Here is a 72089-nt window from a genome sequence, read left to right as displayed (position 1 = left end):
CTGAGAGGGGGGCTGAATCAGTATCTATCCGGTAATCTCAATGGGAAGTCTCACTAACTTACAATGTGGATTATACAAATCCAGTATCTTGTACTACTTTACAATAGCATCTATAATGCCTGATCCAGTACCGGTTGCTGCTTTGCTTCTTACATAAACCCTTCAACCTATATTTCACATAATAGGTCTGCCTTAATATTTTGCATACATCACTTTGTTCACTTACTTCCTTCCTTACATTATTACAAAATGTCTACAATGATCTCTTTTATATATAAGAGTCATTTTACAACATGCCAAGTCGGCTTACAAAGTTTTTACAACAATAAACAAAATATAATATAAAGAAATCCTGTCGGCCTCTGTGTCGGTATACTTCCTTTCTTTGTGTCGGTGCCGGTGTCCTGAGTGCCAGTGCACTAACTTGTCGGTATAATGCCTTACCGGTGCCATAGGATTGCAAGGTTGCCATCAATGACAAAACCTTCAATCACCTACAATGTCTCATTGGAGTGTGCATATTCCAACAATCTCCCCCTTTGTCATTGATGGCAACACTCACGAGAAATTTCAAAAGTGTATCCAAAAATTATCAAAAATGTGAAGTCCAAAAATGTTACAAAAAAAATGTGTGTGCTCCCCCTGAGCATATGATTCTGGTGATCTTGAATTTTCTCATCCCACTACTCCCCCTTTGGCATTAATGACAAAGGTTGTCAAGATGTCAGTGGAGTTTGTAGTTTCAACCTTGTAACTGGGTAGTTACAATTTGAAATAGATCCGCCAAAATCAAGTTTATATTCTCCATAAACTTTTTACTATCTCTTACTGTTGTCTCTGTTCTCTTAACTGTACGGGTAAGATGCTGCAAATGCTCTGTCGGTGTTTCCTGTCCTTGTATTAGTGCCTCAGATACTTCCTTCCACAGTGATGCTAGATAGTCCAATCTTGGACTTAGTTTTAATCTCAGATGCTTTGCCTTATTCACTATTCTCTCTTTTTCTCTTTCCAATTTAAGTAAATCTTCCTCAAAATTTGTAATCTTCTGTTCAAAAACTGATAGTGCATCAGGTGAGTTGACAAAATTATCTGCAAGTTTATTAATTTCATCATGTACCTTGCTCATCTTCTTGTCTATATCTATAGTCAAAAGGTTTGTCTTACAGGTGTCTTTGTACAAAGTTTTGTACTCTTTCAATAAATTACAGAGTTCTGGTAGAAGTGTGTCAAAATCTCTGTTACACTTCTTTATTTGCTCATCAAAGAATTTCTGCTTTTCAATTTCTACTTTATCCTTCAATGTCTCTTCCTTTATTTTCTCAATGTTTTTTGTGATATATTTACACAAGGTATCAAGTTGTCCTAAATAATCTTTATTGTCTATATTACAGTTAGGAGCAATTACCTTCAAAATTGGTATGGTATCATCTATTGCCTTATAAGCTTGTGAGTTGCAGTCTGTTATCTTTTTAATTGAATACAATAGTACCTCAATCACATTAGTTGATTTGTAGCCTGATGATGAACCAACATTCTGAGTACTGCCAGTGGAAGTAACCAAGCTTGTATTGACCTCTGGTAGGTCTGTTTGTGTCTGTATTTCTTTAAGTAATGGTTTTTCTACTTCTCCAGTTGTCAGTGGCACTGTTTCCTTATGTTCCTGTTCAGGAGCCTTTTGCTCTGTTTGTTGCATTGTCTCAGTCTAATCTGAGTTTCTACCTTTTTCTCTTTGTCATCTACTGGTTTCTCCTGTGTGTTATCAGTTTGCTCAGCTACCGGAGGCTCACTAGCCATTTCAGTCTTATCAGCTTTATCTTTGTCTACCACAATGTTGATTTTTTGAGTATCAACATCCACAATATATAAGACTTTAGGATTAGGATTACCATCCTCTACATCCATACTTTCAACTGCTAGTTGATCTTCTGTAGCTGTTGTTTTTACCGGTGGAGTAATCAAAGGAGGTGAGGGTAAGTTGTCTTTAACCTTGATACTAGGTGATCCACCTACTTTACCTTTACCCTTGTCTCTTTCTTTCTGATATACCTTTATAGGTTTGGGGTTCCTATATTCTTCTTGTTTTTCTTTTTCAACTAGGACTATATCCCATCCATTTTCTGTCTCCTTAGTCACCTCATTAACTCTTCCAACCATTAAAGCAATGTGTCAGTGTGTAGTAGAAAATAATGACCGGTTGGCTTGAGCAATTAAGTCATCAATTTCTTTGGGCGAATTCACCAGATATACAGCAAGTAGCTTCTCTATCTTTATTTTCTTGTCTAGTTCTATTATTGCTTGTCTTCTTGCTTCCAGTCTCTTAAATAGTTCATCTGGAATTTCATTTAGTACTTCCATCAAAAATTTCTTATACATATCCATATGTAATATAACACTATTTTCTACTTGTTCTTTTTCATCAGTTGTCAGAGTGTCATATATTTTCTCTATATTCTTCAATTTGCCTTCCTCTGTAATTTCATTCAACAATATATCAAGAGGAGCCAAGTCCTTGTTTGTCCTCTTCTTATTTGGTGTAGCCTTTCTTATCGGAGATCTCATTGCTTGTTGTTTTTGTCTTGTCCTCCTAGGTGAGGGTGTGGTTGCCGGTGAGGGATCTCTTTTCCTTACAACTCTTTTGAAAGTTGCAGGCATGTCACTCTCCAAAGAAGTACCTATCGGTGATAGGTGAGTTTCAGGTTGTGGAGCTGCTAACTCATCCTCTGTTATACCAGTTTGCTTTAAAACATCTTCTTTAATGGCCTTTGCTTGTCTGAAACCTTTTCTTACAACTGCCTCAACCTTTTTCACTCTTTTCTTAGATTGTATTTGGCTTTCAATAATTTCTGAACTACCAAATACTTCTTCCTTAGGTTCTTTAGGGGCTTCCAGAAGTGCTTTAGCATATGTTTCAATTATATGATCATATGTTTCATAGCCCATTTCTGTTACCCAAACTGTCCTAGGGATGACTGCTTCCATCCAGATCTCATCCTTCTTGATTACAAAGCATATTTCATCTTTATATTTGTCAACAATCTTTTGTGATAACCTGATTCTTTTCTTCATTTCAGCCTTTAGTGCTTGAAAGAAATCATGGATATTGTTTTCCTTGTCTTCTCCCATGTTATTGAATAGTTTTGTTAACTGTTTACCTACCGATATATCATATCCAAGTTCTTTGTAGCCTATACCAAGAACCTGCTTGGTTATATGTAGCATCAGACATACTAGCAGATTTCCAAACCTGAAGGTTCCTTTCTTGTCCTTCTTAATCTTTCCTAAGTTGTCAATTAATTCATCCTTTAACCACTCACATACATCAATCTTTGCATTATCTGTGACCATATCATAAGCACTCTTGATGCATAAAATTGAAACTGAATTAAGTCTATTTGCATGAGTAGCTTTATACCCTAATATCATGCTGATAAATCTCACATTAATGTCTGTTACATCATTTACTCTTAAGGACCTTTTATCAGATGTGGCACCAGTTAGGTTTGTAACTAGGTCATTGGATACCTTCTTAGTTTTGTCTGGTCTTTTACTGCTGATCGGTAACCCTGTGACAGCTTTCACAGCTTCCTTAGTGATTTTGTGGATTGCATCTAGCCAAAAAAATTCACCATTTACCCTGCTTAAGACTATCCTAATCACATCCTTGGGGAATTCATGAATGCTAAGGATCTCTATAAATCCTAGGGTTTCACTAATCTTGTGTTCATCTTTTACATTGCCGGATTCATCACATATCACAGTTTTAAACATGGTTTTAATCTCTTCATCTCCTAGTTACTCAATGTTACAGTGAATGTAAATTCTGGGGTCTTCAACATAGACAACTCTCTTAGGAATTTGAGAAAAAGCACCTAAGGTATCATCTTTCTTTGCTACCTCAGGAACTAATTGAAATACGGGCCTAGGTCTTTTTATGACTTCGACAACAGAAGGGTTTGTTATATATTCAATTGCAGAGGTGGATGCCATGATAAAATACCTTTTATTGCCTTTAGGATGGATGATTGCTTGGAGTGTTCTTGCCTCTTAGCTCTGAATGTCTTAGCTCGGAATCTTCGCGCTCTTCGTAAGTTTGAAATCTTAGTGAAATGAAATGGAGCCAAAACCTTGAATTTATAGTGTCTTTTCGCCATTTACCATATTAAATGCATGTCGGTTAAGTATTCACTTAACATTGTCTACCGGTAATAAGTAATTTCCAACTTCTTATCTCTAACCGAGGGAATAATAGCACATGTGTCATTAGATTGCCAAACCCTCAAGGAAACTTTCTTCAATTTGATGAAGAACTTCCTGTTGGTGGAGCATTGCTCTATCCTGTCGGTGAAGCATCACTTTATCCTGTCGGTGAAGCATTGATTGGTTCTACCAGTGGAGGAGTATTCCCAATATTTAGATCAATTTTTTTAATCCATTGTTTTGAGAATTCTTGTTTAACCTCTTCAACTTTTTCTTTACCTTTCAAGCTAGAACTTTTGTTGTCTACTGGTGATCCTTTACTTCTATACAATTTTGCAATATGCCCAATCTTGTGACATGCATAACAAGTCACATTATTCTTCTGAATAGCTTTCCCATTACCTATGCTGGTTTGTGTTCTGCATTGATTAGATAAATGTCCAAATCTTCCACAAACATAACATCTTACATTCATTTTGCAGTTTTCAGAGTTGTGACCAACTTTGTTGCATTTTGAACATTGATCGGTGGGTGTGTTGATATTTTGATAATTTCTAGATCTACATTCATTTGCTCTATGATCATACTTATTATAGTTAAAGCATTTTCCATTGAAGTTATAAGAATTAGGTTGTCTTACCGGTTTGTTGTGATCCTGAGTATTTGAAGTACCAGAGCTTTCACCAATTTCAAAGCCAATTCCAGAAGTGTCACCTTTAGGTTTTTGATTCTTCATCAAGGTGCCAAGTTCCTCTGAGCTTTTCTTGAATTTTTCATTATGTTGATTTGCAGTTTCTAGTTCTCTTTCTAAGACTTCTTTCTGTCTCATCAGTTCATTGGAGTCATTCTGAGTATGCATCAGATCTGTCTTCAACATGTCATTTTCATAGCTAAGTCTTGTGTTCTCATTTGCTGCATCACTTAGTCTTCTAGTCAATTCTTCTTCATTCTTATTCCTATCCTCAATCTCTTTGCAAAATCTCATAGTCATATCCTGCATCTCATTCTTTGTTGTCATGTTTTCTTGTTTTAGCTTGCTTATCTGATCATTAAGTGATTCCTTTTCATCATTCTCATTTTGCAATTTTTCACAAAGTTCTCTTCTTTTATTTCTTGCAATAGTAAGATTCTCTTGAAGTGCCTGAATGATATCCTGAGCTGCCCTTAAATCATCTTCTAGTTTGATATTTTTCAATTTCTCTGCATCATAGTCTGAAAGAGCTCCTTCAAGTTGCTTCATCAGATTTTCCATCTTTACCAGTGTCAAGATCTTCCTCAAGCTGTTAGGCTTCAGAAAATAGAGGACCAGGCTTTGATACCAATTGTTAGGAGTACCATAGATACTGAGAGGGGGGGGTGAATCAATATCTATCCGGTAATTAGAATTTCTTAACTTAAAACATGTAAAACATATTATAACAGTGTACTGGTATGCAAGAAATAATGTAATAAATAGAATTAAGAACATCCACATGAAAAGCACACCATAACACGAGGATTCAATGAGGAAACCTGGTGTGGGAAAAACCTCAGTGGGATATGTGACCCACAATATTCACTCACTGGCCAATAAGAGAATATTACTTACAATAGGGGCCTGCACATGCAGGAAGGCCAACTGCCTAGAGCTCACTACTCAATGGGAAGTCTCACTGACTTATAATGTGGATTATACAAATCCAATATCTTGTACTGCTTTACAATAGCATCTATAATGCTTGATCCAGTACCGGTTGCTACTCTGCTTCTTACATAAACCCTTCAACCTATATTTTGCATAATAGGTCTGCCTTAATATTTCGCATATATCACTTTGTTCACTTACTTCCTTCCTTATATTATTACAAAATGTCTACAATAATCTCTTTTATATATAAGAGTCATTTTACAACATGTCAAGTCGGCTTACAAAGTTTTTACAACAATAAAAGAAATATAATATAACAAAATCTTGTCGGCCTCTATGCCGGTATACTTCCTTTCTTTGTGTCAGTGCCGGTGTCCTGAGTGCTGGTGTAGAGTGTGATCTGTTGATGTCAGTGCACTAAATTGTCAGTATAATGCCTTGCTGGTGCTATAGGATTGCAAGTTTGCCATCAATGACAAAACCTTCAATCACCTACAATGTCTCATTAGAGTGTGCATATGCCAACACGTCTGGTGTCAGAACCCGTGGGAATATATAATCTCTGAAGTCAGTATACCATTCAGTCCTAGCCGTAACAGGTATGATCAGGTAGATGTAGAGGGGGAACACAGCAACAAGCTCTGCCTGTAAGCGATGTGAAGATAGTGACATGGTCCGCAGTGTGCTGACGAGTGAATGCCAGGGCACCTCTTCCCCAGATGTGAGGAACCTTTGCAGGTCTGACACTAGAGACAAACCCTGAAAAGGAATGTAGTAGGCTACAATCTCCTCCTAACCTCTGAGATAATCTCCCTAGAAGAGAGCTCTCATAAGCTCTGAGGCCTTGTATCCACCAATCCCAACATCGAGTAGAGAAGCCACAAAACGTGAGCAAATGTTCGAGTTTACTCGGTAGAGATCCGCATTATCTATGAAATCCTTGCCAAGTACCCATTTGATGGCAGCGATGATCAAAGGATTCTTCCTCTTCGTCATCCTCTGCAGCCTCTGATCAGAAATGTTGCCAATTAAAGCAACCTACGCCTTACTGCTGACGAGGCGAACAGGAGTATCCATCTCTGAGAAGCCCCGTCATTGAAGCTGTGATATAAACATGAATGTCTGAAAGGACATATTTATAAAAAATTCTCAACTCCAGGTGATGACTGATGACAATGCCAGTACTCCCAATCTCCAACGCACTCGCCTTTCTGCATAAATTAGCACAAGTAAAAGGGTACCTACTGACAGGTCTTCATAAATGGCAAGCTACCAGGCTGGTACCTCGATTGAAATGGACATATACCTAAGTGTCATGCATTTTGTTAAAGGTACATCACTTTTAAAGCAAAATCCCCGCAAGACTGTCTCACCTTGTGCCAGCTTGGTTGTCGCAAGATTTTCTTAATTAAGAGAGAAGTTCTTCATACAAGCAAATCATCTCAAGTGGCTTTGACTAATGGAGGGCAGTGCAAGAATTCTCTTGGTAATCGCAAATGATGGCGCCAATCCTCCTCATAGGTATTCTCAACCCTAAAATGAGCTAGCATACATGCGAAGCAGGCGCCCATTCCTAAGTACTTTTCTTTCACGGTGATCCATGCAAGTCATGCATTAAAGAGAAAGGTTCGCTCGATTTACTTTCATTCTATCAACTCATCCTTCAGTCAGAGCTAGGCAAAGAATTCAAAAAATAGATTTTCGTAAGTAAGAGATGGAAGCTGAAGCTACCTCTTCGGCCCCTGCTCAGGGAGCAATATGGGTCGATGTCTTTGGCGAATTCTCATATGCCTCTCATGCTTTTCCACCCAAGTCAGAATATCCAAGGACCAAAGCTAAATCAAAGATAGTTACCTGCAATACAACAGCAGTAATATATTCGTTCGAAGATGTCATGGAACCAGAGCTCCACAAGAAGCCTAAGAACCTAAGGGAGGCCGCATACAATAGGATGATTCACCATAAAGTGGATCCATTTTCCATAGCAGCCCATTTCTGGCAAAGTGGAGCTCCTCAATTCATAGTCCCGATGGTCCCACACTGCTCGGAGCTTGTGGTGGCGATTGCCAGCGGTTTCAACCCCATTTCCTGTTCTACCAATGGCTTTTCTTTGAGGGTGGTCGTATCACTAGACGCCATAAGGGACATGATCTGTTGTCCCATTTTCAAAGCGACGGAAGTCTTCTCAGATGCTATCATGGAGGAATACTGGAACTCAAGAAGAGATGTAATCTCTTTCTGTAACAACACCCTGAACCGGAGCCAATCAGCAAGCCCCCCAAAGCTACCAGTGTCTTATAGAGACGTAAGGCATGAAGACCTTAAAGACATTTCATCCACTCTTACCTGGTTGTGTGGTCATGAAAATGACTGAGAGATTATGGCTGCAATGATGGGTTTTCTATTTAAATGCAGAAAACAAAAAGAAACTTTCCACTTTGACTTCTCTGTCCTAATAGCCAGCAAAATGGTGAAGCAATTATCTGAGTTCCACCAGCTTCGGCATTTTAAGTTCTCCTCAGTCTTGGTTCACCAATTTCAAGTAGGAAATAAAACGTCAGTTTCAATCTGGATGCCCATTATTTTATCCTCCTATGATGCTTATCAATTTTCTGACTGTTTCCTAACTCCTGCCTTGAAGGATTTTGGCACCATTCCCAATGAGCCACTCTCTCATTTTTCATAGGTCCAAATGAATTGGATGAGCAACAAACGACCCCTTGTGACTGGTTCATAAGCAGTGACTTCTCTTTTGTCCGAGTCCACCGTTTCTTTGAGGAACCTTTCCGTCTACCTACATATGTCATAGAGAGGACTCTTGCTCTTGAAATTGCTTGCCAACTGGTAAGGGTGGAGAAAGCTATAGGGTCTGAAAAACACGACACCTCAATCATCGAAGACAACAAAGCTATCGGTGCCATCACCCTAGTTCAGCAGGCTATCGTGGAGAGCGTCCTGACATCAAAGCTGGTGCAGCTTGGGTTGTTGGTGATTGATGAATTTTGGAGTTATGACCTAGATGGGTGCCTGTCTTGCAGGAAGAATGCAGTTAAACATGAGTCGTCAAGTGTAATGGAAAAATGTGCTAATCCACAGGCGGATGACCCAAGCTTGTATGTGGGTCTCAATGATTTTCTCGTGCTAGAGTGCCCTCCCTGGTTGAGTTTTTACTCTTTTTTACAAAGATACAACCCCGCAATGCCCATTCCTTGGGCTATGCATGAGACCATGGTGGCAAATGCATGGCCACAGAGAAAACGGGAGGATTTCTGGATCTAACGACAGGAAGTAAATCAGCTTAGAGCAAACATTGGAAATGCTCCTTTGTATGAGCGTTTTGATTTTGAATGGCGCCAGCATAATGGATCTGACGAGGGGACAGGCGATAGCTCGCCACGTGAGTATTCATCTCCCAAGGTCACCTAGTAGCAAGATGTTGAGATTATAAGTATTGAAGAGAGGGACAGTGAGCTTGATACTCTCCTCCCTCTCGGCGTTTCTGCTCGTAGGCCCTGCTCCCAAATGGTTAAAAGACAAGGTGAGAAGAATTTTCAGGACCCTCCTAGCAAAAAGCAGTATTTGGGTTCCGGAATGAAGGGTTCATCCTCTCAAGTCCCAGACAAGCCCTCAAACCCTCCAAGGTCGATGACCCATGCGGTCCAGGTACGCTCTTCTTCACCGTTTTCCTCTTCTCAAGCTGATATTTCTTGTGTTGCCCACGTCACAGAAATGCATGCTCAGAGTCCCACTGCCCTTACCCTAGCACCAGTTGGAACCCCAGTTGGTCCCTATGATACACTCCTGCAAGTTTCAGCCCCGCTTCAAGCCCCAATCTTTGTACCTACAGTTTTTTTTGCCCAGATGCCTGAAGCAGCCACCGTCTCACACAGGCTTGGTTTTGGAGAGTCCACTCCTCCCCAAAATGTTGGAAAAGTGTCTGTTGATCCTTTTTTCCTAGGAGCCTTTCCCTTCGTCCCATTATTTTCTCCCACGACGCTATCACACTCTATCCAGACTGCCTCTGGTGGCCCTGTTTTCCTTTGTGATTCCCCCTGGTGCTACATTTACAGGTCAAGCTATTGCCAACCCGGATGCCTACCAACAACAAGATACTTATTCCAAGACCGCCCTGTTGGCAAAACGGTTAAAAGAAAAGAAAAAAAAAAGCGCTAGTACAACCCACTGACACCTACAAACTCATTTCAATGAGGAAAAGGATAGTCTGTTCTTTGTAACTAGGTTCCCCAAGGTCAACAAACTAGAGTCACAAATGAGGCCCAATGATTATGATCTGCACACTATCGATGTTAACCTTTTGAATGCTATAGTGTCCGATAAGGTCGAAATGATGGAGGAGACATCAAAAGCCATCTCTTCAGATTTCATCAAAAAGAATTGTTGCTTCAAGAAAGCCCAAGTAGAAAATGCTAAACTCCAAGAATCTCTAACCCAGCAGAGAAGAGAAGACAAAGCTCAAAGTGGCGAGATCAATTATTTTCAAGGATTGTTGACACAGGCCAATGCTGAAAAAGGAAAGTTGGAGTTCACCCTCAATAATGTGAGTTCGCAACTGAAAGGTCAGGAAGCAACCAAAAATGTGGCCTTGAAAGAATTGCAAGAAAGAGATCAAGAGATTCAACAGCTGAAAGCAGTTTCTAGAGATGCCATGCAAATATGGACACAGCTGCGTGAGGAGATCCGCCTAAAAGAGGAATATGCTCGGCAATTGAGTGATGCCCAGGTTATGCTCTCGGAAGGCAAATCAAAGTGTGAAGCAGAGTTGTGCAATAAAGGAGCTAGCCTAGAGCTAGTCGAGAAGAAATTGCAAGATATGGAGTTTATATTGTGTCAAGAGTAGAATGGTGTTGTGCAACTCCGGCAAGCGACGCGGGATGGTGATGCAAAGATTCTCACGCTAGAGAGCTAGGTGGTCACCGAACAAAATAGGTGCAGCGAGCTACAAAGTGAAGTAACGACTAAGAATGAGGAGGTCTCACGATTGCTAAACATTCCTCCCTCTGTGGAGATTTCTCAAGACTTTTCTCCTATTTTAATGAATTTATATGTTTCTCATTGGGAAAAGGTAAAGCAGTACTGCCCTTCACTGCAACCTGTGCTAATATTCCTAAATGACGCACAATCCCTCTGTGCCGAGGCCAATGCCCTCATTAGCAGTTCTATGCTTGCCATTGGTCCTAAACTCCCAGTGGCCTGGGATCTTATCCATTTGTTGTACTCTACTCAAGAGGAGGAATTAAAGGGAAAAGGGATTGCATACCATCGGCAATTGATCAAAAGGACGAATGTTTTCATCAACCGGTACATAGAAATCATGCAGGCTTCGACAACTCTTGCACCTCTATAGTTTTCAATTCCAGACATCAAGCAGCGTATAGAGAGGTTTGTTTCATTGGGCCTACCTTCTCCTTTTCTCACAGATGGTATTGTGCTAGGGATTGAGCAAATATTGAGCCAGGTAGAGCATTTACAACAAGATATAACTTTCCTGCAATGCCTAGGCAATCCTATTTCAGCAGATGAGGCCGAACACATTTTACACCCTCTGGCCCAACTCTCTGCTCTCCTAAAACTAGTCCAGGATGAGTCGACACCCTTGCCTTTTGACGAAGTGATTTGTCTAGATCAACATTTCTAGAATTTAGAAGCACAGGTGTTGCCCCCTGAAGATGAATGGTTGTCATTGTAGCAGGCTTTCGATCTACTCTGCCTTGTTTCAACATGAGGCTTGGTCTACAAACCAGAGTTTTTGGGTTCTAGCTTTCTGCAGGAAGAATTCCCCTTTAGTCGCCAAGAAATATTAACATTATTTTGAGGTTTTCGCGAACGACATTTTTCTGTCTTTTGGTGGCCTCACCTCTTTTTGTTCTTCCCTCTCGCATGCATCAGGCGAGACAGTTTGTCAGCTCGGCGGGGTTTCTGTTTTCTCTCTTTTCCTTTTTGTTTTTGTAGTAGCGTCGAGTTGCCACGTGGCATGGGTTCTCATGTAGCGGCATCTCTTTGATCTCTTTACTCGCCGTTTTTTATCGTGACTCTCTTGTCATATGTTGGCAGAGCAAAGCATCATGGGACTAACAACTTCAGGAGCAGTTTGTCTGGTATGACATGTAGGCATGCCATGACATACAATGGAAAGGCATTGGAGTCCAAGTTGTTAGGGAGTTTGAGGCTCTATTTAGTTGAGTTTTTTCCCTGTAGTGGGGGTTCAAAACTTTTCAAAGAAAACAATTAAGTTTCTAAGTAGTAATTTCAGCCTTTGAAGCTGTGATTGTGTTTCTGAAGAAGGTAAATCAAACTGTGCCTATGGCCTTTGTGATTCTTCTCTCAGTATGCTTTGATAGTTTTATTTGCGCTTTTCATTAGAATTATGATAACTTTGGGAATATATATATCTAAGACTTCGTCGATTAAACTATGTTTTGCACTTGTTATCTAGTGAATGCGTGATAAATATTTCTTTATTTTGCGAGGAAATTTGATTGTATCTTGGTTGTGCTTCTGAATCAGAATTGTAGATGGTTGAATGGGCTCAAAAATCATATGCATTTGGGTTTTTGTATGCTCATGTCTTCTTAAAATATGCTCTAGTGTATCACCTCAGTAGTTTAGTTTTACTATCTTAAGTGTTTCCTTCTTTTCCTTTCCTCAAAAAACCAAAGAAGAGTCGGCTTCTCAATCCCGAAGGTCATTTAGTGAACCCTGCGCAATTGGTCCCCCATCACTGAATTTCCCATAGGGTTGTTTGTTTCCAAGATAAATTTGACAGTCAATACAAGCTAAATAGCCATTAACTTTGCATGTGTGAATTTCTTTTCTCTTGGTCTTTTATATCAACTTGTAGAATTTTTCCTATTTCAATTCTCCCTTAATAATTGAAAGTGAAAAATTACACAAATAACATGAACAAAACCACTTGAATTAGTAATAAATATTGAACATACATGTGTAATGTTACACTAGAAACATTTAGGGAACACTATTTTCTTAAATATCGATATGTTATCATAATATATTATAATACTAGAAATTTTCAATACTTAAATGAGTGCGTTACTAAGTATAGTATCCATAGATAGGAAACTTGAGACATAAAAAGAACTAGTACACATTCTAATACCATTTTTTTTACCTCATATTTACACTAGCATTCAATTTCATATAAAATCATGCATTTTGTTCAACATACACACCATTTTGTCTAAAAAATTATAAATAAATATCTCATAGTTATGTTCTTACCTTCTTAATCTTTTTGGAAATAATCAGCTAGACAAGTCACATAACACAGAAATTGTTTTTTATTCATCTGATTCATAACACTCTAACTCTAGTGACTTTGACTACTATTCACATAGTTTGGCAAAGTTAGCTAGTGACTTTTTCCCATTGAGCTTGTTAGACATGTAATAGTGAATGTATTCTTGATGGTTGAACTTCCTATATAAGGAAGGGTGTTCTTCATCCACAAGGTTGCTTGCAAGAGCCACTTCTTCATCTAATCCTACGTAGTAAAACATAGCAATGGATAATCTTGTATTTTCTTTGTTTGTCACTGCTCGATGTTCTATGCTCTTGTAGATCCCATTCGTCATCACCTATATTGCAATTGAAACATCAAATGTTATAAATACAAAATTACTCATAATACTTAATCAATAACCAAACTTACACAACATTTACCTCCATTAGATCAGCAATGTTTACAACTAGTGCATAAGGAGTGGGTTGAATAGGAATCCATTCATTGTTCTTGCGGACATGAAGGCCTTCTACATGGTCATCTTGAAGTTAAAGTGTTATGGCACCTGCATCTGAATGAGGGCTTAACCCCAACACTAGATCAGGCCTAGGGCAAGGTGGATACAAATTCATTCTCATATTCAACATTCGATCTTCTCCAAGCTTCTCTTTGAAATAACCACTTTGTAATTGTAAGTTCTCTTCAAATAGACTCAAAATAATTTGAGATGCCCTTTCCACTTGAGTGGCATATTTCTCCACTATATTTCTACAATCCCATATTAAACATTCATTAGGTGGTGAAAAATAAATATTAACAAAGACTTTACAGTAGTTATATTTTTTGCATTATATTTTCATAGTAAATAAGTAGGACTTTACTGTATAAAACTCGTTTAATTTTAAAAATTGCTAGCTTAAAAATAAACAAAGTTACACCATTCCAAGAGTGTAACCTAAAGATAGAATAACTTTTCTTTTAATGTTGTAGTTATCTATAACCTTATTATTTTATAAATTATGTAAACATCAAGCTATTTAATTTTCAAATATTCAATAATAATTTTTATATCTTATATATAAAAAATTATTCTATTTGTTTTATAAAAAATTATCCTCAATTAATATTAAATATTTAATATTTCAAAATAACCCTAAAAACACACATAGATTTCAATCCTAAATCTAAAATAAAAATAAATAAATACATAAATAAGAGTTATCATATTAGTATAATCATTACCAAATCCTAGTATAAAAATTTGCTGTCACAACAACAATTCACAAGATAATGAAGATAGTTTTAATAGGTCAAGAGAGATACATGCAAAATGAACTTTTATGTTTATTATGTAGGAAAGGAAGAATTATATTTATGCAATTCAACAATATTTACTTCCCTTAATGAATACATGAATTAAGAAAGTGCAACACTTCAGAACTTTTTCCAACCTAGGTAATAATAAGCCTACCTAAGAAAAAATTACTATAAAATAAAGTGAAAGAAATTTTGCATAAGAAAAAAAATACTCTTTAGAGAGGAAAATGTAGCCCACATGTTTCTATACTAGTTTCTAATAACATGCACATTTTCAAGAAATGCAATCTTGATTACAATTTATAAAAATAGAAGATGATTTTTTCTTAGGAATACTCAAGAACTTGTACATAAAGTATGTGAAGTAGAATTTGTAAGTTGTGATTTTATATAAGCCGTTAAAAATTGTGTGTCAAATGGTCTAGTGACTCAAACTATCAAAATTGTTATACTAGCGTATTAAAGGGAAAATAGCTAAATTTTATAACCAAGTTTTGTATGCATAATCATTGATAATGCTACCAAATTATAAAATTGATTAAAGGATTCAACATCAATATAATTTTGCAATTGATGACCAAAAAAAAAATTATATAGTCAAATCTAAAAAAATATCAAGATAATATTATGTATTATGGAAATTTCTTATTTTTAATAGAAACATCCCTTTTAATGTTAGTTATACAAGACTTTGCATGATACTATTAAATAATATTTTTTGAAAATTTTCAACTTAATAATGTTAATTTTTAATGAGTAGAGAAAACAGTTTAAATAACATAAAATAGTTGAACTAAAATAAAAACAAACACAAAATAGATTATGTGGTTCGCCATTGAAGATTATATCCATGGAAAAGAAGGGAACTATCTTGTATTAATCAATATCCACTACACCAATACATCGACTATAGACATCCAGTTATACATTCATATGTAGCTATGAAATGAAGAGTTAGGAGAACCAAAAGGTCATGTGACCATTGGACTTCACATTCCCAACAATCTCCCACTTGAATTCCAACTGACATAGCCATACATAGTGGCATCCCTTGCATTTCCAATTCTAAACTTAGATTGCAACCAGCCCCATCAAAGATTTAAACTTCACTATATTTTGTTTGAGAACGCTTTGAATTAATCTTCTCCAAATTTTGTCTAACTCAATAAAATATAACTCATTCTCCTTCCCTCCATTTCTCCTCTTTCTCTTGCCATGCAAGCTCCCTCTCAACATTCTCTAGGACCTCTCTGCATAACTCCTACTATTTTGTGATGACAAACCCACTATATCCTTAATAGTAGATAGGTCAAACATTGCAATATACTTGGACCTTAATCTACTTTTCTTTGCTCTCTAAGCCCACGTGTCTATCTCCCATTTGAATAATATAGCCTTGAATTAAATATTATGCAATACCTCATTGTCCAAAACCACAACACTCATTTGCATGCTCCTCCCAGATATTTAAAATCAATAGGGTACCCATTATAGATCATGTACAACCTCCTAGTCAGTGGTACACTTCAATCCCCTGCAAACAATCACAATTCTCAACCTCTTTCTAATAACATCCAGCACCAAATGAATAATCTTAGCACCCTTAGTATAACGCCCCTTATCCTAGTTATTTCTAGCACTAAATTAGCCAAACACAAGGTTATCAGGCTTAAAGATATTCCCATATGGTCTAGAACACACACTATCCATGGTGTCAAGCTCTAAATCCATGAGCATAGTTTGAGGAACAAAGCATCCATAATCATCAAAGGCATCTACTTCACTCGAAGGATCATTACCACCAAACTTCCATACATTGTTTGAGTACCTTGGAGTTCCATGTGAAGAATCATCATAGCTACTACCACCTCTTTCTATGTATGGCCCAGCTTTAGGGGTAGTAGCACCCCCACCACATGCATAGCCAACAAGAGCATCACTAGAACTATAGGCTTCATCTCCATAGGGATAAGAAGATGCACCTTCATAGCTACTTGTTTCACGAGGACTCTATGCTCTACTAGAGCAACCATACCCTGCAATTAGATTTTCTTCATGCCCTATATCTCCTCTTGTGACAAGTGGAATCAATAATGCCCACATTAATCCCAAGGTTAGAAATCTCCAACCCATTATTAGAATCAACAAAATTGTAGAACCCAAAATGTGTACTTTGTTCATATACATTATTATAGCCTTCTCCATCTCCATATGACCTCTATGAGGATGGTTGTGTACCTATTGGTGAATTTTGGGATGTCTTAGCATTCAATGAAAGTTGTTGCCTTCTAGAGGTCTCACTTCTATGCATAGTTGATCTGCTTGATACAATCCTTCTAGATGGTATAGTTTTATTTGCTAGATGGAATACATTGAGAACCATCATTGGTTCATCTCCAAAGAAGTACTACATGAACTCCAAGTCAATAATGGAAATGAAGGCAGAAGTGATGTGGTGAGAAACAATATTGACCATGGAGTTCTCATTGCTACCCTAAACATATGTCATGTTAGGGCCAGTGACATCTACAACCTTGGAATGACCATCATTGCTTTGATCAACATCAAACTTCATCAATTCGCCCTTCTCATCAATAGGCTCTTCAAAGATTTTTGTCTCTCCATCTGCAATAGTAATGAGACCTTCTTATCTGTTCTCCATCTCTTTTGCCAAGATCTTAGTGATTCCATGCTAGATAGTGATTAATTCAATGATGACCTGGCTAACGCTCTCTAGTGACTCTTACACTACTGACGCACTGAATTCCATAGAATTGGGAAGATCATTCACTGCTTGGTTTGCAACCTAGTAGATCACCTCTGTCTCTTTCATTAGCCCTGTGCCAAAAAACATCCAATTTACGCTAATAGGCTTCAATTACTTGCTTTGATTTCGAAGCAAGGGCTTTTGCCAATCCGCTGAAATTTCAAATTCCTCTTCTACTCTCTTCTTCAACTTGTATCGCCATCACATACCTATGGTTCTACATCATTTTCCAAATTCATCATATGACAACATAAATCTCCATTTCCTGTTCCATAAATAATAGTTGCTCTATAAGTGACAGATTCTCCTCCAACCTCACAATGCGATTGTCCTAATCACCCTCCCATTTCTCGTTATCATATGTCTCAGCTTCCTCAAATTCATCTTCACCTGCCTCAATGTCCTCATGATTACCCTATGCTTCTTCATACCCTTCTTCACCACCATATTTTTCAATTTCCTCCACATCGCTCTTCATGAATTCATGGTTGTTTAAACCATTTATTTGTGCTATAGTTGCATTAAGAGTTGAGAAGGAAACAAACCTAACATCCTCCTCCATTGGAGCTTCTAGTTCCTCTACAATGTCCTCTTCCTTTTCTTTATTAACTTTTGTATCAGTCACTTTAACTTCAACCCACCAATGAATGCAACGAGATCACTCTTTGTCAAGTCTAATTCTTCAATTTTTAAAGTATTAGGAGATTTTCAATGATTGAATCAGCTTTATCATCAAAAATTTCCAAATCAGTTAGACCCATTCAAACATACTTGTAGTATGGTGAAGCAAGACACGTAAAACTATTGTCCAACTCCAAATCTTCACCTTCTTCCATCTTTGCTCAACTTAACCATTCTCTGATATCAATTGTTAAGTTTAAATGAGCAGATTAAACATTTTAAATAACATTAAATAGCTAAACTAAAACAAACAAAAAACATGCAACAACACAACACAATATATTACGTGGTTCACCATTAAAGGCTACATCCACAAGAAAGAAGGGAACTATCTTACAATACTAACCAATATCCAATACACCAATACATGGACAGCACACATCCACTTATACATTCATATGCAGCTATGAAATAAAGAGTTTGGAGAAACCAAAAGATCATGGTGACCTTTGAACTTCACATTTGCCACAGATATTTTTTCTAATAATTAGTTATGAGTTAAGTTATAAAGAACACGATAATTAATATTTAATAAAAATATTTTAAGATCCACTTAATTAATAAAAGTTAAAAGCTATGAACCTCTAGGAAATGCTATTAAGTGTATCATATTACTATAAATATTAATAGTATTTTAACCTATGGTTGATAAAAATAAAAAATCCTAACATTATATAATTAATGTATAGGCTATTATAGATGGGAAAGCCCACCAGATTTATCTATGTCTGGCACTGCGAACTTTTTCAATGCCTGATTTCAGTGGGTAGATAATATTTGAATTGGATGACATGTTCTGATGATTCTACGTCATGCTTTTTCATTCGCTAAAGCAACAAGTACTACGATCACCTCTCTGCAATTAACAACTACAACTTGTATGATGAGTTTCGATTGCTTATCATGGTAGATACACCCTGTACCGCTACAGCCTATATGTAGTACAATGAATTAATTTTGATTTTGATCATCGGTATGGTGTGTGCGATTTAAGCTGGCCTATGTGTGTCAATGCCTTATTAATCTATTTTCATTACATTTTCAAAAGTCCTTCCATACAATTGAGTATGATAACGTTGGTTATGACAAGCAGGGCAAGCAAACGCCAGGACTGTGAAGGGGTTTTTCCATGTCAAATCGAAACTCGGTCATGAATCTTAGCCCTAAAACTCCAATAAATTTTACAACCACTATTCACTTGAATCAATTGAAGCAATGGTTGAATATTGATTTTGGTTTGTCTCCTTCTGTCGTAGGGATTCTAAAAATTTACTGCAAACTCTACCCATTTTTTCGACATCGTTGATAGAAGGGCACAATTTGTCTATAATCTTGAGGTAAGTCACTTGTCATTATCTCACTGAGTTTTATGTTTTGAAGTTCCAAATTGTATTTCAATCGTGAACAAATTTGTAGGATTTCACTAATTCGGTATTTTACTAATTCATTTACTTGTAGCGGCTGCCATCATGATTGTTGAAATGGCAGTGCTTGGCCTTTTTAAAAATCTTCCTTCAAGTTATAAAGCTGATTATATAATGGTTGTGGCGCATTGTTTGTCAAATATTAAGAAAGCTGATTTAGTGGCAATAGTTTAGCAGGGGAGCATTTTAGAAAGGGGAACTCATGATGAGCTTATATCAAAGGGTGAGGATGAGACTTACGGAGCGCTTATCAAACTTCAGCAGAATGCCAATGAATATGGTGGGAATAATACTAGGAAGAGCAGTGCCAAGTTACTCTATTTCTATTCCAAAATTTACTGAACTTACATGGGTGCTTAGGTTCACTATGTTTTTTGATTGTTTAGATTCAGGATCCTCGGAAGGAGATCCGGATGCCCTTTTCACAGCTCTAATGGAGGTATTTTTTTTAAAAAGTGGGTAAAACTATAATACAACTCCTGGCTCTGGGTGCAAGGTACCCAACAAAAAAATACCAGGTGCAAATCAAGAGAGGTTTCAATGCATCAAACTATGAAATTAATTGAAAGATTAATTAAATCTGATAAGCTCGAGTCAAATGAAATGAGTCTATGATACCAGGTGCAAGTCTACAGACTTCAATGAGTGAGATAACCTTAATCGTGGAAACTAAGCTTGAAGGTTACCTCATTAGAGGACTTAATGAACTTACAAAAATGATGATATGTAATCTATTAGTGGCGTATACCAGGTGCAAGTCCAGAGACGCTTCAATTCATCAGATACCCTAATTGGCATCTAAGTTGAGGGTTACCCCAAAAGAGGAATTCATTAACTAAAAGAACTAATGACATAGAGTTTATCAGTTAATTTTGGGTTGTGAATATTTCTCTGTATTCTCTCGAAATTTATTCTTTTTATAATAGTATTGTTACCTGGGGTCAATTTTTTGGGGGGATGGACATTTCCTTAACATTATTTCTTATATTTTGAATTTTATTTCTTTTTTATTTTGAATTTTATGTCAGAATAGGAATATTCAGAACGGCTTAATATGTTGCTTAAGGTGTGTGATCACACTAAGAATATACTTCTAGGTTTAAAATTGTTAAACACTCAAAATTGACTAATATTCTCTAGACTTAATATGATGCTTAGTGTGTGTGGTTTAAGATTGACCGGAATAATCATTCTTCTCTTTGATTTGTTCATTGTATATTCTACTCTATGTCAATCTCTTCCAACTATGCATCTGCTTTTACTCATACCCCTATTGTCAATAACCGGTGCTTGTTTTTTTTTTGTTCATGGGTTTGAATCTCGTGTGCCTACAATACCTCTACTAAGTGCATAATTTATTAAAACAACTTCAAATTGGTGGTTTTTTGCAATGAGGAAAACTAGAACTTCAATTATAATAATAATGAGTTTTGTGTTGGTTATTAATTTCATTTTTCTTCACTGATTTCTTATTCGTACTTGTCGTTATTATTCAATTGCTTTTCCATCAATTATATCTATGAATTTTTAAGTTTCAAATTTTACAGAAGTTCTTTTTCTTCAATCTAATTGGCTCAAATAATTTGCATTTTATTACCAGATTTTTTGGATCCACTTTCTACATGAATTTCTTAGGCAATCATTTAGAATTTGTATCTAAATATTTAAATCTTTTCAAGCTTTATTTTAGTTATCCTCATACAACTTGATAATAAATATTCACTTTTTTATTATTTGATATATGTTACAAGGTAACTACCATGACAAATAAATTTTGCCTTTATTGAAACTAGATGAAAATATTTTGATGCTAATTAATTGATTATTAATCAATTGTGAAAATCTTGGTAGTTAACATTAATTACAAAGGAGGGGTAAACATTTTTTAGAAACAAGAAGAAGTACAAAGAAGGGGCATTACATAGCCCTATCAAGTTGTACTAAGTGATCCAACTGATGAGACAAATCTGGGGGTAACTGACCCCGATCCACTAGGTTCCAATCATGAATATGATCAAAGGCCCATTTAGCCAAACAATCGGCAACACCATTCCACTCTCTAGGAATATGGGTAAAAGTTACAGACTCCAGAGAAGCACTGAGGTTGAGAATCTGCTTAACAATCAAGGCCAAATTCCAACCAACACCATCAAAATTCCTCTTATTCAATAGGTTGACCACGACCTGAGAATCAGACACACATATGATCATGCACCACCCCAAATTGCTTGCATGCTCCACAACCAATAAAATGGCCCGATCCTCCATTAAATTATTAGTGTGAAAACCCATATAAACAGAGAAGATAAAATGAACCTCTCCAGAACTATCTCGCCCAATATCTCCAATTCCAGCATGACCAGGGTTTCCACGAGAAGAGTCATCCGTGTTGATTTTTAGGACCCCCTGAGGTGGAAAGGACCATCTACCCTCCCTATTCACCTTCGGGGTAGGATGACGACATCTATTGTGCATGAGTTGTCGTTGCGAAGGAGGAATTTGAAGATGATTAAAACATCCAACATCACAAGGAACCACCAATTCAGTCATATCACACTTAACCGCAACAGTCTCACCAAGAGAATGCAAAATTTTCCACCACAGGCGAGGGGCCCCTAATAGAACATCCTGAAAAATTCGATGATTCTACTCTAGCCAAAGGTGCCAGATGATGAAGGATGATCCAATAGCCTAGGTAGCTTGAAGGAAGGAAGTAGAAATAGGGGCCTTACCCACACCGATCCACAAACTCAACCCATGAGGAAACATGCTGACAAGGAATATTCCACACCATCCACCAAAAATGCCAAATCTCGCTAGCATAAGAAAATTGGAAGAAGAGATGAGAGACACTCTCCTCCGAATAATAACACAGCACACACATTGAGGGGCCATTGAAACCACGCTTACATAAATTATCCCAAGTAAGACACCGATTTTGAGCAACTAACCACATTAAGAAATTGCACTTGGGCCATGACAACTTGTGCCAGACTTGCTTCCACCAAGGGATCTTAATGTCCCCAAACATCTACCTATCTAGTTGTTTATAACCGGCAGCCACAGAGAACTTCCCACATACATCAGAATCATCCCAAGACAAAACATAAGGGCCTCACAAATAATTACAAGCATGGGAAGCCAGAAGCTAAGAAAGCTCACATCTATCATCCTCAGACCCCCCAGGAGGCCACTTAGAAGGAAGCTTCTAGTGAAAAGTAATAGCCAAACTATAATGCTCAGGGATCTTGTAATGCTCAACAGTGTCCCAACCGGCCGCAGTAAACACATCACAAAGGGGTCGAAGGTGAGGGAAGGAAGAGAGAATTGGAGGATGACCATCCCAAGAGTCAAACCCAAAAAGAGCCTGTGACCCAGAATAACAGATTCAAAAAAGCACACGCTTAATCAATTGAGCCCCCACTTTTAGAGTATGCCAAATCATAGAACCACTTCCCTCCAAAGGAAAGAGAGGAAGCTCAAAAGAAGTGACACCCTTAAGATATTTATGGTTGAGAATATGGGCCCATAATTGGTATTGATTGGTACACCAACGCCAGTAAAGCTTAGCAGAAAGAACTTGCACATTCAGGATAGTGGAACGTAATCCAAGCCCACCCTCCCGCTTCAGTCTACAAACAAAATCCCACTTAACAAGGGACCACTTAGTATCCAGCAAATTACCACTCCAAAGAAACTAACGAGATTCCCTAAGGAAATACATAGGGGCCTCTGGAATAAAGCACCTGCAGATGGGGAGGGCCTAGATAACCAACTTGAGAAGAGTAACTCTGGTCATTGTAGAAAACCATCGATGAGTCTAATAAGTTACCTCCATCCTTAGCTTGTCCAACAGCATCAACTAGGAAGACCTGGGTTGGCAACAAACAGCAAGAGGAATACCCAAAAAGACAAAGGGAAGATACCCTATTTAAAACCGCATAATAGATGCAATCCGTCGCTGGATAGTTGAAGGAGTATTAAAGAAGAAAATAGAGGACTTCTGAGCATTAATCTTGAATTTCCATCTATATCTTTTGAATCAAATTCACTAACCTACATTTTTTTAACTAGTGATTTATAGGAACTTATATTGATAGTTAATTATGTTTAAGGCTTATCGCTTTACATCTATGATTAAGATTAAAATTCTACAAATAAGTATGCTTGAATCCTTGATGCAACAAATGTCTAGGCACATCAAATATGAGGTAAATGATTCCTACTCACAAAAAATAAATTGCCACTATAGTTGACTCAAAACTATACTTATTCCAATTTTAAAATAAATATTGATTCAATTTTTAATAAATATTTATATGTGATTTTGAATTAGTTTGTATTTTATTTTCTTTTAAAAATCTCTTGGTCCATAAATACCTAAACTGCAACAATTAAGTTTGAAGCATTGACCTTTTCTATACCAAAAGAAATATAATTTATTTTCTTGGTCCTACATGGAATAATATATGTAGTCATGGTAGGCCTAGTCAAAGCTAGATGACTTAATGATAACGACCCTTCGAGCTTGTCAAACAATTTTTGTTTATTGAAGATGATTCATTTTAATTTTAAGTAGGCAAGATGTCAATTTTATATTTATTAATTTCTTTGTTTTCAATTTTGTGTTTCATATATGCTTTTCTTTACTTTTGATATATTTGTTTGTTTATTTAAAGATGTTTTTTTATTATAGAAACATTTTCAATAATTTTAATTGTATTAATTTTTTAAATAATTATTAATGAAAATTTTATTTTAAATTTTTTTAAATATGCCAATTTTAATATTTTATGTGCTTGTTATTTGTGTTTCTATATATTTTTAATATGTTCTATTAATTGAAGTGGGATAGGCTCGAACCACTACATAACCACCACAAAGGTGCACAAAAGGGAGGAACTCACAAGTAATGAGACCATCGAGAAAACAAAAACCAAAAAAGGACAAACCCTTTTTTGAGAAGAGGCATTGGCTGGAGTGACCAACTAGCAGGGACTAATGAAAGGAGAGAAAGAGAAGAAGGATGAGGGAAATTTTGGCTGAAGATGAGAACCAGCGAGAAACATGGGTCTTGACCCTAAAGTAATAGAAATCTCTTTCACCGACCCCAAAAGAGTAAGCAGAGAAGGACAAGGACCCTTCCTCCTTCAAAAAACTACCATCTAGGCAATACTATCATCCAACTCATATGAAGAATGTGAAACAAGAGGAGATACCTTAGCAGAAAGATTAGCAACAATTAGAGAGGGGGTTGCAAGAGAACACTACAAGTTAGTGGCCATGAAAGAATATGGTAGCTAGGAGGGAGTAACCTACTTAGCACTTGGGGTGAGGGGAGGCTCCAAAGAGACATCTAGAAGTATTGTACTAATCGCAAGGCATGAAACATCCTAAACTTGATGTGCAGTAGAATCTTGGTCAAGGACCACCATAGACGAAGCCTCAATAGTCAAGTGATCTTCCTTAGCATCCTTCCATCAAGTAGCCAAATATTTTCAAGTCACCAAATAGCAGTCTAAAGCTAGATGATTAGTACCAAAGCAATGGTGACAACGACAAAGGAGGCCCTCATAATCTAGTAGTTGAGACTAGGGCCTGTCTGCAACCATAAAAACCACTTCCCCATGAAGTGGTTTGGATATGTTGACATCAATGAGAATGAGCACATAGGTTGGGTGATCCATGTAGGATGTGGCATTATCGACCTACAAAAAATGGCCAATAGTGTTTCTAATGTCCTCATAACAAGATTCATCTTGGAACTAAAGAGGAAGGTAAGACATCCTCACCCAATTTGTATGGATTGAAAGAGGATTTATAAGGGGGTTAAAAGTGGGAGTCCAAGGTTTGATAGAAAGTAGATACTCTCCCTAGGCCCAAGACTGTCCAAGCACAAAATTTTGATCCATAAAGGAATCAAATAGAGAAATGAAAAAACTTTTTGCATAGGGAAAAGGTTTGATCTTACCTAAAACCAATGGTTTCCAAGAGGTCAGAACCCAACTATGCGGATCGGGAAGAAATCGTTAGAGATGGGGGAAAAACACACCAAACCTCATCTCTAGAAAAAAACATTGTTCACAGCAACATCCTCACCATAGACGATGATGCGAGAAGATTTGGTAGACGAAAGGGGACAAACATGTACTAGAGGCAGGAAGGACTAGAGCTAGACCAAGTATCCTAAGCATAGTCGCAATTCTTAGTAGAGGGAAAACTAAGGCATGCTTTAAGACCATGAGTAGAAGAACCACCAAGGCTAGATGACCGGAGCATAGGTGCAACCTGAACCATAGTCTTAGGAACAACCTAGACACCAGGTCCAACCACCTCATTTGACTTGATGATAGGGGAGTTGGCACAAATAGAGGTCCCTATAGCATTAATAGAGGACACATACAAGCCTAGAGAAATAAACGGGAAGGGCTTAAAAAAAAAAATCCATTGGGAGAGAAATACCACTACAAATGTTAGCTTTATATTTTTAATATGTTTATATTAATTTTGTGGTTTTTATATGTTTGTTTATATTCTATTAGTTTTATACTAGATTTTATTCTATTTATAGAAATGTATTTTTATTGTAGAATCATTTTGATAATTTAAAATTGTATTCATTTGTAATATACTATATTTATGAGTATTCTAATGTTAAGTAAGATTTCAATTGTATATGTTTAAATGTGCTTGCTTTTAATTATGTCTTTCTTAGTGTGTTTGTTTATATGATAGATTTTAATATTATTTTATTATTGTGTTTGTAAAAATATATTCTTGCGTAATGATGAAAATATATTGGGTTATTGCTTTCATCCTATTCTTCTCAAAGTATTACATCCTTAGATTTTTGAATAATATTATTTCTAATCTAGTATTGCTACACTTGAATCTTCCATAAGTCCTTGTTTCCTCTATGCACAAGCACAATAATATCCTTCATATTTTATTTAGTGTAATAAATTATTTATGTTTATTATGACATACTATAAATTTATAATAAATTATTATCACTATTAAATTATGTTATAACAATCTTCCATTAGTACCCTCCAATATATTATTTAGTGTATATTTCACTATCAGCATAACCATTGTACCTCCTTGTGGTGCAAGTGTTATTTTTATTAAAATGTCAATCAATAATAAGATTATTATCTTGCTCTAATGACTAAATGTATATTATATGTTATAAAAATATACTAATTATTAATATATTCAAAATAATATTGTCCACAATTTTAGCATATCAAATTTTAAACCAATATTATTAAAATATCAATTAATAATGAGAACATCATTATACAAGTGTTATGACTAAACTATTTATTATATTCTTTTAAAATAAATATTTACTAAATTTCTTGAAAATTCTTTTATTAACGGTCTAAAGCTACCAAACTATAAACCACTATAGTGTTTTAAAATAACAATAAACAAAAATATTATTATTTTTTGATTAAGTAAAAACAGGTTTTAAGGGACCCGAAACCCTTTACAAGGCAGGTTTTGGAAGGACCTGCAACCCAAACCGAAATATAAACTTGAAAGTCCACTCAAAGAAACTAGACACAAATGACACACAACATGGCCAAACCAAGGATGGGGTACAACACAAAAAGGACCCCCAACAAGAACCAGCGAGTTGCAAGAGACCAGCAACCCCAACCCAACCAGGATGGATCAAGAGTTTGACCTACCCTTATGGGATCGAAGGGTCATATCAAAAGAGGACTGAGACGATTTAGATTTTTTACTTTTAACAGTAATCCATCCCTCCTCAACCCTAGCAGCAGCCTTTTGCCAAGAGGATGGATCAAGAATAAAGGACCTCCCATCACCAGGAGGAACAGAGCCAGCTTCCGGAGAGGCAGGGACAGCAGAAATCAAAGGATCAGACAAAGATCCAGCATCAATCTGGGAGGTGGGAAGGTCATCCACCAAGGAAGAAGATCCAGCAATCTTCAGACGATCATTAGGGATGCCACAGCAAGCATCCCCACACCCCTGAACACCAGAAATAGAGGTAGCAACCAAAGGCTCGGCCTGAGGATCCTGCGCAGCCACCTCGGAAAAGCTTTTCTTTTTAATAAAGTAATGCTCAGAGGAGGCACCTTTCCACCAAGAAGAAAATTTCTTTTTCTTCTTATCTGATTCACACCGTGCAGCAACATGTCCAATCTGGAAGCACTTTCGACATTTAAAGGGGATGCCCTCAAAGTCAAGCAGTTGGACCCAAGATCCCAAAGAAGATTCAATTTCTATCTCAGCTGGAAGCCCTTTAGATAAAATATTATTATTATCCTAGTCTAATGAGTACTAATTTATTATACATTCTCAAACAAATAATATATTATAGATAATATATCACACAGTCTAAACCTTTAAAATTCTAAACTAATATTATTACATATCAATCAATAATGAGACATTAGTGTTCTGGTGTTATAACTAATTGTATAATTAGTATTAGTAGACTCAATACGATTTTGTATACAATATAAACCCGTGTTCAATGAAATATGATTCCTAAATGGGCTCAAATAACACTAAACAAGCCAAAATCACAAAACAATACAACAATCAAGATTTGGGTAAAAATAGGTGAAAAAAGTATAATTTTATGAAATCAAACTATATTAAACCTTCCATTGTGTATATTTTCCCAATATAACCTAATGGATGTGTGCTTGCTAGAAAATCTAGAAACATAATGACACTCAAATGAAAAATGGGTAAGGCATGGATAAAACTGTCTAAGTGGTGGATAAATGGGATTTCGAATGAGATTGAGTAGATGGTTGAGACTGGAGGATGAATATCTATGGTAAAAAATGGGTAAGAGGAATAAATGAATTAGAAAGTCATTTTGGGTACTTGAGGGGACAAACCCATGTGCTTGATGTGATGGTAGGAGTTAACTTGGCTTAATCAAAGATTAAGTGTGCACATGCTTAGTGGATTGGGTTAGGAGGAGATTGGGATTAAGATTATGAGAATATAGTGGAAGAGTTGGAGAATATGACATGTGAAAGGATTTCAATTAAACAAATAATATTCTTTATTTAATTATTTGGAAGAAGGAAATTCAAGATAGAGGTAAATAATTAAAGTGATTATTTAATTTAAGCTAGAACCTAGGAAGATTAGATAAAAAATTGAATTAAAAATAGATCTAGCATGTTTCTTTTGGATAAAGAAACTCGATTCAATTAGAAGTAGTCAATTTATTTTTTAATCTTCTTTTATCTTCCCTAAACAAATTGGCCTCCTTATTAGCAGATTCTCAAGGGCTATTATCCCACATCCCTAATATTATATCTCAGTAAGATAACTTAATGTTAGTTAAGCCTTTCTATCTTGATGAAGTCATGTTAGTTGTCTTTTTTATGTCTCTAGATAAAGCACCAGGCCTAGATGGACTTTGAGCCCTATTCTTCTAATAATATTGAGATTTCCTAGGTTTTGATATTTGGAGAGGTCTTGAGGAATCCAATAAATATGAAACTATCCTAAAGTAATTCAATACCATTTTTTTTGCTCTCATTCCTACAGTTAGTAATCCCCCTTCTTTTATAGAGTGTAGATCAATCTCTCTCTACAACACTATATACAAAATTTTCACTAAAGCCATCTCCTGTAGGTTAGATAAACTCATTCCAAAATTCATATTTGAGGAGCAAGGAGGCTATATACTAGGAAATGAAATCATAGAAGGAGCATTAAGCTCATAAGGTTCTTCATTCAGTTCATTCTCATAAACTAGAAGCATGATTATAAAATTGGATATGATGAAGACATGTCATAGGGTCAATTGACAATTTTTTGAATGTGTTCTTCTCATATTTGGTTTTGTAGCTAAATGGAGCAAATCAATAATTTCTTATTTTGTCAGACCATGTGGTTTATTCTCATCTTCACAAGGGATTAGGCAATGTGATCCTCTATCCCCAATTTTATTCATTATTTTAGTAGAAGCCTTGAATAAATCCATTTATGCTCAACATCATCTTCAAATATGCAAAGACATTTTGATTCCACAAACCTCAATTTTAGTTACTCATATCTTGTTTGTGTATGACATACTATTATTTGGAGAAGAATCAATGAGAGAAGACAAAGTAATAAAAAAAGTCCTAGACAAATACTATGGCAATTTTGGGAAGGGAATAAATGCATCAAAATAAAATATTTTATTTTAAAACTACAGTTCATCCCCATGTAATAGGTTGGCGTATAACTTTGGCTTCAAACTAGCAACTCTTCCCCATAAGTATATAGGAATTCCTTTGTTTGTGGGTCAAAATAAATGTTCTTATTGCTCAAGCATAGCTAAATAAATTCAAAATAGAATATCCTCCTAGAAGAACTTGTGGTTTTCCTTGACTGGTAGACTCCTCATGATAAAATTAGTTTTAAGAACTATTCTAAAGTATATTATGTCAGTGTTGCAGATTCCCAAAGAATTGTTATTATATTTCGAAGTAAATCTAAAAAAAAAAATTACTTAAAGGAAATATAGATGACAAGAAAAAAATCATTTTCTCTCATGGGACTTAGTGTGTTTAAACAAATCTTTTGGTGGGGAAAGCATACAAAAAATAAAGGACAAAAATCAGGATCAAGGAGCTAAACTTTTGTGGAAAGCTTTTGCTAATCCAAAATAAAAATGGCCCTCTCTTATTTCATCTAAATATCTAGAATCTTATTTGCCAAAAAAGATATTCACAATTCAACATCCCCCTTAAGGATTGCAAATGTGAAACTTTATGATGAAATGCAAGAAGGTCATTCTTTATTTTCTCTCGTGGACTATGAATAATGTTCAAAAGGCCCTAATATTGGAGGATTCATGGAATTGCTTGCCTCCTTTAAATAGAATTTTCATGCTCTAGGATACAAAGTTTATATTAAAGCAATCATGGAGAGATAGGGTCAAACATTTTTTTAAAGTCAAAGGTTGCAATAATTTTAGATTTGTACATTGGAAAGATGTGTCTTAACTTCTACGTTCTAGTTCATCAATGTAGAAGGCTAACAATGAGATTGAAATAAAGGTCTATCCATTACAAGGATTTAGAATATTTACTTTTTTGGACACCATCTCTTTTCGGTAAATACAGTATTAGTAAAGGTTATGAGATATTAGGAAATAAAACTCATCTTCAACAAAGATGTGTTTTATTTTGTTGGAATGATGTAATCCTTCCAAAGGCAGGTGCCTTTGCATGACTGGCTCTACAAAGAAAAATATGCACAAGTGATAAGTTTTCTCATATTGGAATAATAGGACCTTGTAATTGTATTTTTGATTTAGAAGGGGAGACAACAAATCATCTACTTCTTAATTTTTATTTTGCTCAACCTTGCTGGTTGTGGCTCATGAATAAAATTCACTAGCAAACACCTCTACATTCACGATTGAACAAGGTCCATGAAGCCTTGCCTTCTTTGCATGAAGAATCCTTCTTGAGAGCATTTGGAGGGTTGGTCCAACTATCCTAATCTATAACCTATGGTAGGAAACAAATTTAAGAATCTTTAGGAAAGAAACATACTCTTTCAATTGTATTATCAAGAAAATTGAAACAACAATGTCTAGATCTATTATGGCATACACAATTAAGCACAAAAAATGATTTATGCTTTACATCTTGGGACTAAGAGATTCTATCTAAGTAAAAAGTAATCACCTTAACATTTCAAAGAAGCTTAATGTTGAATTTGCAATAATAATAATATAAAATAATTTTAAAAAAAAGAGAAGAAAAGAAAGAAGTGTTAAGTGGAAAACCCTCAATCAGGGCTACATCAAACTCAATTTCCATCGTTCAACAAAGAGAAATATAGGTTTTTTAGGCATTGGTTATGTCTTTAGAGATCATAAGGGTCTATTAATTTCAACATTGGTAGCCAACATCCCTATAAGAACAAACAACACAGCTGAAGCCAAAGCCTTACTAGTAGGCCTCAAATCGGCAGCCTCTTTGACAGTGGATACATTAGATATTGAACGGGATTCCTTTAACATAACATCAACTCGAAAACAGATGGAAGCTTCAAACTAGAAAATAAAATATATAACGTAGGAAACTTGGCAATTTTTTCCTCTCTTCTCAGAGTACCAAATCCTACACTTCTAACGAGAAGCAAATAAAATAGCAGAGAACTTGGTAAATGAAGGGTGCCAACTTCACAACGAAGATCCTATAATAAAATAGAAATCATGTCTCATGCAGGACTGTCATAAAGAATGCCACTAATCATTTTACTGTATGCAGGTGATATCTAATTATGTTTTTATGTGCCTAGGAAGCTCGTATCGCATATCAAGGGAGAATATGATTAGCAGGTACTCACTCCTAAAAGAAAATCTTGCAAAATAATTTAGCTTTGAGACCTAAGGACATGTAATCATCCTTTTACTACATCGCAATTAAGAAGCTCATCAGATGATGATATCAAGATGTGATTCATAAAAGCTACCTTACATGAGGATGTAAACACCTTTTCCATTTTTTATTGCATGTCAAATACATCATAAGCTCAACTCGTGTGGATAGCTATAATGAATGGATTTCAAGATTTTTCTACGTTGTCATTTCAATTCCTTCCCTCTATAAAAAGGCGACCTACATTTGTTGTCCCTTTTGAAGCGTGCAAAGACACAAATATCATTCTCTGTTGATCTGCTCTTATAGGCCTCAAGTAGCTCCCTTCTATGGAAATGGCATACTGCCTGCGCAATCATTATATTTCAATTCCCATTAAGAAATGGGAATTCCTAACTTTAGGCTCTTTCACCTCAACTCATATGCAGAAAACTTGTAACGAGGACTAAAGAAAAGTGAAAATAGCCTTCAAAACTATGGTGAGCGAGGAGTTTCTAGACGCAAAGGCACCAAGAAACCTTTACCCCTCGCAGGTGAACTTGAATTTAGATTGGATTATAGAAGCATACATTAGTATATCATATTTTTTACATTAGCTATCCTAAGCCAAATTGGAGACTTAAGACCTTAAACTGGAAAACTAGACAATAATTTAGACTTCTACGATAAAGATTGTATGATAAAATACTTAAAAAAAAATTCTATTGTCTAAAAAAATCTAATCCAACATCATTATGGATTATGGAAACATAAAATCTCTCAAACAACTCTTAAATATAGTTGAGTTCAAGAGTCAAAGTTCAACTTTGACCAATAAAAATAAAACATATATTCACCACTTTTAATATGAACCAATTAAAATAAAACATATATTCACCACTTTTAATATGAATTGGCATGTAAATAGATTAATCTTGCATAAAGTGCTATCAAACAATTAAATCTTATGTAAAAACATGATCGAAATGAAAACTTAACACGCATCTAACTATTAATACTTTTAAAAGACGAAGTTCATCCAATCAATTCATACCATTTTTTTCAATTATTACTTAAAATACCGAACTTACTTCTACCATACACATATATAACAAACTTCAAGACAAGCCTTCATAATAATCAATTACAATCAATTAACAACGATTATCCCAATGTTACCTTTAATAAAAAACTAATAACCCCATTATCAAATTTCTAACCAAATTAAATAATAATTAAACATCACCTTTTCTTTTTTTTTCCCTTATTTTATCCTACCCATAAATATTAATGCAGTCAGAAACATTTTCCTAACCTTTGGGTTCCATTATAAAATTGACTCTAGCTAGAACTCATGGTTAACTACAATGAACCACCCACTACTGCCCCTCTAATTGAAGGAATGAACCAAGTACCTGAGATCCCGTGGTGTAGTTGGCCACAGAGCCAAGTTGACAATCTTTTCAGGCATAAGTGACAAAGCCATCACATCACCCCAGTCCAACTTCTGATTTTCATCAACCACAAACATATTACCGTATCCTTGAGGATCTCCTCCTTGTGGAGCATACTTTTGCTTCTCTTCTAAGGAAAGACTAAAGAACTCATTAGCCACTCCTCTGATCCGATCTATCAAAGAATGCGGAATTCCATGGTTCACAACCTGAGGATCACTGCATCATCAGCACAACTACAAACCCAAATACCAATAATCTATGTGGGTTCTAACTATATATTCTCAAAGAATGTTATGATACCTGAAAGAAGCCCCACTCTATGCAAGCCTTAGAAAGAATGCCCATCTCCTTCTGTCTTTCATGGTCGTCAGAGTGCAAGAGAAACTTTCCCATGTCTATGACAGGAACTGTCAAGAGAGAAGGAAGTGGTGTTAAAGATGGCCTCTCGTCTTCTGATCTGATGTATCTCTGTGGAATATCATTGGGTTTCTTAAGTGCAAGCTCCTGCACACTGTCCACAGGAATAAAGGTATTCTGGAATGGATTTCTAAAAGATTCAGCGGCATGGTTTGCAGAGGAAGCCATTTCTATATGCTAATTTGCCCACCAGGAAAGGAGACCTATGAGAATTATAATGCAGGCGATGAAAACCAAGAATAAAGTGATATGCAGTGGATTTGTGTGATCCACGACGCTGGTAGTTGTGGATAAACTGTACCCACTACATTTCCGAGGAAACGTTGTGGTTACAGGATGATCGTACTATGTTTAAAGGTTGCTTAAACTAAAGAGATTTGATAATGATTCTTCTTGTGTGATACACGACGCTCGAAGTTGGGGTTGTGGATAAACTGTACCTACTACATGTACGAAGAAACGTTGTGGCTACAGAGACGATCGTACCATGTTTTAGGGTTGCTGAAACTAAATAGGTTATTTTTATTTTTTTAATATTCTCTTCTCGGAGTTGCTTAAACTAAATAGGTTTGGTAATGATTCTCTTTTTGTGAGTTGCTTTAGCAGCTGAAGATTTTGTCTGATTAGGTTCATTTTTGTTTTATGTTCTCAAGGCGGCATGGACTAGTGCGTGTGCTTTTTTTTTTTCTCCCTTTTTATTATTTTGGATATGGTGCTATTTTCTTTATATTATTGTAAAGCTAAACAAGAATTGTTTGTTAATAAAAGAAAAAGTTTAAATTGTTTGAGGAGGATTAGTCACTCACACACCTTAGAAAAATATGATTTTTTTACATATCATTCTTGATAAGGGAAATCAAAATATTTGACTTCTTTTATAATATTTTATCTTTTGAGTAACTTAATATTGTAGTTATTTAAAATGTTTATTTAAGATATAATTAAGATATTTTATTATTTTATTTAAGTAGTTTATAATAATATATGTATATTTTGTCTTGAGGTACGCAAGTTGCACCACTTTCTCATCAAATCATGATTGATGGTAGTTAGATGTCACTTCTATGTAATCAAAGATACATTTGTTTTATGTTAAGTTAGTTCACCGCTTGATTTAGAGAGATTGAGAATTAACTCATACCTCTTAGACTTGTCATCTCATTGAGATGCATAACTATATATTTGTTTGTTAGTTTTGCAACTTGTCTCATATTAGAGCCTTATATATGTATGTTATTTTTGTAACTTGTCTCATAATATTAAATATAGAATAACATTATTATATTCATCTAGATTTGTGATCAATTTATAAGCATTTTGATTATTTCTTTTATAATTCTGAAAATTCTAATATAGTATTAAAGCCATGATTAAGAAGTTAGTTTGTTTCTAGGATTGAAGATAGCAGTTCCTCTTGAAAAGTTGAGTGTGATCTTCTCTTATATCAAATGGTTATCGAGAGAATTACCAAAAAAAAAAAGATAGAAATATTAGATTTATTAGTTTTTTTTGTGGCTTTTCCTTGAAACTAGCTCTACACAATCATTTAAGTAGATATAAGCTTATTATTGAACTCACAACATCTGAGAAATTCTATTTTATAGCATCCTAATTGGACACTAGAGATCATACTTACATAGATTTGAAGCCGAGAAGTATATGTCAAATTCAATAGGTATTTGTTTTTTATGCTGACAGCGTCTCTTATTTGAGTTGAACAACTTGCTTGAGATAATGAACGGATGAACGTGTTTTTCATGTTCTAATGAAAATGTGTAATATGAAGGATATCAAGATCTCTGATGTAGTTGCACAACAAGCATTCACTTCAACTTAAATGAATGAAAATAACTTCTAAAATGTAAAAGATCGAGGAGTGGACTAAGTTTTTCATGTGTCATTGTCTTCTAATCATGCATTTGGAGAAATGATTCCTAGAGAGAGAGAGAACATATAAATGTTGAAATATGAGTAAAGTGAATCTTTCAACATTACATCCATACTAACATGTGTAATCAATTTAACAAAATTGTAGATATTTTCTAAAATGGATGGCTATATAATTTTTATTAAGAGTGTATTTTTTGTTATCTATTTCCATTTGACAATGTTGTTAAGAAATCATTTTCTCTCTGTCTTGGTGCAACTTATAGACTATCTTGAATGCATGCATATATTTGATGCGTGAAGGTGGGATATATGGAAAGAATCACAAGGCAGCATACTTCTAATATAATTATGAATATAAATCCTTGGTAGTTGATGTTAATTGACTATTCTTGTGATTTATGGATTGTTAAGGTCCATGCCATTTGAACAAGGGCCTAGCAACACCCACCGTAACTTACTTGGATGATTTAACTTGTAGGGTTTAATTAATCCACTTTCCTTGAAATATATATAAATTTTATACATTTTGTAAGATGTCAAGGAACTAGATGGGAATTGTTAGATTGCAAGGTTTCTTAATCTATGAATTTTTGTTGAGAAACAAGTGATTGATAAGGTGTAAAACTATTAATTTCTCTTGCCTAAATCCCATTAGAGATAATATCTAATTAAAGATAGAATTTCACAAATACATTGCACTTGCTCTCAAACTACTAGAAACATGAGATGTCCCACACAACATTCCACCATTGTCAATCCCATGTTCTAGATCCCATCATCAAAAGATAATCACGCATCTACTTTATTCATCATTGTTTACTTCCTTTTCTTATTAATTGAATGTATTTCATCATCTAGGAAAACAAATATGTTAGTATTATATGTAATGGGTACATCTAAGAGGTCTTAAAGGTGAATTGTTGAGTATTTAAGAAAATTATGTATGGACCTCTTTATTTTTATTTATCTCCCTCTCTTTATCCCTCTTTCTGTATTCCCATCTCTCTATCACTTTTCCTCTAAATTGTATTCCTCTAAATAACTATATATCCCTCTCTTTATTCTCTATTTTACTCTATCTCTCTCATCTATATTCTTCTCTTTTTTATATATTTATCTTTCTCATTTTTTATTTTCTCTTTGACTCTTTCTCCCTCCCTCTTTCTCTCTACATTTATTTTTATCTCTTTCTCTCTCTATTTATCTCACTCTATCCCTCCTACTCTATACCTTTATTCTCTCTCCCTCTCTCTCCCTCTCTCCCCTTCTTCCCTCCCTCTCTTTCTATGTCTCCCATCTCTCTATCTCTTACTATCTCTATCTCTCCCCCCCTATCCCCTTATTTATCTTCCTATCTCTACCTCTCTCTCCCTTTCTCTTCATATATAAATCTATCTCTCCCTCTTTTTTACCTTTCCATATCTTCCCCTATTTCTCTCCCCCTCTCTCCATTCCTATTTTTTTATCTCTAATTCCCTTTGTTTGTCAACCTCTTGATTTGTCTCTTTGTATCTTTCCCCTTCTCCCTCTATCTCTATATCCTTATATCTCTTTAATATATCACCATCTACATCTCTCTATAGATCTCGCTCTCTCTCCCCCCCTCTGCATATTTGTTTATCATCCTATCTCTCTATCTAGTTCTCTTCCTCTTCCTTTCTTCCTATATCTTCATATCTCCTTGTATATTTATCTCTCCCCTTCTATGTTTACGCATCCTCTCTCTCTCTCTCTCTCTCTCTCTCTCTCTCTCTCTCTCTCTCTCTCTCTCTCTCTCTCTCTCTCTCTCTCTCTCTCTCTCTCTCTCTCTCTCTCTATCTCTATCTCCTTACCATTCTCTCTTTGTTTTTCTCTTCACCCCTCTATCTCTCCATTTTTCTATCCTTCTATATCCCTCTCTATCTATATTGCAAACATAGCATGATCCTATTGATCATTGACCCTAATTATCTTCCTGATAAAGAGGTTTTGTTTAAATAATGTTTGGATCCTTTTAAGTATATGCATATCTATTTAGAGCAATCACTTCTCCATTAAGACCATTGTTACACAATTAACATCATCGGCTAAATAATTTGCCAATTCATATTTTTTTTCTAATTTTTTACCTTCCATGTCTTTTCGATGTACCTATTGCACACCAAGGCACAATTGCTAGTTTGTAGCATTTTGGGATGAATCTAAACCTACTATTGTATTTAAAAGGCCCAACAATCCAAAGATTATTTGTCAAATCATTAAAGTCAAAGCACTTTTTCCTATTATCAATATAAAAATAATTTAAAAACAGTTAGGCTCTATTCCTTGTTATGACATTTTAAATGTATTGTACTCTAAATTTTCACTACATCTTTCTCAAGTGTATATTGATAGCTCTATTAAATATAATGTACAATCTTCTAATCATTCATATCCACCTAAACACGCAAGAAGGGCATGTACAATGTCTAATAAGAACCCTCCAACATCATGTTAGTCTCTCCTATGGAGAATTGGAAGACTAGGATGTCATATTATATAGACCCAATATAATGATACCTCATATAGGTTCAATATCCCTTTTAGGATCAACTCCATTTCTCATGCCTATGTCAAAATGAATAATTATTTTTGTGGTCCCTACCATAAACTTCACATCTTTTGTAATCATAGAAAAAATATTGTTGGCCATTGCTTTCAAACCATCTATAAATACCGTATACTTTTAAGCAATCATATTGACTAATTTTCTTTTCTTAAATTCGTTTCACATATTTCTTCTAGAATAATTCATGGTTTTAAATGCCTAAATATTCCACACAAATCTAGAACTTATGGATATATGTACATTTCATTAATATTTATGCATCTATTATCAAAAAAATATTTAAATGTCGTCTATGAAACCGATTGAATGCACCGATTGAATGCACCGGTCTCATAATATATTTATAAATTTCAACATATAAATACGCTATGGATTTGGTGCATTCTATGAACCCCATACCCTGAACCATATATTTATACATCTAAAATAAGAAAGTCAGAGAGCAAGAGTAGCTTTTCCATGTCAATTACAGGAACTGTGTCAACAGAGAAGAAAGTGGTGTTGAAGATGGCCTCTCATCTTTCGATCTGTTGCATCTCTGGGGAATGTCATTGGGTTTCTTTAGTGCAAGCTCCTGCACACTCTCCACAGCAACACAGTGGTTATTTCGGTTTGGGTTACTAAAAGAGTCAGCGGTATGGTCTGCAGAGGAAGCCATTCGTACGCTAGTTTTGCCATAACCACTGAAAACTTATCAGAACAATAATGCAGTCGATGAAAAGCAGGCATAACGTGATATGCAAGACTAATTGTGTGGTTGCTATTTAGAGGTACGGTAAAGTGAAGGACAGGATATAGTAGGAAAGTACTGTAGAGCACCGAACCTCTTTAATGGCGGACAGCCCCCATGTACCAGAAAAGGCAGATCCGATACCACGTATTGGATACCTAAAATCTGTCCCTACTAGTGACAATCCCACTATGTCATTTACTCAAATTTCGCTTGTACTAAAGAGGTTTGAATGGGCAATGGCTATGCAGCGGACAAAATGGCCCGCGCATGCCATGCCTTCTCCATGGATGCCCCCCATGTCCTGACCGCACGGCACTGCACCGCGTTCCGTCCTCCTGCGCAAACGTGCCAAATACTGTCCAATCAAACCGTACACGTCCACAACCATCAATCCATCAGCTCGATAAGTTAAATATTTAATTTTTTAATTTTTATTTATTTTAATATAATTGTATTATAATATATAATTATGTGATTTTAACATATATGTAAATTTTAATAATATTATTTTTTAACTTTTTAAAATACATTAGGTAAATAACAGTTTAATTTTTTAATTATATATTTCTTTTTTTAATAATAAATTTAATATAAAAATAAAAGTAAAAAAGTTGTAATTAAGTAAAAATATGTGTAACTAATATAAAAATTTAACACATGTATTAAAAAAATTATTAATATAACTTAAAAATAAAAGTATAATATAATTAAAAAGAAGCTTTAAAAAATATAAAAAATTTGTGTAACTTGGTTAAATATTTTTAACTAACTTAGTTACTTAGTTCCTTTTATTTTTAGTTTAGCAAATTTTTGATATTTCTTAACTTAAATATGTGTAACTTAGTTACTTAAATAATTTTAACTAAGTAACTTAGTTACTTTTAGTTTATTTTTTAATTTTTTTTTAACTTAAATATGTGTAACTAATCATTAATTTTAACTTACATATGTTAAAATCGCTTAATTAGTTATATATTATGGATGTTAAAATTTTACATTACTTGCACATATTTTAATTTTATTTTTAAGTTATATTAATATTTTTTTAATATATATGTTAAATTTGTATATTTTGTATATTAGTTACATATACTTAATTACACATATTTTTACTTTTATTTTTAAATGAAAAAATATCAAAAATGTGTGTAAGAGTCAAGATGTTTGATGGAGTAGTAAGAACTATTCAACATGTCAGACATGTATCAGGATTAAAGGAAAAAACTACTATCACTTGGAGTTTTTAATTCATGTTCATAAGATATATATGTAACTTAAATGCTTGTTCTTTTAAAATTGATAACAAAAAATATATCTAGGTATATAAAATTGATGTTTATAGATCAAACATCAACCTTCAAAAAAGTTTCGAGTTAGAGTACATGACAATTAAGTTTAGTGAAATGTTATTCTCCTCAGCAAATCATATTATAGAAACATATGATTACATGATCAATAGATGTTTCTATGAAATACCATACACCACATCTGTATTTAAAGTTCATATCTATTGAACACATGACCAAAAATATATATTTTTGATATTTTTTCATTTAAAAATAAAAGTAAAAATATGTGTAATTAAGTCTATGTAACTAATATACAAAATATACAAATTTAACATATATATTAAAAAAATATTAATATAACTTAAAAATAAAATTAAAATATGTGTAAGTAATGTAAAATTTTAACATCCATAATATATAACTAATTAAGCGATTTTAACATATGTAAGTTAAAATTAATGATTAGTTACACATATTTAAGTTAAAAAAAAATTAAAAAATAAACTAAAAGTAACTAAGTTACTTAGTTAAAAATATTTAAGTAACTAAGTTACACATTTTTTTAGTTAAGAAATATAAAAAATTTACTAAACTAAAAATAAAAGGAACTAAGTAACTAAGTTAGTTAAAAATATTTAACCAAGTTACACATATTTTTTATATTTTTTAAAGCTTCTTTTTAATTATATTATTCTTTTATTTTTAAGTTATATTAATAATTTTTTTAATATATGTGTTAAATTTTTATATTAGTTATACATATTTTTACTTAATTACAACTTTTTCTTACTTTTATTTTTAAATTAAATTTATTATTAAAAAAAGAAATATATAATTAAAAAATTAAACTGTTATTTACCTAATGTATTTAAAAAGTTAAAAAATAATATTATTAAAATTTACATATATGTTAAAATCACATAATTATATATTATAATACAATTATATTAAAATAAATAAAAATAAAAAAAATTAAATATTTAACTTATCGAGCTGATGGATTGATGGTGGTGGACGTGTACGGTTTGATTGGACAGTATTTGGCACGTTTGCGCAAGAGGACGGAAGGCGGTGCAGTGCCGTGCGGTCAGGACATGGGGGGCATCCATGGAGAAGGCATGGCATGCGCGGGCCATTTTGTCCGCTGCATAGCCATTACTGTTTGAATGGGCCACCTATGATTGCACTGGCTATCCAGCCACTTTAAAAAGTAAGTTTTAAAACAAAAATTAAATATTTTTTTTAAGTATGTGGTTAATTTGGTTTCAAAATTGTGATGTTGGACTACACATAACTTTCGTGTTATGCAGACAGAAAAATTGTAGAATAGGCGCAGAATGGCTGCGGAGTTTGATAGAAGTTCTGCGGCCACTGTCCCCCCTGTTGTATAACAGAGAGGTTATTTCCGTGTACTGCAATGCGGTTCAGGCGTTTTTGGAGCCAGAGTAGTTACAATCTTTCTTTAGTATGATTTGTTTTTCTTAGTTGGTTTGGATAGACACTTCAACTTAACTTTGGACTAATCATTAATGCTATTTTGTGTAATATTGTTCATCATAAAAGAAATGAAATGTCTGATTTTTTCCATTAATATATGATTATTAGATATTGCCATTGGAATTATGTCCATGACATGTTTCTAATACTTTTACTTAGTTCTTGCCCAAAGTAGGATTATTTATGCATTGAGTGGATGCAATTTAGTTTTTAAGTTAACTAATAGTATGGGAGAATTAGAAAAAAAGGTTACATGTAATTCTATAGTTTTGATATTTGTAAATATTTTAATGATTTAAAAAATAATAGTAATTAACTTCCTCTTGACCTCTTTTCTTAAGTCATTGCAAAATTTATAAAAGAAAAATTATAGAAAATAAATTTATCTTTTAAGCTGACCCATAGCATCGAATAATTAAAAAAAGAAGCGTTGTGCAATAATTTATTTAAGAAGATATGTATAAATCTTATCATCTTATTCAATGCAATCAAGTTCATGGTTAGATAGACTCAATCAAATTCACACAGTATACAACCTTATTGTGAATATGAATATTGCTATAAATTCAATTAAATGTGAATATGATTGAAGTGATAATACAATCATATATGTTTTGTAATTTTTTTATTATTTTTAATACATATAGTTTATTAAATCAAATGTCAACAACATTAAATGCTTGAATAACATTAGTTTACTAGTATTGGTAGGACTACTTATGCATCCATTGGATGCAATTTATTTTTTTAGTTGAGCAATAATATGAGAATACTTTAAAAAGGTGATGTGCAATTCTATAGTTCCAATATTTGGGCATTTTATAATGATTTAAAAAAAATATTTGCTTCTTTTTCTACTACGAATTTATATATTTTTTCCTTTGTATTTCAATGTTCTTGCATTTATTTTATTCCATTGGTTGTGTTTGCTATATTTATAGTAATTTTAATTTATTCCAATTTGTCAATTTTTTTAATTCTTCTGCTATTAAATATTTAAACTAATCCAAATCATTACAACAACAACAACAAAAACTTGATGCTAATGCATCTCTTGTTAGTACCTGTAAATGGATTTATGCCATAACCTATTTTTACATGGTTAAATTGGTATTTTTTTAACAAAATATATTCTCCTAATAAGAAATATTTTTCTTTCTTAAAATATAAATGTAGATTTTATTCTAATTTTTTTTTAAAAAAATTATCTTCAATCTAATTGACATAAAAATTTACCTCTTAAGGGCAAGCAACATACAAACATTACCATCATGATAATAATAGTGGCAACAGAAAAAGGGTTTATCATTACCATCATGGTGGTAATAGTAGTAGATTGAAACAAAGCCATAGACTGAACTTAATGTGCTTTACCATATTTGAAATTGTTTTGCATGTTGCTAGGCACAAATCACTTTGCTACAATCTTAGGGGAGAGAGCCCAATAGCTAACCACCCTACCTTTGCACATCCTAAGCTACTAGATGATATATTGACTTTTTACGATTATTTTGGGGTTTCTTTGTATGTTACTCAAGAGATTAAATTTATTACTTCAACCTTTGTGTACTTATTATGAATGTGGGAGGATTCCTTACATGCACAAAGGTTCAAAAGTGGTTATTTAGAATTGTTTCTTTATACCCTTGCATACACATTCAATAACTATGTCCCAATGCCACAAAAAAATGTCAAAGCTCCTCTAATAAAGTTGTCAACCAATACCTACACACATATACCCTAATAACCATGCATTATGATCATAAAAAAAGTAGTGTGGCTCCTCTAATTAGGAAAAATGGTTGTCTCTACATGCATAAGTGTGTAATTGATATGTGTGAAATATTTTTCTAGGGTTTTAAATTCTTGTATTGATGAGTGACTATTGGAGCATGGATTGCTAGTAGGCCCTCTCCCCTAATAGAAGCTATTTAATTTTACAAATGAGATTTTAGAGAAAAAAATAGTTTTATTTTAGGAACAAGGCTATGTGGGCAATTTAATAATTTTGTGAAAGTGAATTTATATTTTCCTCCTTGGAAATACAGTTTTGTGGATAGCCTTACATTTATCGTTACTAAACACAAGAAAACTATTATCTAGGTATACATGCCCTTCTCAATCTTTAATATCAATTCTTGATACTAGGATTTGAGCCCATAACCTTTTTATCTTTTTGTTGGATTCTCAATAGCTTGAGGACTTATGGAATTTTCGTCCAAGTTCAACATTGTATCTAGAATTTAAGTAGGTAAATAACAAGTAGTCCTCTCTAAATGATTGAATTGTGAGAAAGAGGAACACACATATAAAATGAGAGGTAAAAGAACAATAACATTCTATAAAATAAATTGGTTTGAGATTCATTCAAATGACACCTAGAAAAATTATTTTTGTTATAAACAAACAAACACATAATTTTTTCAATAAATAATTAGTTGTCTATGTTGTATATTGTCTTTATGTAGTGTAACTATAACCCATGATTTTTTATGCTTAATTAAACAAGGGATGAGTGGGTAGTTTTGCAAATTTCTTATGAGTTTTTGAGGCATCCTAAGCCATGATTTTAAGTTCGTTTGCAAAAAATGATGTGACCTTTCTTTTTAACAAAATATTTCCACCATCAATGTACACTCAGACCTATGTAACTAGGTGAAGTTGATACTTGTACATGAAACCATACAACACACATCAAGGGTACTTGTGCATACACATAAAATAGATGAAGCACATACAGTTTCCCACACAAGGCCAAATATCACATATATAATTTTATTTAATTAAATTTAACATCAATATTAACATCACAATTTTAGAATCAAATTTAATCCATCTTTAACCAATATCTCAAACATCATTAAATTTAAGCATGAAAAATTAAGTATAACATTATCTCACACACATCACATGAAGTATTGTCACAAGGGAGCACATAGGTCCTCACAAGGAACCAAACACAATAGTATACACACATGCATCTCAATATAGAATCATCAATGACTATCATGTTGAGGGATTTGCATCTCAAACATGCAATGATCCATACACATCATATGTCATGAAGATACCATAAACATGTAGAAGCAACATATAAAATAACCACTAAGGAGGAAAAACACTCACAACCCATGCACCCTTGGGTGCATAGTCCATACATCATTAAGATAAGCACATCTCCAAGCTGTAACTAGGATGGGCATTACATCTATTTGCATATTTTGGCAAAGTTAGCTAGTGATTTTTTCCCATCAAGTTGTTTATTCATGTAATAATGAATATATTCTTGATGTTTGAATTTTCTATATAAGGAGGGATGTTGTTCATCTACAAGGTTGCTTGCAGGAGCCACTTCATCATGTAAGCCTGATTGGTAAAACATAGCAATAGATAATCGTGTATTCTCTTTGTTTGTCACTGCTCGATGTTCTATACTCTTGTAGATTCCATTTGTCATGACCTGTAAGGAAATTAAAATATCAGATATTATATTATGTAAATTAATTATACTAGAGATAATTTACTTAATAGTCAAAATTATACAACATTTACCTCTATCAAGTCACCAATGTTTATGACCAGTGCATAAGGAATGGGTAGAATAGGAATCCATTCATTATTCTTGCGGATATGAAGGCCTTCTATTTGATCATCTTGAAGCAAAAGTGTTATGGCACCTCCATCTGAATGAGGACTCAATCCCAACACTAAATCGGGCCTAGGACAAGGTGGATACAAATTCATCCTCATTGTCATCATTGGATCTTCTCCAAACTTTTCTTTAAAATAATCATTCTTTAATTGTAAGTTCTCAGCAAATAGACTTAGGATTATCATAGCCACGCTTTCCACCTCAATAGTGTACATCTCCACTATATTTCTACAATCCCAAATTAAAATTTCATTAGGTAACCATACAAAACATTAATTAAATACTTTATGGTAAGAAGTTTATTTTGTTGGATTACGACTTTATAGTAAATTGATGGGAGTTTACAATAAGTAGCTCAACTTTTATTTAAAAAAAAAGCCTAGAAAATGAAAAGATACATCATTCTAATAATGTAACACTAAACAAGAAATAAATTTTATTTTAAGGTTGAAGTGGCATATCACTTATTTAATTATACGTACTATAGTTAAACATCAAACTCTTTAATTGTCAAATTAAAAAAAAAATTACTTTTCATATACATATTAAAACAACAAATCGTTATTATTACAACCAAGTTTTGTGTTGCATAACCCTAGATTATGTTATTGAACTAGAACATTCATGAAAAACTTCCTTGATAATATCTTGCTAGATTTGATGATAAAAATTTGAAAATATATTACCAAATTAATATCATGAACAATGGAAATCTTATGTTTTTAATAGAATATTTCTTTTTCAATTTTAATTAGGCACAACTATGTATGATTGTATTCATTGATAATTTTTTAAGGAGGATTCCAAGTTGTCAAATTTCGTTCTTGATGTTTAACAATGAATTAGCCTAAAATAATCGCAAAGGTGAGTATTAATAAGAATATTTTACGATCCATTTAGTTAATAAAAATAAAAAATTTTGAATCAAGTTAATTTTATTAAGAATAACATATTATTCTAAATATCATTAGTATTTTAAGACACTTAATTAAAGTTTTGAAATTCTAAACAGCTATATAGTGTTATTACAATATCAATCAATAATCATATTAGTTTCTCAATTGGATGAATAGATATATATTTAATTCTATAAAATAACTACTAATTGATATTTTGAAGATAATATTGTACACAATCTAAACCTATCAATTCTAAAGAACTCTTATTAAAATATTAATCAATAATGAGAAGATCATTAAATATATTATACATTTTTGAAAAAACTAATAATATTATAGCTAACTTCGTGCACCCTAAGCTCTTAAATGGTACATTGGATTTTGTTATATTTAGTTTGGTTTTCTTCATATGTGATTTAAGAGCTTAGAGCTATTGTTCTATCTTCTAGGTAGTTATGAAAAATATGTGATGAATCATTATGTGCACAAAGGTCAAGAAAACCTGTCATTTAGAGTTGACACTTAATCTTACTTATAGACGCCTCAGTAATTGTGCACTACAACCTTCTCCAAATATTTCACATCTAATCTAATGTCTATTCCTCTAATCACCAATACATATTCCTCTTATAATGGTTTTGACTAGGAGAAGCATACCAATAGCCATTATAGCTAGCTTCACGGACTTGCAGATCTTAAATGGTATATTTGATTTTGATGCTTTTTGTTATTGTCTCCATACATGACTTAGCTGCTCATAGCTATTTTTTTTACTTCTAGGTAGTAGCAACACATGCTATGGGATCTATAATGTGTGTAAGGGTCAAAAGTTGGTCATTTGAAAGTATTACCCAATACCTACTTAAAGTTGCCTCAATAACCATGCACTACAACTACCTCAAAACTAACCAACACTTACAATGCCCCAGTAGTCATGCACTGTGGGTACCAATAAAGTTGCACAAATCCTCCATTTAAAGTCCACAAATTTTAACTATTTAGGGTAGAGTGGATCGCAATTACTACATGTGAGATTTATTAATGGGCTTTAAGTTATCATTTTTTTTGTTTCTTTAAAGTTAGTAATTGTGAGGTTGGGTAAGGAGTGAATGGTAATTGGAACATGGGCTCTTCCCCTAATACTTAGGCACGAATGTCTCTATAATTGTATGTTATGAGTACCATTAAAGTTGCACAGCTCCACCAATTATATATTAAAATTTTAACTACTAGTAATGGAAGTACAGATGAAATATTTTAACAGACTTTTACTTATTTTTTAAATATTTTTTAAGTTAGTAATGGGGGATTGACAGCTTTCCATAACTATTCACAAAACTAGAAATGAGGTTTGGAAAGCTATAAACTTTTAGCTGCCCTGCTTTTAAATTGGACCTACTTTCCCCCTGAATTTAATAAATGCAAATGGTATTTTTTATTGAGTAAATTATATAGAGGCCAATTAGTGACTCAGTTTGTAGCTTTTACAGAGAAAAAATAAACTAAAATCTATAGTTTTGGAGAAAGTTTTATCCCTAAATCCTCCCACTACTACCATCTAAATGAAAGGAATGAACCAAATACCTGTAATCTGATGGTGTGGTTGGCCACAGAGCCAAGTTGACAAGCTTTTTAGGCATAAGTACCAAAGCCATCAAGTCCCCCCAGTCCAAAGTCTGATTTTCATCAACCACAAACATATTACCATAGCCCTGGGCTTCTCCTGCTCGGGGAGCATACTTTTTCTTCTCATCCAAGGAAAGACTAAAGAACTCATTAGCCACTCCTCTCATGCGATCTATCAACGGATGTGGAATTCCATGGTTCACAACCTGAGGATCACTGCACCATCAGCACAAATACAAACCCAAATACCAAAAATCTATGTGGGTTCTAACTACATATTCTGAAAGAAGTTTATGGTACCTGAAAGAAACCCCACTCTATGCAAGCCTCAGAAAGAATGCCCATCTCCTTCTGTCTTTCATGGTTGTCAGATGGCAAGAGTAGCTTTTCCATGTCGATTACAGGAACTGTCAAGAGAGAAGAAAATGGTGCTGAAAATGGCCTCTCATCTTCTGATCTGATATATCTCTGGGGAATTTCATTGGGTTTCTTCAGTGAAAGCTCCTGCACACTCTCCACAGCAACGCAATGGTTACTCCAGTTTGGATTAGAGAAAGATTCAGCGGCATGGTTTGCAGAGGAAGCCATTCCAACGCTAATTTGCCCCTAACTACTAAAAAAAACTCATCAGAATTATAATGCAGTCAATGAAGACCAGGCTTAAACACTGAAATACTGTGTGGTTATTATTTAGAGGTTGGGTCAGCACCTAACCTTCTTAATGGTGGAAAAGCGGATCCGATGCCACGCGCCTATAGTGTGACGATCCCACTATGTCACTAACACCAGCTCAAATTTCTAAAGTTTACTTTATAGAGTTGTTTATAGGCTAAAGAGGCTTGAATGGGCCGCCCACGAGATGCATTAATCATGAAGATTTTGGAAAAATGGTTATTTTTAAATATTATTGGTGATAAAACTGCAATGAAAAGATCTTACTTTTTAAGTACTTGTCGGTGGCCGGGCTCGGCACACTCCAAGCATTGACTTAGGTGGTCAGCCCCACAAACCATTTTAAAATTCATGCTTTCCCGTTTCTGTTTTCGTTTCCAAATTTATCTTTGTCGTACTGTTCGGAATGATTTTCCCACCGAAGTTAGCCTGGCATTTTCTGTCCTATGGAAGCAAGTGGATCACTTCTCTTTGTTTCTCTGTGTGTTCTGTGATGAGTTTTTATGCATCGAGGGAGACTAACCAAAGATGAAAAGAATTATACTAGCAATTGCAATTGCATCTTGTTGTGCAATGGGTACACCGAAGAGGTATTATTGCATAAATATGTGTTTATATGTGAGTATGTGAATGAGTAAGTAAGAGAGATAAGGAGATAAAATAGATAGGGAGAGAAATAGTGAGAAGATATAGGATACCTTGGGAGATATAGGAAGCGGAATGATAGAAATAGATAGAGAGGGAGGAAAATATAAGGATAGAAAGAGCAAGAGATAGAGATAGAGAGATAGATCTAATGGGAAAGATAGAGGGAGAAAATAGAGAGATGCAAGTTGAGATAAATAATTAAATAAAAAATAGAACTTATTTTTTAATTTATTAGAATTGAAATAGTAATAAAATAAGTAATTAAAAAATATGATTTATTTATTTTGAACAACTTCAACATTAATTCAATGGAAGATAAATTTAATATTAACAAATTTAAAATATTGTTAAACTGATATAAATATTGTTAAATTTTCTAATAGATTAAGTTTTAAATATTTAAACATTTTTTCAAATAAAATATAAAAAAATTAAAATAAACTAAATTGATTTGAAATTTGTTAAATAATAAATATCAATTTGTAATGTATTTGTTTATTTAATCCAATTTATGTATATGTATATGTGAATAATAACAATTATTAATATTAATATTAGAAATTTATTATTTATTATATATTTTTACAAAATTAAAAAGCAATATTATTAAAATTTCTATATAAAAATATATATTATAATTAATTAAATATATTCTAATTAAATAGAACCCTAATTTCAATTTTATAAAAAAATTTAGTTATAATTGTAACTTAATTTATATAGTTATTTTAAGTAACTATAAATAAATTGTGATTATTTTATCTTTAATTTTAATCCTATAAATTTTGATTTTAATTAAAATTATTTTTATAAGCATAATAAAATAACAATAACAATAACAATAAAACCTAAATAATTATTAATCTAAAACATAAAACAAAAATCTTTAAAAGAAATAAACATACATTCAAATTATATGCAATGATTTTTACCAAATGTAGTAAAATTATATATACATTTTGTTTTACATCATACTCCATATTTTGAAACAGGTGAACAATTAAACATACTTTTTAAATGCTTCTTAACATTAATTAATCAAAAAAATCTTTTAACTATTAAACTCACATAATTTGGGCATGCTACTTGAAAATTAAAATTCAACATCTTAATTTTTTTCCATTAAGCCATTTCATTGAAGTTGTCAACTTTCAGAAGGAGCACTTCTCTATGTAAACGGTAGTTAAAAACAAAAACATAATAGTATCTACACAATAGTATAACATAATCTCAAACATCATTAAATTTGAGCATGCAAAATTAGTATAACATAATCTCACACACATCACATGAATTATTGTCACAAGGGAGCACATAAGTCATTGTCACAAGGGAGCACATAAGTCCTCACAAGGAACCAAACACAATAGTATCTACACATGCATCTCAATGCAGAAACAACGATGACTAAAATGTTGAGGGATTTGCATCTCAAACATGCAAGAGGTCCATACACATAATATGTTATGAGGATACCCTAAACATATAGAAGAAACATATAAAATAACCACTAAGGAGAAAAACACACTCACAAATCATGAACCCCTAGGTACATAGTCTCAACATCACCGAGATAAGCACATGCCCAAGTTGTAAATGTGATTGACATTACAACTATTCACATATTTTGGCAAAGTTAGCTAGTGATTTTTTCCCATCAAGTTGTTTATTCATGTAATAATGAATATATTCTTGATGTTTAAACTTCCTATATAAGGATGGTTTTTCTTCATATACAAGGTTGCGCGCAGGAGCCACTTCATCATGCAATCCTGGTTGGTAAAACATAGCAATAGATAATCGTGTCTTCTCTTTGTTTGTCACTGCTTGATGCTCTATACTCTTGTAGATTCCATTTGTCATCACCTATAAGGAAATTAAAATATCAGATATTATATTTTATAAATTAGTTATACTATAGATAATTTATCGAATAGCCAAAATTATTCAACATTTACCTCTATTAGGTCACCGATGTTTACGACAAGTGCATAAGAAATGGGTTGAATAGGAATCCATTCATTATTCTTGCGGATATGAAGGCCTTCTATTAGGTCATCTTGAAGCAAAAGTGTTATGGCACCTCCATCTGAATGAGGACTTAATCCCAACACTAGATCAGGCCTAAGACAAGGTGGATACAAATTCATCCTCATTGTCATCATTGGATCTTCCCCAAAATTTTCTTTAAAATAATCATTCTTTAAGTGTAAGTTTTCAGCAAATAGATTTAGGATCATCTGAGCCACCCTTTCTACCTCAACAGTGTACATCTCCACCATATTTCTACAATCCCAAATTAAAATTTCATTAGATGACAATACAAAATATTAACTAAAGACTTTATGATAAGAAGTTTATTTTATTGGATTATGGTTTTATAGTAAATTAATGAGAGTTTACTATAATTAACTCAATTTCTATTTTAAAAAAAAATAGAAAATGCAAACATCCATCATTCTAAGAATGTAACCCCAAACAAGAAATAATTTTTCTTTTAAGATTGAAGTGACATATCACCTATTTAATTATACATGCTTTAGTTAAATATCAATCTATTTAATAATCTAATAAAAAATAATCTTACATCTCATGTACATATTAAAACAACAAATAATAAATAATTTTTAACTTGTAAAAAATTATCTTTAATTATCAAATATTTAATATTTATTAATAACCTTATAAATACATTTATAATTCAATCTTCATCAAATGTCCCTAGAATAATTTGTGGTGACATCAACAATTGACAAAATAGTGAAGAGTGATTTGGTCGATCAATCAAGATACGTAGATAATTAACTTATATGTTGATTACGAAGGAGGGGGAACTCTTTGTAGAGTTAAATTAATGAAATTTACAAGAATTTTCTTGTCACAATGGCTATATGAATTAAGAACTTGTGCAACTATTTGGATTTTCCAGCCTAGATAATAATATTTCCTTCCGTAATAAAATCACCATATTCAAAGGAAAAAATAGAAAAACATCTTTAGAGGGAAATAAAAAAATATCCCAGATGCTGCTATTCCACTTAGTAATAACAAAAGATACATTTTCAATCAAATGAAGAGAATGTTATTATCAATGAATTAAAAAAAAAATATTTAGGCTAAATTAGTCTATAAAGAAATTACAGAAGTCTTATCTAAATATTTGATCTATTTTCTAAAATTTTTTAAAATATATATTTTATATTTTGATTTTTGTTAAATGAGATGCAAAATATAGTATTATAATACATTTTCATAATGTCTTCGAAGGGAAATACATAAAATGTTTTATATAAATCTTTATCACATACATATCCTCTATCTCTAAATGCTTCAATATAATTTATTAAAGTAGAAGTATAGCAATTTCTCTCAATCCTAGCACTACACATATCTTAATTGGTTAAGACAGAGAATTGAAACACTTAATTTATGATGGTAATTTTTTGTTTAGCATACTCAACAACTTTCAATGAAGTATGTGAATTAGTTATAACTTTTGATTTTTTAAGAGATGTTTATTAAAAAATACATTACAAATGTCATAGCCACACAAATTCTTCATGGTATTATACTAGCATATAATCGATCATCAATAATCGTACACTACAAGCATCTCAAAATGGTCAATATTCATGAACAAATGTCTCAATAGTTGTGCCGTATGGATACCAATAATGTTGCACAAATCCTCCAATTAAAGCTAGTAATGAGGGTTGGATGAGCAAGGAGTGCGCGGTAATTAGAACATGGGCAGTAACGGGTACTCTTCCCATAATGCTTATGGACAATAATTGTGTGTTATGAGTACCAATAAAGTTGTGCAACTCCTCCAATTTTATATTAATTTTTTTACTAGTGATACAAATAAATTTATATTGATACATGTTAATAGACTTTTCTTTATTTTTTTAATTTTTTAATAATTACTTATTGGAAGGTTGCAGTAACTGAACCCTTTTCCTTAACTATTCACAAAACTAGGAATGAAGTTCAGAAATTTAGAAGGCCATAAACTTGTAAACTTTTAGTTGCCCTGCTTTCTTACTGTACCTACTTTCTCCCTGACTTTAACAAATGCAAAATTTATTTTTATTGAGCCAATCAGTGACTTGGTTTGTAGCTTTTACAGATGGAAAAAAAAAAAACACTAAAATCTAAAGTTTTATCCCTAAATCCACCCACTACTACCATCTAAATGAAAGGAATGAACCCAATACCTGTAATCCGATGGTGTGGTTGGCCACAGAGCCAAATTGACAAGCTTTTTAGGCATAAGTACCAAAGCCATCAAGTCCCCCCAGTCCAACGTCTGATTTTCATCAACCACAAACATATTACCATAGCCTTGAGCTTCTCCTGCTTGCGGAGCACACTTTTTCTTTTCATCCAAGGAAAGACTAAAGAACTCATTAGCCACTCCTCTGATGCGATCTATCAAAGAATGCGGGATTCCATGGTTCACAACCTGAGGATCACTGCACCATCAGCACAAATACAAACCCAAATACCAAAAATCTATGTGGGTTCTAACTATATAATCTGAAAGAAGTTTATGGTACCTGAAAGAAGCCCCACTCTATGCAGGCCTTTGAAAGAATTCCCATCTCCTTCTGTCTTTGATGGTTGTCAGATGGCAAGAGAAGCTTTTCCATGTCGATTACAGGAACTGTCAAGACAGAAGAAAATGGTGCTGAAAACGGCCTTTCATCTTCTGATCTGATATATCTCTGGGGAATGTCATTGGGTTTCTTCAGTGAAAGCTCCTGCACACTCTCCACAGCAACGGAATGTTTACTCCAGTTTGGATTACTGAAAGATTCAGCGGCATGGTTTGCAGAGGAAGCCATTCCAACGCTAATTTGCCCCTAACTACTAAATAAAACTTATCAGAATTATAATGCAGTCAATGAACACCAGGCTTAAACGTGAAATAGATTACATTATACAGTTGTTTATACTAAAGAGGCTTGAATGGGCCGCCCACGAGATGGATTCATCATGAGTATTTAAATAATTATTGGTGATAAATTATAATGAAATGATCTGACTTTTTAAGTACTTGTCGGTGGCTGGGCTTAATCGGCACATTCTGAGCATTGACTTAGGTGTCCTGTGGGGAGTTGTTATCCCACATGCATTGAGATTTTTTTCATTTCGAATGCGACAATAATAAATACGATTTTTAAAATTTTGGTTGACTTTGGAAATTTTAATTAATTACTAACAATAAATTTTTAATAATTACTATTATTAAAATTTAATTGAAATGTTTATTTTTGTAAATATTTAACTTTCAAGTATTTTATATGTTGGTTTCACTTTAAAGATATCAATAATAAATTAATAATAATTAATATTATTAAAATTAATTAAAAAAATCACTTCTAATGTCATATTTTTTCTCACTTAGCTTATGAGTTTTTTAATTTTGGTTTTGACTTTAGAGATATTAATTAATTACTAACAATCAATTTATAGCAATTGATATTGTTCAAATTAATTTTAAAGTGGTTTATTTTTTTAAATGTTTTTAATAATTATTATTCATAATGGATATTTAACTTTCAAGTATTTTATTGTTGGTTTGAGTTTAAATATCTTAATTAATTTCTAATAATTAACTAAAAATTTCACTTTTAAAAACAAATTTTTATTAATAAATTATTCATAATGAATATTTAATCAATAAAATATTATGGATTAAAATTACTTAAATTTGTTTATATTATAAGATTGATGTTAAGATATTTATATTTTAAGTATTTTATTGTTGGTTTCACTTTAAAGATCTTAATTAATTACTAATAGTAAGTTAATAGTGATAAATATTATTAAAATTAATTAAGAATTTTTCTTCTAAAAATAAATTTTTAATAATAAATTATTCATAATGAACATTTAATCAATAATAAATTATGATTAAAATTATTTAAAATTGTTTATATTATGGGATTGATGTTAAGATATTTTACTTTCAAGTATCTTATTGTTGGTTTGACTTTAAAGATCTTAATTAATTACTAATAATAAGTTAATAGTGATTAATATCATTTAAATTAATTAAAAATTTCACTTCTAAAAATAAAATTTTAATAATAAATTGAATTTTGTTTTGAAATAATTGAGAGAAGAAATTGAATTTAAACGGACAAGAGCGAAATGGCGGCATTGGATGACAACACGATCGGCATTGGCGATAGGAGTAGGGTTACTGATGTGCGCTATTCCGGTGCTGAGTCTTCGAAGGTTGGATCTCGGAGCGATGAAGCGGACATTGCTTTCCCCATCGAGACAGGTAGATTGCAGACGATTCAACAACCGATTAATGTTGGAAAAGCAAATATGGTCCAGGGCAACAAACATTCCAGACCGCGGTTAAACTTTGGAAACCCTTACTCAAATGGCAACCAATGCCCTATTGACCCGCATAAGTGGAAGGAGAATGGTTTCATTTGGAATAACAAAGGCTGGTTTCATAAGGCTAAGCATCTCGCATCCGAGGCTCCTTGAAACTAGTATCCACCGCCTGAACCTAGCATTTTCAGTGCGGCACCTGAGAGAGGCAATCCTCACACTGACTCTTTTTTGGTTCCCTCGATTGATCACGGTAATCCCCAAAAGAGGAATGGGCACTTTAGGCAATACAACTCAAGGGTGGACCAAGCTAGGTTCTGGAGATCCAATATTCGCCCTAACAATCGGAACCCTTGGTCGAGCCATGAAAGACGCCTTGACTTTCGAAGAGCAGCCTCCCTCCCTCAATGACCCCGTTTTCATAAACCGGTAAGAAAAACCTCAAGACCCACCATCTTTTTGGATGAGAATAAAATTAATTCTGCTAGGTCGAATTTGCTTGAGTCTTGCCTTTTCATCAAGTGGGGTGGTGGAAAGCAGGTTAAGGATAACTTTGAATCCTAGTGTAGAGCACAGTGGGGTAAGGATATTAACATTAATATCCTCTCGAACGATTTCTATATGATTAAATTTATGAGCAATAAGGATAAATGGCAAGCAAAAAATAAAGGTCCATACATCTTAGATGGCATTGAAGTTCACACCCAATTTCAACCCCCGAACGTATGTACTGCCAGACAACAAGGTATGGATAAGACTGTATAATTGTCCCTTGGATTATTGGCACATTGATGTCATCAAGGATATATGCAAAGACCTTGGCACCTTTGTATCGAAAGATGATATCTTGGAGGATAAATTATGGGGAAGCTTCCTCAGAATTTGTATTAGGACGGATCAAATCACCAAGATTCCCGACGAAGTCAGAATTATTGGGGCAGGGAAGATTTGGATCCAAAAGATTGATAGAGAGGATCAACTACATATTTGTTCTAAATTCTTTTCCTTAGATCATACCAGTATTAGTTGTGATATTGATGCAGAGCATCATGAAAACATCAATCAAATAACCATTATCAAATCTTCTCCATATATATCAATCCATAATGATTGTAGATCCATATATCATGCATTAAACCCTTCATCTATTCATTTCTTGCAAACGAAAACCAAGAATTTGTCCAAACTATGAAATTTAGTCTATTCTGGTCCTGAAATTATAGTCATGAACAATCATTAATAACTCTTAAAATAGTAATTACCTTGAAAATCTCTCCGGTCAGATTCTAGAAATGCAAGTTATAAAACGTTTCTCCAAATTATAAAAAGATCTAACGGTTAAATCCAAAGTTATGAGGATTGTGCCAAAACTGGTCGCCATGAATCAGGGTTTTGGGTAGTTCCAAACGGTTTTCACCAAAACATTCATAACTTTCTCAAAACTGAATGAAATAAACTCAAACCAAAAGAAATGGAAACATTATTCAACATAATACACTATAATTATGGAAATACACTTTTTTCTAGGCTGTACATGGCCGTACCAGGCCTGGAAACAAGAGGAAAAACTTCCAAGATCACAAAACAAGAGATTGAAAACAATGAAAATATGATACCAAAATGTTTCCAATGCTTTCCAATTCCTTCTCCAATTTTTACATCCCCTTATGAACAACCATTATAGAGGTTATATAGCCTTTTAATCTTCACATGGAAGTTACAACTACCCAACTTCCTCTTATGACCATACAACTTCCCATTTTGGTCTTTTTACAACTTTTGAAAAGTTGCATTTTCCAACTTTTACAACTTTTGACTCAAATGACTTTCAACCTTCAAAAAATATTAGGATGGAATAATAATGTATTTTTGTCACCATTTTATCCCTCCAAGGATATTTTATACAAATTTTACCAAATGACTAATTCAAGACCTTATTAGGACAACTTGGACAACTCATTACAATGGGCTCTTTTAGCCTTACATATTGATTCATATTGACTCAAAATGACATTACAAATGAAAATGTAATTGAATATACTTATGAATTGATCTTTATCCTCTTATAGACTCCTTTTGTGCTTTTGTGTTAGGTGCTCCTGCACCATACTCCCGACTTTGAAAAGTTTCCAAGTCCCTTGGAAAGATGGATGAAAATAACTTGCAAGAAACTTTTGAGTGAGATCTTCACCTTTGTCTTCATTAATCTTTGCCTCTTTGGATTCTCTTGATGTCTTTGCTTCTTTTTTTTTTTTTTTTTGTCTACTTCTATCAAAACTCCCATCAATGGAGTTCATATTGGCTGCTCCTCAAGATGTCGCTCCAAACATAAGTCCACCCTCAATGCTGCACCAAACTCACCAACTACTTTGCCTCACCCAGGAGTCATTTCCTTGCCTCTCTCCCCAGGTCTTTTGGCAACCCACTGGACCTCTTTTTCAGGCCCCTTGGACCATCTCCTATGGCCCCATGACAGACCTTCATGTCTGCCTACTTGCAGCTAGTGGATATACATCTGCAACCACAACCATTAGCAAACCAAAATACCAATAACTTGCTCAGCCCAGACCTTTTGCTGAGCTTTGATACCAATTTGATGCAAAGCATCATGAAAACATCAATCAAATAACCCTTATCAAATCTTCTCCATATATATCAATCCATAATAATTGTAGATCCATATATCATGCATTAAACCTTAATCATTTAAACCCTTCATCTATTCATTTCTTGCAAATGAAAACCAAGAATTTGTCCAAACTATGAAATTTAGTCTATTCTGGTCATGAAATTAAAGTCATGAACAGTCATTAATAACTCTTAAAATAGTAATCACCCTGACAATCGCTCCAGTCAGATTCTAGCAATGCGAGTTATAAAACGTTTCTCCAAATTATAAAAAGATCCAATGGTGAAATCCAGAGTTATGAGGATTGTGCCAAAACTGGTCGTCGTGAATCAATATGAAGGCTAAAAGAGCCCATTGTAATAAGTTGTCCAAGTTATCCTAATAAGGTCTTGAATTAGTCATTTGGTAAAAATTGTATAAAATATCCTTGGAGGGATAAAATGGCGACAAAAATACATTATTATTCCATCCTAATATGTATTGAAGGTTATTTTTGTCACCATTTTATCCCTCCAAGGATATTTTATACAAATTTTACCAAATGACTAATTCAAGACCTTACTAGGACAACTTGGACAACTCATTACAATTGGCTCTTTTAGCCTTACATATTGATTCATATTGACTCAAAATGACATTACAAATGAAAATGTAATTGAATATACTTATGAATTGATCTTTATCCTCTTATAGACTCCTTTTGTGCTTTTGTGTTAGGTGCTTCTGCACCAGATATTTCGGCTACGATTCAGCGAAGTTATTTCTGTATGAAATCTCCTATTGAGGTCAATCTGCAACCGGAACCTTCTATTGCCTTTGACACCAAGGAAGCTATTTGCAACAACACTCTTAACAATGAGAATGTTCCACTAACGGAAGAAACCCCTTTGATCATAATTCCTCCCTCCTCTGGTCAATGCGAGAGTCAACAAGATCTTCTCACACTTTTGGAGAAGACCAAAACCCTGCAGGCAGATATTGAATCCAAGTTAGCAGATTCACTTCCACCCTCCCCCTATGTGCCTAGGAATCAAGTGGTAATTGAAGATGGCAATCTTCACTCTCCGGTTATGGAGACTGGCACGTTGAGGGAAATGGGAGGGCAGATCTGCTCCTCGACAGGCATTGAGCTGGAAGATGGTGAAATTGAAACCTCCACCTTGGAGGGGGAGGAAGTCTTTGACCCAAACTCAGATCTTATTCTGGAGGGTACTCCAAAAGGTTTTGGTAAATTGGATTCAACTATTGACAAACCTAATTTTAAGCCAAAAGGTGTGCGGGGGCGCAAGTCCAAAAAAGTTATGCTTGCAGTGGTTGGTGCTGCCTGTGGTTAAACCAAACTTAATTTAGGGAAGGGAAATACCCTTCCCTAGGAGCAATGAAACTCCTATCTTGGAATGTCAGGGGCATCAATGCCCCTGATAAATGGAGCTTGATTAAGCGTCAGATTGATGACACTAAATGAGATATTTGGCTACTTCAGGAAACTAAATGGAGTATTGCTAAGACTGCTGCTAAAATGAGACTTTAGAAATAGTGGAATGGGCTTTTTAGGCAATTGGATGGAGCCTCTAGTGGCTTGGGTATCATTTGGAACCCATTGAATGTTAAGATCTCACTTGTAGGGGAAGATAAGTATTGGCAACACTGCTCGGTTACCATTCTTGGATGGAATGAGAATTTCAATCTTTTCAATGTGTACAGACCATCTACTGCTGGTGATAAATGGGATCTCTGGGCTTTCTTATCTAGCAAACTAAACAATATTACCGACGGTAGTTGCGTGGTAGCCGGGGACTTCAATGCGATCCTCTCTAGCACTGAGAAAAGTGGGTTTATTCAAAGAACTGGTACTTCCCATAAGGACTTTTTGGATTTTGTTGAGCAGAATCACCTTTTAGACATTGTTTCGAAAAATGGTATTTTCACATGGACGAACTGGAGAGCAGGTTTTACTAATATTGTTGAACGGCTTGACCGGTTTCTTGTCTCTGGTGAGTGGTTAGGTCAAATTTTAGCCTTAGAATCGTCGATTCTCTCGCTTATCGAATCATATCACTATTCGATCTGTCTAGAGGTTACCTTGGGTCAAGCAGAGGGGGGCACCCCGTTCCGGTTTGAGAAAATGTGGTTCAGAGTGCCTGAACTATATGACCTTATAGCCACTTGGTGGAATGAACCAGTTTTGGGGAATTATTTGAGACTTCTCATTCTCAATAAAAAGCTCAAGTATATTAAGGTCGAGCTCAAAGAATGGAATAAGAGCCATTTCAAGAATATTCATATGGAGAAATTAAGAATTAAGGCTGAACTGGCAGACTTAACCAGCTCTATTATCACTTCTAGAATGACTGAGGATCTATTTATCAAAGAAAATTCTCTCAAGTCTGACCTAAATGAAATCCTTTGGTGTGAGGAAATTCACGGGCGTCAAAAATCAAGGGAGTTATGGCTTAAGGAAGGTGACAAAAGCACCAAATTCTTCCACCAATCGACCATTGCCTATCAAAATAGAAACAAAATATCGAAGATTATGAGACCGGACGGAGTTACTGCCAAGAAATATGAGGACATTGCGTAGGAAGTTGTAAGATTATTTAACTCTTTGTTGAACGGGGTCCATCAAATCGATCATGAAGCAAGAACCAGAATTCTGAACTCAATCCCTTTTGTTATATCTGGTGATCAAAATACAGCTCTTTGTACTCCTATTTCAATTGATGAGGTAAGGATTACCACCTTCTAGCTAAAACCGGATAAGACTCTTGGCCCGGATGGCTTCCCTGCTGCTTTCTTCCATCATTTCTGGGACATCATTGCTCGAGATCTACATCTTGCAGTAGAAGAATCAAGAAAGAAGATGACTATGTTAGGGGCTTTCAATCACACATTTTTTACTCTAATTCCGAAGAAGAAAAATCCACAACATATGAGTGACTTTAGGCCCATTGCTCTATGCAACACTGTATATAAGATTGTAACAAAGATCATAGCTAACAGATTGAAGACCCTCCTTAATCACATTATATCAGATGAACAAAGCGGTTTTGCCCCTGCAAGATCCATTGTGGAAGGCATTATCATTGCTCATGAAACGCTTCACACAACCAGGAAGACCAAGGACTCCTCTATGGTTCTAAAACTGGACATCCAGAAAGCTTATGACATGGTGGACAGGGTTTTCTTATTTGATGTTCTTAATAAATTTGTTTTCTGCAAGGAATGGCTCACTTGGGTCACGAGTTGTCTTTCTTCCCCCAAATTCTTTGTTCTGGTTAATGGCTCATCCCATGGTTTTTTCTCTTCGACAAGAGGAATCAAACAAGGTGATCCATTATCACTTTTTTTGGTTTATCATAATGGCTGAAGCTCTAGGTTGATCTATTAGAGCTCTTCAACAAGATGACCGTTGGGTTGGAGTTAATGTGGCAATAGGGGTTGAAAAAATGACTCATCTCCAGTTTGTTGATGACACCATACTGTTTGGTTAGGCTTGTAGGAGGGAAGCTAGAACTATTAAATCATACCTTGATGATTAATGTTTGGCATCCGGGTAGAAAATCAACTATCATAAATATGAAGTGTTTTTTGTCAACACCTCGCTTAACCTACAAGTTGTATTATCAAGGATTCTTAATCTCAGAGTCACTAACATCCCTGGGAAGTTTCTTGGTACTCCCCTCTTCATTGGTAGCAATAGATCTCACTACTGGAAGCATCTTATTGATAAGTGTAAATCCAAACTTGCATCTTGGAAACGAAAGTGGTTATCCTCTGCTGGGAAGCTTACTATGATAAAATCGGTTCTTTTAGCGCTACCGATTTTTTCCATGGCTTGCTTGAGATTACCGGTGGCAATTGAAGATGAATTGATTTCTCTAATGAGAAACTTCCTTTGGAATGGTTCGGATGACAAAGGTAAATTCCCTTTGATAGCCTGGAAAAAGATCTGCCAACCAAAAAAGGCAAGAGGTGCTGGCATTTGCCAAATCTCAATTATGAATTTAGCAATGGGTGCTAAGTTGGTTTGGGAGATCTGTAGCGGTGGGAGGCAAAAATGGATAAGGCTCTTGAAACATAAATATTCGGATTCCCTGGAGCCTAAAAGGATTCCGACTATCAACAATCCTCCCAGAGGCTCGGCTATCTAGAATTTCATTATGGACAGCAAGGAAATCATCAGTGATCACGTTACCTAGGATGTCAGGAATGGCAGGGATGCCTCCTTTTGGTTTGATTCTTGGTCTGGTGATGTTGCCCTATGCCACAACCCCTCTCTGCAACCTATTATGGCAGAAACCTATCGCCTTTGGGGGCACAATATATGTGACTATGGTTATCCGATCCAAGAAAATGGTATTGCCAAATGGAAATGGAACTCTTTGGATCAGATGGACTTGGATTAGCATTAGGACCTGTTTACTGACATTCTCAACAAAAGGTTTATTTTCCCTTCCCCTGATAAGGACATTATTAGATGGTGCGGCTCCTCTGATGGCAAATACAAAGTATGTTTTGGTTGCAAACTAAAAGAAGCCGCTATCAACAAACAAGACTGGCCTTTTAATCTTTTTTGGCATCAACATCTCCTTCCCAAAGTGGGCTCCTTTGCCTACCTAGCTTTTTAGAGAAAAATCTTAACTCAAGAAAGGCTCCAATCAATGGGTATCAATGGACCCAACAAATGTCCTTTATGTTTGGAAAAGGAAGAGACTGTGGATCATCTTCTTCTCCACTGCAAATTCTCTAGTCACTGTTGGTGGCATTTCATGGGTAAATTATGAATCTTTGGCCCCTTCCTAGCAGGGCTGGACAACTGGTTTTTGCAATGGCCTAAACCGGCAGATAAGGCTGCTTTTGATGATTTATCTTTTATCCTCCCATCTCTTATGATCTGGGAAATCTGGAAAGAAAAGAACCGCAGAATCTTCTAGGGTAAAGAAATGAGCCTATTGTCTCTTTGTGGGAAAATAGAGAACCACCTGACTGAACTCCTGAATGAGGCTGCCCAATCCAAATCATTAAAGAAAAATTTGTTCACGGACTAGGATTGTAAGATTAAGCTGGTTTTTCCAAACCTCCTCATCCTCCGATCTTCGGACTGGGTACCCCGGTTGATTAGATCAATCCAAGAGTGGGGGTGAAATGGGATGCGACAGAGGTTGGGTGGTGCAAGGTAAACTTTGATGGTGCGTCTACAGGAAATCTGGGTCAAAGTGGAGTTGGCTGTATTTTGAGGGACTCTGATGGCCTTTGTTTAAAAGAAATCTTTGAAAAGATTGGTGTGGCCACTAATAATGAAGCAGAATTCAGAGCGGCTTTCAGAGGTCTTCAGTTAGGGAAGGAGCTAGGGGTGTAGAGAATTCATTTGGAGGGAGACTCATTAAATGTTATTAATGTGATCTGTTGTAATAGCATCCCTAGTTGGCATCTTAACCAATGGCTTCAACCAATCTTGGTGCTGCTAGCTACCTTTGAGGAATTTCGGGTTAGCCACATCTACAAGGAAGGTAATGGTGAAGCTGAAAGACTTTCTAAATTGGCTATAGCCATAGATGATCCCACTTGATTATTCACTGATGATGTTTTTTGGGGCTGGTTGGTTATGTGGCATTGGTTCCTCCGGTTGACAGGCTATCCTCGCTCTCTGTTTAGGGGGTTGCTCTCCGGTTGGGTCTATTGATGGTTATACGCTCTCTAGTTCATTTCGCAACTTCGAGTTGTGGAGCAAATTGCTGCTTTGCTCCCCAGTAGCCGCTTTACCCCCGGTCATGGTTTCCGGTGGAGAGATCGACTGTTTGCCCTATTTACCTGTTATGGTCTCTTTTCACCAACGTGATGTGACGCTTTGCCAACATCATTGATTAGTGTCAGTTTTGGCCTTGGGGCAATTAAATATAAGTGTACTTTAACATCTAGTCATGACTAGATTCTCTCATGATTTGTTTTCAATCACTTGATGCTTAAAGTTGATTGACACCAAGTTGAGGAGCTTTGGCACAGATGGTTTGTGGATACTGGCATCTCACACGTGTGGATATTTATTGGGTATGATTGCTTGTAGGGTGTCGTAGTCTCTGGTTTGATGTTGTGCTATTTAACAATGGTATACCCTTCTTTCCATCAAACAATTGCTTTTCTTTTTGGTGATTCGCTATGGAGACCCCAATCCTCCTTGAAGCTACTTGTCACTAGATGGCTTTCCTGGGCAAAATCACGGACATACGTCTACAAGAGGTCCTCTTCTCTTGGCATCCTCTCAATCTCCATAGCGTTAAGAGGATTCTAGGAAAGGAATTCCTCATGGCATATCACAGGTGTAGAGCCAACGCCGATATCCCAGCCTTTTTCTTGCAATGATAATTTACATGTGCACTAGTAAGAAGAAATAAACATTGTTAATGCAAATGATGTTTAAGCATCACTTGTTGGGGGAAATAGATGTTGTATTGGACAATATTGATGCCAATCTTAGAATTCCACTACCCCAAAACTACTATATGTCACTAGGCAATGAAGCGGAGGTTAAGAAGCTTGCTATTGTTAATTCTCTGGATTTCGAGTCTCTCCAAGCAACCTGGCCTGGCATATCCAGGAACATTGATTTCCTGTTTAAAGCGACTGGCATACAAAGCGGTTTCACTTTGGAATGGCGAGAAAAATTTCTTTGTGATGAAGATATTGCGCATATCGATGACTTTGGGATTCTGGAGAATAGAGATCTGGTGGATGGAAATGACTGGGATTTTAGGTTGGGCGAAGAGTGGATCCTAGATGACTACCGACTCCCAAAGGAGAAGGCAGAATCGACTGCTCATTCGAATTGTGGCACGGAATGTCCCATTATTCTAGATGCAGCTAATGCGCTAGCGGATGATGCTTTTGAAGACTCTCTTTGACTCCGGTTGTCACTAGGCCCTCCAGTCTCTCTGCTTTTTGAGCTTGTATGTTTTTAAACCTCTGTTTTTGTAAGAGTTTGGTTTATGTTTGTACTATTCCAGCCCTCAAGGCTGGTCTTTCTTGTCTTAGACTTGAGCTATGGTAGGGGGTTTTCTTCCTGATTCTTTCTCCCTATCACTCTTTTTGAATCAGGCCTTGTATCCTCCTTTTTGTTTAATACAAGGGTATTGCCCCTATGTAGCTATTTACTTATTAAAAAAAAAAATTAAATAATAAATTATTAATAATAAATTATTAATAATAAATAGTTAATCAATAATAAATTATGGATTAAAATTATTTAGAATTGTTTATATTATAGGATTAATGTTAAGATATTTAAATTTCAAGTATTTTATTGTAGATATAATAATACATACGGGTGATAATAGCGAAGTTCGACAGAGTTTTTCGGTGAGCGAAAAACAACAGAGTTGTTAGTTTCCGGCGCCGCGATGGTGGCGTCACCCCCTGGTGACCCAGGTGGCGGTTGTTGCCAGCTGGACACCCCTAGCCAAGGTAATTTGCAAGAGGCAGTGTGTGATGAAGTTATGAATGACATTAATTCCTCCTGCAGACGGATGGTACTCGGCAGTCCTCAAGGCGACTATGGCGGTGGCTCCAATTTATTACCATCTACCTCACGTCCGAAGTCATTCTCTGAGGCAGTGGCTCACACTGTTGAAATTAACGCTAAGGCCAGGTTTGATCCCGTCTGCCCTAGGTCAAATGAAGAGGTCGAGAAAGGTAAGAACCCTTCGGCTTCCCCTATGTCCTTCTCTATTGCTCCCAATTCTGATATGCTTTATGAAATTCTTAAGGAAAAAACTAGGTTGAGCAACACGGCAATTTTCTTTTCGGTTACTGATGTGGACAAATGTCCTCCGAGGAAATTCATGGATGATTGGTTTCATAATTTCTGGAACAATAAACTAGGGTTTCATATTTCTTTTTGTAGGCAGTTACAGAAAGGTCTATATGTTATTTTCTTTGTCAATTCTGATGCCCAAAAAGAAGTTTTAAAAAGACAATATTGGTCAGTTGGTTCGACTTCTTTTAGGGCATTAGCCTGGTCGGCGGATGTTGTTCATGAGAAAGTGCTTGCGTTGGCGGTGCCTAGATGGATTTTGGTGAAGAATGTTCTGCCTTTTTTATGGCGGTTCCTTCCTCAGTTAATGGAGCCACTAGGAAAGACCATCCGAATGGATGAGTCTGCGAGATTGGTCCCTCACATGGATGCAAGGATGTTAATTTCCCTCTTGCCGGGTAAAGAGATTCCGGAAACAATCTGTGTTGATATTTTGAATGAATCCTTTGTTTGCCCTTTGGAAGTTTTGGGTGGGCTCAATGCGTGCTTCCTCTGTCGAAAGGAAGGACACCGTAGAAGGGATTGCCCTGTTTTAAAGAGAAAGTTGGTGAATAGCCCTAGTGTTGCGCACGTCAACCCGCCTGATAAAAATGTGAGCCCCGCTAACGCTAAGGTTCCTCCTCCAAATAATGACACTAGCCCTACTGGTGTGAAGGTCGTGTCCTCTCCTAACCCTTCCTTTGTTTCGAAGAGTCTCGATCCCAGTATTTCTCCTAATCCCTCTGCTACTGCCAACATGCCCCCCAAAGACCCACCTAATCCTACTGGTAGTGTTGCCCAACCTCATTTCAGCTCGCAAATTATTCCCGCTGGATATTCAGGCATTGATCTCAATTCTGATGATGGTTTTATCATTGTTCAGGAAAAGAAAAAATGTAAAGCTTATCATGGCTCACGGCAGAAAATAGTGGCCTCTGATTCCATTAACAGGTCGGTCACCACTATCCATCAAGGATCTAAGCCCATCGAAAGCCGCCAGGAAGAATTATCCGGTGACCTTGTCTTAAACACTAATAACTCGCAGATTGTGGCTGTTGACAAGTATTCCACACCTAATAATACGGTTAAAAGACCCCCTCAGAAAGCCTTTAAGGAGATAGAAGATGAGTACATTCTGGAGGTTATTCCTGCAGGTACCTTGGTGGCTGTTCCAACTGCTATGCCATCCATGGACATTGATTCTTCTAATGTTAATTGTGATATTGAGGCGTATCTAAACTCTAACAAGGTTTCCTTATGAATTGCTTATCCTGGAATATTAGGGGGCTTGAGTCCCCCAACAGAAAGTTTGTTATCAAGCGTGTGGCTTCTTCTTTTCAATACATTGATTTCTTTATGTTGCAAGAGATTAAGGCTACTGGCTTTATGCTAGATTCTAATCTTAACTTTATATGGAAAGATGTTGTTAAATTTTTCACTAAACATGATAGAGGTAGAGGGGGAGTTGCTATCTTGATTAACCCAAAATGGGAAAAATATATTTCCCAGCATGGTTGCTCCTCGTGTCAGAGAGCCGTGTGGTGTATTATTGAACATGACAATCATACCTTTGGCATTTGTTCCATCTATGCTTCTAATGACCCCAGAGAAAGAAGCACCCTGTGGGATTGGTTAAGTACTCTCCCTGATATCCCTTGGCTCTTTGGGGGAGACTTCAACATGGTTGAGTCGCAAGAGGATAAGTTTGGAGGCATCCCGTTTCACTGGAAAGATAATGAATGTATGCATTGGAATAGATTTATTAATACTAAGAACCTTTTTGACCCCCTAGCTGGTAATAAATCTATCCACCGTGGTCTCTGGCACACTTGGTGCAATTTTCAACAGGGTCAATCCAGAATATATTCTAGGCTTGACCGTTTTTATGCTAATAAGCACTCCTTTTCCTTTATTCCCTTCGATTTGGATTACATTGTTAAGACTTTTGCTACTACTCTTTCGGATCATCACCCTATTTTTGCTTGTGTTAACTTCATCACTGCCCCTGGTACTCCTAAAGTTAGGGATTATAAATTCATCCTTAATTCCAGTCTTCTTTTGGACAATGATGTCCTGGCTGCTATCCAGATCGTTAGTGGTATTAATAAATATAACCTTCGACATTGTTCTAACCTGGAAAGATGGTTGTGTAATATCTCTACCTGGAAGAATCTCCTTCAAACTATCGGCCAAAAAAGGGCCAAGGATTACAGATTTGTTGAAAAACAGTTAAATACCAATCTGCAAATTGCTGAGAGTAACATTCAGGACAATCCTGCTGACCTTGATCGGTTATCTCACGTTATGGTTGCTAAAGACGCCCTTAGAATCCACCAGCAAATTAAGATTAGGGGTGCTAAGATTAGATCCAGGGCTCATTGGCTCCAAGTTGGAGACAGAGGGTCAAATTTTTTCTTTAACCTTCTTAAGCACAAACATTGTAAAGAAGCTATAGATAAGCTCTCAATAGACAATCAGGATGTTTCCGATCCTTATGCTATCTCTAATGCCTTTGCTGACTTTTACAAAGCCCTGTTCTCTTCGGAAGATTCGTTGGAGGCTGAAGTTTGTAGGGATAAGTGTAAACCTTTAATTCCTGGCAAGCTTGATTCTAAAGATATCTCTAATTTATCTAAATCCATCTCCATTGTTGAGGTTGAGGCTGCGGTTAAAGCCCTTAGCAACGACAAAGCCCCGGGCCCGAACGGTTTTCCGGTGGAATTTTATAAGGCTAATCTAAGCTGGATTAGTAAGGACCTTCTTGATCTTTATAATGAGGCCATTTCTAATGGCTCTCTTGGCCCAGATATTAATCAAGGTATTATCAAACTGCTTCCAAAAGATGGCAACAAGGCTCTTATCAAAAACTGGAGACCTATAACCTTGCTTAATGTCTCCTATAAAGTTCTTGCGAAGATTCTTGCTCTTAGATTAGTCGATATCCTACCTAAGTTCATTGGTCCCTCCCAAACTGGTTTTATTAAGGGCAGGTACATACTGGAGAATCTTATCACCAGCTGGGAAGCCATGGACTGGGCTAAAAATTCTCGCTAGAACACTGCCATGTTGCTTCTTGATTTTGAGAAGGCCTATGACAGAGTCGAATGGAAATTTATTCTGATGATGTTGGAAGCATTTGGCTTTCCTCCTTATTTTTGTCTTGATGTTCAAACTCTTCTTAAGGACGCCTCTGCGCGTATTGAAGTTAATGGAGTTCTTTCCCCGTCATTTCCGCTTGGTAGATCTATCAGGCAGGGTTGCCCTCTGGCCCCTGCCCTTTTTGTCATAGCCTCTGAAGCCCTGTACTATATCCTCAGAGACTCCTCCTTGTCTCCCGAGGTCAGAGGTATATTTCTTCCCAACGATGAAGAGCTTATTAATTGCCAGTTTGCTGATGATACGGCTCTGTTTTTTGAGCTTACTGAAAATAATTTTAAAAATCTGCAAGGAAAGCTTGATGTTTTCTGTTCTGCTTCCGGTGCTCGTATTTCTCATGCCAAGTCAATTTGTCTTGGTTGGGACGAGCACCCCCATGAGTGGTTTGTTAATTCTGGATTTCAATGGGGAGGCCCTAACAAAACTGTCAAATATCTTGGTATCCCCTTTTCTGTGGAGCCTACCCTTAAGAATATGTGGCTCTGGATTAAAGAGAAGATTCTCAATAAGCTTAATAAATGGCATAATAGAACTCTTTCTTTGGCTGGCAGGATTCAAGTCTGTCAGAAAATTTTGTCTTCTTACAGTATTTATTATTCTTCAGCTTGGTTGTTCAGTAATTATCAGATTCAAGAAATTCAAAGTGCCATCAGAACCTTTCTTTGGTCTGATGGTAAAGGAAACAAAAAGCAGCATGCTGTTAAATGGGCCTGGTGCCATGCTGACAAGATCCTTGGGGGGCTTGGGCTTAAAGACCTGAAATCCCAGCGTATTGCCCTTTCCGCCAAATGGATCTTTCATTCCTTGGAGGGTAACAGCCCTTGGAAAGTGCTTGTCAGGCATAACATTGAGAGAGGCTTTCCCAAGAAAGCTAAGTCTTGGAAAAACCTCCCTTTCAGTGATCTTCTTTTAGGTAATTTCCCTGTTGCTGTGCAAGGTTCTGTGGTCTTCAAATCAATATGGAAGGCCTGGGAACATGTTAGGGATCATATCTCCAACAAGGACTGTTACTTCAATGATCAACTCCACGGAGAAAGATCTATTTGGTGGAATTTGGTCATCAATGGGAAGCCCCTTGCTTTATCCCAAGGATGCTCTGCCAGATCCTGGGCTAAAAAAGGGATAAATCAATTTGTGGATTTGTTTGAGGATGGTCTCCTCCCCTCGTGGGATGCCATTAAGACCAAATATGACATTCCTGACTCTCAGAAGAAAACTTACAATATGATCCTTCAAGCTGCTAGAGATCTCCCCTCTTTATGCCATGTTGATTCTCTTAGACATCTTAATTGCAAGTGGCCGGGGGGAGTTGTTATGGTTAGCCTCAAGGCCAAGAACATCTACTCTGTTATTAATCAAACTAATGATATTATTGTTCATGTGAACTCTGTCTGGTATTCTTCCTTTGATATTAAGATGTGGAATAAGTTGTTTCAGTATTTATGGAGAAGTCCTATTGAGCCAAAAATTAACTGTTTTAAATGGCTTGTTCTGCTCTATAAGCTTCCTGTTAAAAGCTTTAATTCTGATTCTGACTTGTGTAGCATTTGTAGACTCCCAGAACCTGGGAGACATATTCTTTTCGATTGTTTATTTGCTAAAGAAATTTGGAGTATGTTTGGTGTTATCTATCCTATTACTGTGAGCATTCTTGACATGATTACTGGTTATATAGCTGGTCTTCCTAAAGATTCGAATCTTTTTTGGAATATACTGTCCTCTAACATTCTTTGGCAGATATGGAAATGCAGGAACGAAGAGAAGTACCAAGGTAAGCCAAGGGCTCTTACTGAGTTTTTCAGGAAACTCACATATTTTAAAATCTTTCTGCAGGTTCAAGTCACCATGATGATAGAGAGAAAGAAGCTGGAAAGATTTCTCAAGACTGGTCACGCGTCCTTCTACTACTATGAGCTGAAAAATGGATACCTTTGGCGGAGAACGCTGGAAGATCTTCACGCCTTTGACCAAGCTTGTGACAAGCTCAGGAAAGAAATCAGGAAAAATGCAAATCCCAAGATGGAAGAGCTCTCCTTGCTGTCTCAGGTTCAAGCGCATAAGAATATAATCTGGATGGAAGGCCCCCAAGGCTGGACTGCCTGGGTCGATGATTTTTATGATATTCTTCACTAGTTGGTTATCAAGTACCTTTATGTATTGAGCTGTATATTCTGTTACTCTGATTTTTTTGGCGGCAGTCGGAGGTTAATCCTCCCTGAGGGACTTCCTTTTGAACTCTATTGTACTTTTTTGTTCTCCTTATGCTTAATAGAAAAAAAAGTATTTTATTGTTGGTTTGACATTAAATATATTAATTAATTATCAATAATAAATTAATAGTGATTAATATTATTGAAATTAACTAAAAGTTTTACTTCTAAAATTAATTTTTAATAATAAATTATTCATAATGAATATTTAATCAATTATAAATTATGGATTAAAATTATTAAAATTGTTTAAATTATAGGATTGATGCTTAATTCTTGTAAATACTACTTTTTAATTCATGGATGTCTGAGTGTTTATAAGTAAAAAAATAAATTACCAACTAAAAAATAAATTTTAAATAAATTTTTTAATTGAATTAAATAAATAATAATCGATAATAAATTATCCATTATTAATTATTTAAAATTGATGAAATTATACAATTCACAAACTTAGATATTTTTTATTTTGACAACATGATATATGATTTTATTAGACATTGATCATTTTGAACTTTGACAAACTAAACATATAAAAGATGATATGACAATCAAATTAGGTATAACACAAAAGATACTAAACATGCTTTTATAGAGGTTATTTTGAAGTTCTTCAGATTCTCACACTACAAAGTTGGAGAATATTACAATATCTAGATGAATAAATTATAACAACACATAATGCACTAAAACCAATTCATAGATTGTTATGTGGATAGTGATGCAACTTTTCAAATTAGAGTCCATTTCATGACATAACAACTCTATGAGGCATTGTGTCACATAGTTCAGATGGTCGCAACAAACTATTACAATATTTTTCTTATTTATGATCTTATTTGGTCGACATGTCTAGAAAAATTTGATATAATAATATTAATTCTGACAAAAATTTAAAATTTTGTCAATTATAAAAATATATACTCTTATGTTAAAAATGCAAAG

The 72089-nt window shown here is 34.8% G+C and overlaps 4 protein-coding genes across 5 annotated transcripts; 1 reads left to right on the top strand and 3 right to left on the bottom strand.

The window, feature by feature from the left end:
- Nucleotides 1-13122: 13122 nt before the first annotated feature.
- LOC131057314 (jasmonate-induced oxygenase 4) lies at nucleotides 13123-33810 on the bottom strand. Of its 2 annotated transcripts, none has more exons than XM_059209342.1 (3): nucleotides 33400-33810; nucleotides 33058-33305; nucleotides 13123-13437 (listed from the first exon to the last, which is right to left on the bottom strand). In XM_059209342.1, exons 1-3 carry the CDS (start codon nucleotides 33682-33684, stop codon nucleotides 13434-13436), a joined length of 537 nt encoding a protein of 178 aa, XP_059065325.1. In that variant the 5' UTR covers nucleotides 33685-33810; the 3' UTR covers nucleotides 13123-13433. The 2 variants fall into 2 exon arrangements, with proteins under 2 accessions (XP_059065325.1, XP_059065324.1); XM_059209341.1 differs by lacking the exon at nucleotides 13123-13437 and adding an exon at nucleotides 13524-13850 and having other exon boundaries at nucleotides 33400-33808.
- Nucleotides 33811-44360: 10550 nt separating this feature from the next.
- Nucleotides 44361-48481, bottom strand: LOC131033721 (protein SRG1). Its single transcript, XM_057964995.2, has 4 exons — nucleotides 47990-48481; nucleotides 47648-47895; nucleotides 45065-45392; nucleotides 44361-44972 (listed from the first exon to the last, which is right to left on the bottom strand). Exons 1-4 carry the CDS (start codon nucleotides 48275-48277, stop codon nucleotides 44721-44723), a joined length of 1116 nt encoding a protein of 371 aa, XP_057820978.2. The 5' UTR covers nucleotides 48278-48481; the 3' UTR covers nucleotides 44361-44720.
- A 2142-nt stretch (nucleotides 48482-50623) lies between these two features.
- LOC131033714 (protein SRG1-like) lies at nucleotides 50624-53891 on the bottom strand. Its single transcript, XM_057964988.2, has 4 exons — nucleotides 53569-53891; nucleotides 53227-53474; nucleotides 50968-51295; nucleotides 50624-50875 (listed from the first exon to the last, which is right to left on the bottom strand). Exons 1-4 carry the CDS (start codon nucleotides 53854-53856, stop codon nucleotides 50624-50626), a joined length of 1116 nt encoding a protein of 371 aa, XP_057820971.2. The 5' UTR covers nucleotides 53857-53891.
- A 14950-nt stretch (nucleotides 53892-68841) lies between these two features.
- Nucleotides 68842-71067, top strand: LOC131856424 (uncharacterized). The gene has a single exon (XM_059208213.1). It carries the CDS (start codon nucleotides 68842-68844, stop codon nucleotides 71065-71067), a length of 2226 nt encoding a protein of 741 aa, XP_059064196.1.
- Nucleotides 71068-72089: the final 1022 nt, after the last annotated feature.

Source organism: Cryptomeria japonica, chromosome 7 (genome assembly GCF_030272615.1).
Source record: "Cryptomeria japonica chromosome 7, Sugi_1.0, whole genome shotgun sequence".
NCBI lineage: Eukaryota > Viridiplantae > Streptophyta > Pinopsida > Cupressales > Cupressaceae > Cryptomeria > Cryptomeria japonica.
This window is presented reverse-complemented; position numbering and strand designations above follow the sequence as displayed.

What these genes read in the sequence shown, in the direction of transcription:
- LOC131856424 (XM_059208213.1), top strand. Translation starts at nt 68,842, where the DNA reads ATGTTGCTTCTTGATTTTGAGAAGGCCTATGACAGAGTCGAATGGAAA.
- LOC131033714 (XM_057964988.2), bottom strand. Translation starts at nt 53,856, where the DNA reads ATGGCTTCCTCTGCAAACCATGCCGCTGAATCTTTCAGTAATCCAAAC. An exon ending in TAGAGTGGGGCTTCTTTCAG is followed by an intron (nt 53,475 to 53,568) that starts GTACCATAAACT and finishes AGTGATCCTCAG; the next exon opens with GTTGTGAACCATGGAATCCC. An exon ending in ACCACACCATCGGATTACAG is followed by an intron (nt 51,296 to 53,226) that starts GTATTGGGTTCA and finishes TTGGGATTGTAG; the next exon opens with AAATATGGTGGAGATGTACA.
- LOC131057314 (XM_059209341.1), bottom strand. Translation starts at nt 33,684, where the DNA reads ATGGCTTCCTCTGCAAACCATGCCGCTGAATCTTTTAGAAATCCATTC. An exon ending in TAGAGTGGGGCTTCTTTCAG is followed by an intron (nt 33,306 to 33,399) that starts GTATCATAACAT and finishes AGTGATCCTCAG; the next exon opens with GTTGTGAACCATGGAATTCC. An exon ending in ACTACACCACGGGATCTCAG is followed by an intron (nt 13,851 to 33,057) that starts GTACTTGGTTCA and finishes ATGGGATTGTAG; the next exon opens with AAATATAGTGGAGAAATATG.
- LOC131033721 (XM_057964995.2), bottom strand. Translation starts at nt 48,277, where the DNA reads ATGGCTTCCTCTGCAAACCATGCCGCTGAATCTTTCTCTAATCCAAAC. An exon ending in ACCACACCATCAGATTACAG is followed by an intron (nt 45,393 to 47,647) that starts GTATTTGGTTCA and finishes TTGGGATTGTAG; the next exon opens with AAATATAGTGGAGATGTACA. An exon ending in ACATTGGTGACTTGATAGAG is followed by an intron (nt 44,973 to 45,064) that starts GTAAATGTTGTA and finishes ATTTCCTTACAG; the next exon opens with GTCATGACAAATGGAATCTA.